Below are 72,089 nucleotides of genomic sequence, written 5' to 3'. Positions count from 1 at the left end.
TATAATAATATAATAACAGTAATATAATAAATAAAAGGTACATAAGGTGTATTATAATTATAAAATATTTCTCAGTGCAAAATATTAATTATAAAGATTGAAATGAAAAAAGGACCAATAATAATAATATAAATATAACATTTACTGTTAATAATATATATACTGTTGTATGTTTTTGTACATATTTATTATTTTACTCACACTTTCTTCATGCTTGTATTTTTGTTTAATGTTGCAATATGAAAATAGCAAACTGCTTTATGAGCTGCTTCTTTTGTGCTTAAAATGTTAATAATTTTTTTAAATAAAGTTATTATTTATTTATTTATTTTAGCTATATTAGTAAATTGTAATATAAAGTTTACAAAAAAATAAAATAAATCGTAAATAACAATCTTCTTAAGAACATGATCTGCTGCCTGTTCCTGAAGTGTGCAGCTTAAAGTAGGCTAAAACTGGGTCACAAAGTAAAAAAATATGGAGAATCACTGATTTAAATCAAGAGGATTTTAGGTTTCACAATGGCCGGCCGCGTGCCAGACACCTTCAGTGACTCCTGCTGAATGATGAAGATACCCTGCTGACTTGTGGTTGAGGTAATTTTCACCTTTAATACGCTGGAATTAGACTGCGGTCTTGTCCGAGGCCGTAAGCCGAGACCCAGATCCAGACCAAGACACTGAGTAATGAGAGCCACACCACGGTCACATTAATGTGGTCTCGAGAGATCTCAAGAACAAACCCACAACATCAAGACTCTGATTAAAAGCGTATTCATTTAAAACTATTAATTGCAAAGATTGGTACCTGACATGCAGATGGAAACCCTATTCGTCTTCAAAAAACACTTTGGATGTTCCAGCAATGACACTGTGGTTCTTGTCTTACAGTTTTCTTGTCCGTTTCGATGCTGTCTAAGCGCTCTGATGAGCTGGAGTCTCGTTGTGGAGAGAGTCGGATGGCAGGACCGAAGCCAGTGTGGTTTCTGCGGCAGACCTACTCTGAAAGGTATAAACATATGAAGTTGAAGCAGAAAAAAGGAGGATAAAGCAAGTGCGCTAATGCTAAGGGGTCATTTATAGTATCAAAATGAGCACAAAAAGCTCCTCAGATCGAAATAACGTCATTCTTTTGTAAACAACAGACTTCCAATGTGTCTAATGTCTGATTCCTGGACAGGCTTGTCAAAGTTGAGAGCTTTTTAATAATTCTCGTGCCGTCCTCGATGGTGAAATTGTGGCGGGGTTTGGCCTGCTTTCTCCAACTGTTGCCTGCCATGACTGTGAGGTTCATTCCATCCTGATTATAATTGCTTTCATCTTGTATCGTGACTGTTTTCAATTCTTCACGGCCCTGTCAGCTCGGCGAGGTTTACAGAGGTTGCAGGAGTCCCATACTGCTCTGGTTTAGGTGAGTATTTCATAAACACTTGTTTTGGGCTCCATTATCAGTCTGAATTTATGTTTACAGTCACTTTAGAAATGTAATAGGATACAGATTAACAGTTACTTATTTCAAAATGTTACTCTATTTTAAATTTAAAACTGTTTTAATGATGTCCTTACTACCTTTCTTGAATATGTCAGTTGCATTTCTGTCCATGCAGGGTCAGAAAGCTTTCGGATTTCATCGAAAATAACCTTTATTTGTGTTCTGAAGACAAAGCTTTTTTGGGTGAAATATCCCTTTAAATTTCCAGCACTTAAACACATTTTTATCACTTGCCATGGTGGCAACTCTCAGACAAGTTGTAGCCTAAATCTTTCAGCAGCAATGTGGATTGATGCAACTGAAAGACCTGATGTGTTGCAAACTTTTGCAAAAAGTTTTGATGTGTTACAAACTCTTGCAAAAATTAACACTTGTCTTTGCGCTACATATCTAATCTATTAAATTAGCATCAAATATGTTCTCTTTCACCCATTCTGTTCTCTTGTGGGACCTTCAAATTTGAGTTTTGTAGTACTTTGTACTGGTTTTAGTGTTTTATGGAACTGTAAATCATTGGAACACAATAGCAGTTACTGGAAACCAGGCTAATATCAGATGCAGAACTACAATATTACTGTAACAGAACTACTGTATTCAGCCTGGGACTGATATATTCTTATTCCAGTGTTTGGATAAGAAAGTGTCTGCTAACTGACTAAAATAGCTAATAATTAAGTACATTGGGTTTTAAAATGATATTATCTTTGCCAGGCTTTAGTATTCTTGCCAACTGGAAGATGTAGTTTCCATGCAGTTTCCATCTACTGTAGGTCCCAGTGACAAAATTAATTCTAGGGTCCTTTAAGTATTTTAATTGAGAACATGTTCACTCAGTAAGAAGTTGATATGTTTAATATGAGCAGTTAAAAACATCACTGAATCAGTGCAGCAAGCAAAAATGCTGATTCATGTTGGTATAGCTGCATATCCAGACAAACTGGGAAGAACCACAAATGTATCTATCAACTCATGGTACATAATTAACGATGTGCTGATTGAGCATATGTATAATGTATTATTTGAAGCAGCTCACTGAGGTTTTTATGTCTCTGTCCTAGTGTCTTTTCTTTGGCATCTGGCAAAAGGATAGAGGAGGAACAGGAAGACAATTTTTCCTTGCAGTACCTTGGAAAGAATCAATCTGAAGAAACATATGTTGGGTAATGAAACGTTGCCTTTTCAAGTTTGAGAAGATCTTTTAAAGTATTTTTGTGTGATTTTAAACATTCTCTACATTAAACATTATTTAATGGTTCAGTTTTTAAAATATGATTACGTTTCATGATAAAGGTGTCAGATTTTTTATGATTATTATTATTTTTTTTTTATATTCATAGAACAGTTAACGATAAAAATATGATGGTAACAGGGTTGATGTTTTAGTATTGTCTTACCAGCAAACTGAAAATATAAGATAAAAATGCGTAACTGGTTGGCGCCAGAAACCTAGCGGGCAAATGCACCGACGTATAACACTGTTGTGTTACAGACGTCCTGAGTTCAAATCCCAGCCCAAGGACCTTTTTATGTAAAGTACAATCTAAAAGAAAATATAATAACAGGGTTGACAAAAAAGATAATGATACACATTTACATTTAAAATCAAAAAAAGAAACAAAAACAACCACAAAAAAAAAAACTTTTTTGAAAAAGTTCACTTGAAAGTATTGTAGTGTTTTCTTTTTTTCATTTACAAAACAGATAAAAAATATAGTGGTAACAGGGTTGATGTTTTAATATTGTCTTAATGACAAAGCTAAAAAAAAGCAATGTAAACATACTTAACTTTCTTCAGTGTGATGTGTGTGGTAATTATTATATTATATTATATAAAATTATATTATATTATATTATATTATATTATATTATATTATATTATATTATATTATAAATACAATATTTTGAGATAAAATATGCTGGTAACAGGGTTTATTTTTTGACATTGCCTTACAAACAACAACAACAACAAAAACTTCTTTGGTGTGATAGTTTTCTTTTTTTTTTTTTTTTTAAACAAAAGTATGAAGGTAATAGGGTTGACATATAGTAACACACAGCTTCAAGTCTTTAAGTCTATTAAGTGTCTTCAAATGTAATAATACAGTCAAATATAGTGAATAAGGACAAAATGTAATTTGTTTTCATGAACAACAAATGTGAATAGTATCTAAACAAAGGAATGAGAACAGGCCAAAAATGTTTTAAAATAAAAATAAGAAATCAACTAAATTTAGCATTTTTCCTAAATTCATTTGAGAGACATAAATACTGTCAGCATCTATTCTGTAACTCAAGGGCCTAAACAAGACAAATGCTTTATGGATAGATGTGTCTGCAGTAACGACATGAAGGTTTCTGTCGGAAAGATTTGCTTTGGGTCCTTGCAGTCTTACAATATCTATTTTCGCCATCTTTTCTCCATCTCTGTACATGCTGTTCCTGAGAGATGTGTCCTGTTGAAGGTTTGCTCACTGAGTTTGATGTCTTGTGATAGTATCTGGTCTGTTCATTACAACACTCCCTCTTGAGACGAACAGGATGAGTGAAAAACATCTCCCTTCGCAAACGCATGCGCAGTTATGCACCAGCATTGGTGTGCCTCATGAAGACATATACTGTAGGTCACAAGGTTTGGACTGAGAAAAGAATATATATACAGTGGGTACGGAAAGTATTCAGACCCCCTTAAATTTTTCACTCTTTGTTATATTGCAGCCATTTGCTAAAATCATTTAAGTTCTTTTTTTTTTTTCCTCATTAATGTACACACAGCACCCCATATTGACAGAAAAAAAAAAAAACAGAATTGTTGACATTTTTGCACATTTATTAAAAAAGAAAAATATCACATGGTCCTAAGTAATCAGACCCTTTGCTCAGTATTTAGTAAAAGCACCCTTTTGATCTAATACTGCCATCAGTCTTTTTGGGAAAGATTCAACAAGTTTTTCACACCTGGATTTGGGGATCCTCTGCCGTTCCTCCTTGCAGATCCTCTCCAGTTCTGTCAGGTTGGATGATAAAAGTTGGTGGACAGCCATTTTCAGGTCTCTCCAGAGATGCTCAATTAGGTTTAAGTCAGGGCTCTGGCTGGGTCATTCAAGAACAGTCACGGAGTTGTTGTGAAGCCACTCCTTCGTTATTTTATCTGTGTGCTTAGGGTCATTGTCTTGTTGGAAGGTGAACCTTCGGCCCAGTCTGAGGTCCTGATCCTCTGGAGAAGGTTTTCTTCCAGGATATCCCTGTACTTGGCTGCATTCATCTTTCCCTCGATTGCAACCAGTCGTCCCGTCCCTGCAGCTGAAAAACACCCCCACAGCATGATGCTGCCACCACCATGCTTCACTGTTGGGACTGTATTGGACAGGTGATGAGCAGTGCCTGGTTTTCTCCACACATACCACTTAGAATTAAGGCCAAAAAGTTCTATCTTGGTCTCATCAGACCAGAGAATCTTATTTCTCACCATCTTGGAGTCATTCAGGTGTTTTTTAGCAAACTCCATGCAGGCTTTCATGTGTCTTGCACTGAGGAAAGGCTTCCGTCAGGCCACTCTGCTATAAAGCCCCGACTGGTGGAGGGCTGCAGTGATGGTTGACTTTCTACAACTTTCTCCCATCTCCCGACTGCATCTCTGGAGCTCAGCCACAGTGATCTTTGGGTTCTTCTTTACCTCTCTCACCAAAGCTCTTCTCCCCCGATAGCTCAGTTTGGCCGGACGGCCAGCTCTAGGAAGGGTTCTGGTCATCCCAAACGTCTTCCATTTAAGGATTATGGAGGCCACTGTGCTCTTAGGAACCTTAAGTGCAGCAGAATTTTTTTGTAACCTTGGCCAGATCTGTGCCTTACCACAATTCTGTCTCTGAGCTCTTCAGGCAGTTCCTTTGACCTCATGATTCTCATTTGCTCTGACATGCACTGTGAGGTGTAAGGTCTTATATAGACAGGTGTGTGGCTTTCCAAATCAAGTCCAATCAGTATAATCAAACACAGCTGGACTCAAATGAAGGTGTAGAACCATCTCAAGGATGATCAGAAGAAATGGACAGCACCTGAGTTAAATATTTGAGTGTCACAGCAAAGGGCCTGAATACTTAGGACCATGTGATATTTCAGTTTTTCTTTTTTAATAAATCTGCAAAAATGTCAATAATTCTGTGTTTTTCTGTCAATATGGGGTGCTGTGTGTACATTAATGAGGAAAAAAATTAACTTAAATGATTTTAGCAAATGGCTGCAATATAACAAAGAGTGAAAAATTTAAGGGGGTCTGAATACTTTCCGTACCCACTGTATGGCTACTTTTGAATGGATGGCAATGGTTAAACATGCTTTTTGGGTCCAAATGATGTGGTTGAAACCTTGACCTGCTGTCTGGATCTACATGTAATTCCTAGTGGTAAAGCGACATGCGTTTTAGGAGTCGATGATAATTTGTTCCAATGGTTCTTCCTTATGGTGACATAAAGACAGTCATGTTGTCCAAATGTGTCAGCTCTTCCTGAAAGAGTCGGCCATTAATCTGATGCACAGACATCAGTGAAGCACCAGGATTGTTTGAAATCAAAGATGACGTTCATAGCAAACATTGAAACAAAGGCTCTTTAATGTTGAGGGACTTTACCCTTCACTTTCAATTGAGTAATTCACTCGCTGTACATTTGGATGAAGCACTGATGGAGGGTTAAATGAATCAGATTGGCCAGTATACATCAACAAACCATTTTCCCTTCACACCTCAGTGCTACTGGCCTCGTAAATTGAGACTTTGAATTCTCACACACATGGCTTTCTGCTTGCCAGTAGTCAATATGACTATGAAATGTCTGAAATGAGATCCTTCATTGAACACTTTGAGAGTCCATGTGTGCTGCCAAACTCAATGCTTGATGGTCTGTTCCCCTCACGCTCTCACTTACCCTGTCCAATGGGATATGCATGTCGCATTACTCTCCAATACAATACTTGCATGTTACAATATTATAATAGTTAATATTATTATTATTATTATTATTATTATTATTATTAGCAGTAGTAGTAGTAGTAATAGTAACAGAAGTAGTAGTAGTAGTATCCCTAGTAGTAGTATTTAATATTTTGATATATTAATACTCATGAGAACCGTGATGTAAGAATAATAATTACTCAGTTTTTTTTGCTGTTGTTATTAACAATAATAATAAAACGTAAAGATTTATTACAAATTATCATCATCATCATCATCATCATCAATAATAATAATAATAATAATAATAATGTTATTATTACTGTTGTTTAAAATGCTAATTCTTAGTTAAAACATAATTGTATAAAAACTGTATATAGTATAAAGTATTATTATTATTATTATTATTATTATTATTATTATTATTATTACAGATGTATTACAGTTGTTGTTTAAAATTTTAATTAATTTAATGATTAATAGTTAATTAATTTATTACTAGTTCTTCAAACATTTTAATAAGAATAGAAGAATAATTTATTATTATTATTATTATTACAGTTTTTTTAAATGCCCATTATTAGTTAAAAAGATAGAATAATATAGAAATATGTGTAATGCAATAATTATAGGTGTATTATCAATAATAATAATAATAATGATAGATAGATAGATAGATAGATAATGTGTTGTTATTATTATTATTATTATTTGTATTATTATTATTACAGATGTATTGTAGTTGATAGTTTTAAAAGAATCTTTGGATGAGAATGGTCATTGACAAAAACAACAACAACAACAACAACAACAACAACAATAATAATAATAATAATAATAATAATAATAATAATGCATTTCTAATAAATATTATGATCGAATACATACATTATCAGCATTGGCATCATTATTGAAAAAAAAATATTTTAATGATTATTCATGTGAATCCAATATTTAAATATGCATATAAATGAATTACATTAACAGTAAGTAAATAACATATAGAATTATTTAAAAAATAAATTACATTTAAAAGTGTGTTTAAATGAATATTATGATATTGTTGCAGTATTTATATTTGTGGAATGCTAGCTGCTTATTTGATGAGCTTATTTGCTTGCATGATCCAATGCACCATTTATCTTAGAAGAAGATTTAAGCTGAAATACTAAGCTTGTCTTAAACATAAGATGTCAAATAAAAAAAGTAATTTCAACAAAAATTTCATGATCGTTTGTTTATTCCCCTACTTTAGCCTTTTCATTTAACTTTTGTAGTAATGACTGCCTGACTGTACAGTATGCTTTACATATAGCCAAATGTTTCTGGTAAACACTGCCTAATTTCATGTACGCTGCTTTAATCAACCACAGGACTATCAAAACAGCCTTCGAAACATTCAAATCACTTAAAAGATGACTGGTCTAAGGATGGCGAGACAGTGTACGCAGTCCATTCATCAGCAGTAATTACATTACATCACAAGCACGCAAGCCGCAAGGCCCCTCTCACTTAACCCTCAGTGGTCTTTCCCTCTTTCTGCGGCCAAATGAGCACCATGCATGTGTGTGCGCAGATGTCGTGGAATCACAAACATTGTCATTCAACATTACAAGGACAGGTTGCGAACACAGGACAGCGATTTTTGTTGGGGAGTGAATTCACGCCCCCTTGTTCCTGAGTCACGAACTCAGCTGCAGACAATCTACGATCGCGTATCCTTCCTTTGTTCTTTCATTCTTTGATTTCAGCATCCGGTTCTTTTCCCAAATGACAAACCTCTAATTGGATCTGCAGACAGCCATCTTGAGTGTGGAAGAACTTTTTCTTGATAAATGCGCAATTGAACCGGATCAGAGTGGCGCAATTTAGCAAATCTGTTTTCTTTATTAGGGAATGCTCGGAAACAAACAACCTGGCGAATCGCAAGCATACGTGGAGAGACCCTCACCGGGCCCAAGGCCTTTCTGCACCTACAACGATGCAAATTGGTAACTTCGAAGCATATATCCGTGACTTGCGCCAAAAGTCGAGATTACAATCGCTCGAAGGGCTCGTTGCCTGATTGTATGACAGCCAGATTGGCCATGGCCTGCAACTGCAGAGCTCATCAGGTGGAGAGATATTCGGAGGATTCGTTTCCCTATTCTTTTGTCTGTTTAAACAATTAAGGCCTGGACATGACAGAGAATTGGACGGGCGTCCCCTTCGAGGTCCCTGGCGTAAGATCCCGCTCCAGCCGTGATTAAGTGATGTCTTTTGGAGCCGTTGCCGGTTTAGTTATTTCTTTTGTTTTGGGCTCCAAGGAAAATCTCCACCAGAGCAGATGGTGGGGTAGGCAGGAGTGAAAGGGAGATGAAGGAAAGCGAGAGAGAGGTGACACATTTTCTCCGGGAAACCTCAGAGGGCTCATCACGGACTGCTGATCTTCCAACTGCTTCAGAATATTTTAGTGTTTTTCCTTCTTATTGTGACCTAAGAAACTCGCAGCATTGCACTCCAGTCCATCCCGAGTCCAATAATCATGTCAGATATTATCTACGGCTTCTGCTTCCAGAGATGTTTCACTTTATAGATCAGGAAGAGTCTAAATGATTCAGCTGTAAAGAGCCAAATGATGCAAATAGTTTTTTTTTTTTTTTTGGTCAATTTACATGCGACTGAAAAATGGCTTGCGTAAAGGTTTGCTCCACATTTTTCAAATGTACAGGAATTGCAATAAAATTAGATTTCTCAAGCTGTTTCAAAGGGTTTTTTTTTTTTTTTTTTTTTTTTTTTTTTTTGTGCACTTACAATGGAGACCAGACCTTTCAAGTCTCTAAAAGGGCACAAAAGCACCATAAAACTATCAAAAGTACTATATTCCTAATCTCCCATATTAAACTTTTTGTAAGGAAAAGAATACAATTTAAAGTGATGGTTCAACTAAGAAATTAATATACTACTGTAGTAATTCAACGGCCCGGAGTCAATTATTCCACTTATACTACGGTCACCACACCTCAAGACATCGATCAGATGATATATTTAAAGGGATTCATCCGGTTTTTGTACTTAAAATCGCTATTGTGAGTAGGATTATTTCTTCCGCATCTCATCCAGTGTCTCTTTTGCTGGTTCCAAAATGTCATTTTAAAGCTGGTAATGGAGGCTTTCAGAAAATTGTCTGTCATGTTGTTGTTTTTGTTAGTCCTGTGTGCTGTATAGGTACTGTATGCTAATTTCCGTTATTACCGTTAACTATGCAAAGTGATATGGAACTGTAATGCGGTCAAGAGAGCTGCCTGGAACTACGTTCGCCGTGCGTTTCCCTGAAAATAATTGCACACCTCAGAATGTTCGTCAGCCAATCAGAATCAAGCATTCAACGGCCCCGTAGTATAATCGTGATTAATCGTTTGACAGCACTATAACATACTCACACTCAGGCTGTATGAGTTTCTTTCTTATGCTGAACACAAAAGAAGATAAAAGATCTAAAATGCATTTGTGATCAAATAAACTACAAATCAACAATCGCAAATTCTACAAATATAAAAACCAACCATCAAATCATAAAATACAAATTCTTTAAATATGAAAACATACTTACAGGCTTTGAATCAGAACAGTTGGCATTGTAGGCTAGTGTGTGCAGGTTCTGGAAACAGTCCTCCATAATATGTGTTGCACACACACAAATATTTGGCTTGAACTGTAAATACAGCTTGTAAATACAACTTAACCACTGATTTTTGTGTCCTCTTTTGGAAGGCCAAACAAAGTAGTTTTGAAACACAGCATCTCCATGACATGGTGGAGGCAGCAACCATTTGGCAGGTTTTCAAAGTGTTGCCAAAGATTTTTGGTTCCTCAAAAATCTTTTCAGTGATCAGTTCATAAAATATTTTTTTTTTCATCATTTTGAAGAACATTTTAATTATCTGAAGAACAATTTTCCACTATAAAGAATGGAAAGGTTCGATGGATGTTAAAGGTTCTACATGGAACCATCAGTGCCAATGAAGTAAGAAAAGTAATTTTGTGTATTTTATACAATTGACAAATTTTGGGCATTTGGTTGCTCAATTAGAATACTCAAAATTTATTAACATTAGAATGAGTTTTTTTTTTTTTTTTGTGAGAAGTGCATATAAAACGAATAATCAACACAATTAGTAGTGAATAGAGACCCATCATATGACGACAATGTATATCATAGTTGCATATAGATGAAATTGTATAAGTACTACTTTTTGATTCTTTTATTATGCCTTTTTTTGCCAATTTTAGATCTTCACTCATTCGCTTTTATTATTTTGAAAAGAGTGGACCGGATTGTCTTCAACATTTCACCTTTTGTGTTCCAGGAAAGATGGCAAGTCATAAAATTTTTATGAAGAATTTGACAGATTTTTCATTTATTACCTTAAAGCACACCATAAAATATTTTTTTTTTACACCCACTGGCATTTACCAGCAAATCTGCACTTGCATTTCGGATTTGGATGATGAAACACCAGCTTCCTTGACTCTTTCAGAAACCACTCCCACCGCTTTGTGTAATGTAACCCAGCGCTGTTCTCCATCATCCTCTCTGCATTTCTGGCTCCAGAGGTCCTGTAAAGAATTGCTGTCCACTTTTGGCCTTCAGACCAGGCCAGAGAACAGGTGGTGAAGCCATCTCTAGCAGCTTTTCTTTTGCTTTAGCTCTCGGTGTACTCGAAAACGAGCCATGTGGCGTGCAGAGCCGCGCTGAAGGTGAAGGCAGGGCTGGGTCAACACGGGCACAGGATGGAGAAAGTCTTTCAGGAAATTCCTGCGCAGAACAAAACGTTTGACACAAAGCCTGGTCTTAAAACCGATTGCTTCATTTCTCACTACTTCTCTCTAGCATTTTCGGTGCCATATGTTTGATTTGCGGTTTTTACGTATGAAGAAACCCAATGCCCTTTTTTATCATACCAAACGGCACTGCATTGTAAACAGCACTGACCTTTTTACAGGAACAAACTTTGCTGTTACTGGAGGCCTTCTTGCTAAACGATTTGAACACACATGATAGTAATTGACAGCGTATGTTCTTGTTGAAGTGCAATATGGAAACTATTCCTTCTCTCAAATGTAATTTCAAATCACAGGTGTCCAAATACATGAGAATCTGTGGAGTGTTGCTTCATTCCACTTGATGGGGTCAAGCGAATAAAGAGGGGGGAAGGATAATGACTGATGCAGTCACTCTGAAATGACTCCAGTGGATTGGAAATATCTGAAAAATCTTGCTCTTGCTCGCCACAAAGCCGTTACTAAGTGGGGTGAACCATACCATCACAATTCAAATTCATGCTACACAAAATCCCCCTTTTTTTGTATGTATGTATGTAAACCCATTTTCAAAGGTAAAGGTTAAAGGTTAATTGTAACTCTCACAATTCAGACATTATCCTTGCAATTCTCAGTTTATATTCACAAATTAGACTTTGTTTCTCGGTATTCTGACTTTTTCCCCCTAAGAATTGTGAGAAACAAAGATACTGTAACTAGATAAACTACTGTAGATATAAACTTATAATTGCAAGATTTAATTTCAGAATTGAAAGATGTAGACTCACAATTTTTAGAATAAAATGCAAAATTGCGAAATGATAACTCACAATTGTGAGTTTATAATTCGCAATTGCAAGATATAAACTTAATTCTGAGGAAAAAAGTCTGAATTGTAAGATATAAACTCTCAATCACGAATTCAGAGAAGAAAAGTCTAAACTGTGAGATATAAATTTGCAAATGTGATGAAAATTCTCTTGTGAGATAAAAAGTCAGAACTGCAAGACTTCATAATTCGCAATTGCAAGATATAAACTGGTAATTTTGAGAAGAAAAGAGTGGAATGTGAGATATAAACTCAATTGTGATAAAAATACTTGAGAGATAAAAATTCAGAATTGAGAGATGTAAACACAATTCTTAGAAAAGATGCTAAATTGCGAAATGTTAACTTACAATTGTGAGTTTATAGCTTGCAACTGCAAGATATTAACTGTTAATTCTGAAAAGAAAAGTCTGAATTGTGAGATATAAATTCGCAAATGTGATAAAAAATACACAAAAAGTCAGAATTGTGAGATATAAACTCAATTCTATTCTAAGATGTTAACTCACAATCTATGAGTTTATAACCTGCAGTTGCAAGATGTAAACTGGTATTTCTGAAAATAAAAGTCTGGATTGTAAGATATAAACTCGCAATTGCAATTGAAAAGGTCACTTGTGAGTCAATTAGAATTGCAAGATATAAATTCAATTCTTTAAAAAAATGTGAAAGTTTATAGCTCGCAATTGCAACATTAAAACTGTTAATTCTAAGTGAAAAGTCAGAATTGTGAGATATAAATTCGCGATTGCGATTAAAAAAAGTCACTTGTGAGATAAATTAGGATTGCAAGATATAAATTCACAATTCCTAGAAAAAAGTTAACTCACAATTGTGTTTATAAACTGCTTGTTTATAAACTTTGATATCAACTTAATTCTAAGAAAAGTCTGAATTGTGAGATATAAACTCAGTATTGTGAGATGTAAACAAAGTTTGAATTAAAAGCAGCAAAAAACAACCTGGATTAGCATAAAAACTGATCTTTTCAGCAGGACACTGTCAAGCTTTCAGGCATTACTTTGGGCAAGGAGTCATTTCAATGAAAACACGTTAGGAAAAATTATGAAGACAGCTCTTGACCTACATGTCAGCTAAAGAAATTGAATTAAAGTTCATCTTGTACCGTCTGGTGGAAAGATGGTCTGAAGCAATTTTGTTGCACTCGGAAATCAGGTCACCAAATTATCTTTCTGGACACAATCTTCTATTGTTAGCTGACAAGTGGAAGGCAAGTTTTCATTATTTTGAAAAATGTGCCCTTTTTTGAATCCTTAAATTCATTTTTTTTTTTTTTTTGACAGTCTATCTCGCATCTTGGCACGTAGAAAACCCTATTGCATTTATTGCATCAATTTTCACAGAAGAGAAAAGTTGTGCATTTTCAATTATAGAAGAAGAATTAATGACTATTTTACTTGGCTTAAGCTTTGTTTTATAGGATGGTCTGTCTCAATACTTGATTTTGATTGGCTGGAAAGTGACTGGTAGTCTGGTCCAGTTAGTCAGTCAATAAAACTAGAGTAATTTTATGTCTCAGGGATTGATAACTTTTTGTTATATTGAGGTCACATTAAAACTAGTCTTAAAGTTATTTTTTTCTTCTTCTTTTTTTTATCATGCCCTTATTTTTACTACTTTTCCTTTAAAAAAAACAAAACAAATAGATTTTGTTCTGTTTTATCTTTATCTTTTAGTAAAAAAATAATTGAAATAAAATATTATTGAAATAACAATAAAATTGTTAAATAACAACAACAAATATTTTTTATTAACATTACCATTTTATATTTAGCTTAAGTTAGCTTAAAATTAGAACTGTTTCTTTGGCAACCAAAATAAGTAAGTTAAGTTAAAAAAAATTCCCTTAATATTTTATTTCAGCTTTGTTTCGATTACTAAAAATTATCCTTAATAGTATTAGTTTTAGAAATGAAAATTTATCAGAAAAAAATTAATAATTTCATATTTAATACTACAAAAGAGTGAACTTTCAATAATATCTGTTGTGTGGAAATGATTTATATCAGTTGTTAAAAAACAACCATTAGATTTTGTCAAATTATGCATAAAGTGCGAATATATTGTTAACTGTAAGTCTATTTCCTTTACATAAAATGCTAGCTTTAGAATTAGCCTTAGCGAAAACAAAGATGTCAGCCATTTTCAACCAAATAATTTTACAAATGCCATTTCTACCACTGTCATTTTCATATTTGAAGAAACACTCTGGCTGCACAAAGGTATCTTTATCCACTGACATTCAGAAAGGCATATGGATGCTAAACTCAGAGCTAGCCTGTTGCTTAGTCATCTGAGGTGAAAGAGAAGAGAAAACAAGAGCAGTTTCCCTCGTCTTTCACATGATTAATGTGCTATAGGAGTATGTGATTTGGCTTCAGTTAACCGCGTACTGGATCGATGGAAATAATTTTCGTGTTGAAAAGCGAATAACATTGTGTCTGTAATTGTGTGTACCGTTTCTCTGATGGAGGTGACTCTCAAGACATTGTTTTGGAAAATCTGAGTCTGTCTGTTTTTCTCTCAGGCTGACATGTCTCTCCCACTGGTTTGAGATTTGACAAATCACATGGAGGAAATACCCTGCACTTCTTGGTGTCGGGATTCCCTGAGTGAGCGAGCAGGATGGAGACGTGGCCTGCTTGGAGAAGATGCCTGGCTCCCAAGAAAGCGTGTGAGAGAAAGAAAGAGAAGAAACAAGATTGATGGTGCATGTCTCTGTGTTGATTGGCTGGCTGATTGGTGAGTTGCGTTCAACAGGATGGTAATGGTAATACCAGTCTTTCTCCTGCTTTCATCTCTTCCAGCTCTCAGTTCATTTAGTGTCACTAAGTCCAGATTCTGACCAGGATGATTTATTTTAGTAGCCATTTGGAATTTCGGAGTGGACACAGATTTGCCAAGTTACCCTTCATTACAACAGCCTCAAGCAGTGGTGCAGCACTATTATTATTATTGTTGTTGTTGTTATTATTAGCAATAATACTATTGTTGTTATTATTTAATTTTATTAAAAAAGGATGCACAGGTTTATCAAAAAATGTGTCATAAAATAATAATCAATTAATTGTTAATGGTAATACTGTGATGTTTATATTGTGAAGATATATACAGTTAGGTCCATATATATTTGGACACAGGGAACTTTTTTATTATTTTAGCTGTTGACCAAAACATATTTGAGTTACAGTTATATTATGGGCTCTGAGCTTTAATTTGAGGGTATTCCCATCACAGTTGGAGGAAAGGTTAAGGAATTAAAACTCTTTAATATGTACCTCCTCCTTTTTCAATGGAACACAAGTAATTGGACAATTGACTCAGAGGCTGTTTAATGGACAGGTGTGGGCTATTTCTTTGTTATTTATATATCAGTTAAGCAGGTAAAAGGTCTGGAGCTGATTCTAAGAGTGACATTTGCATTTGGAAGCTGTTGTTGTGAACCCACATCATGCGGTCAAAGGAGCTCTCCATGCAGGTGAAACAGACAATTGTTAGGCTTCAAAAACAAAACAAATCCATTAGAGAGATAGCAGGAACATTAGGAGTGGGCAAATCAGCTCTTTGGTACATTCTGAGAAAAAAAGAAAAGAAAAAAGAATGCACTGGTGAGCTCAGTAACATAAAAAGGCCTGGACGTCCATGGAGGACAACAGTGGTGGATGTTCGGAGAATCCTCTCCATGGTAAAGAAAACCCCTTTCACAACATTCAGCCAAGAGAAGAACATTCTCCAGAAGGTAGGTGTATCACTGTCAAAGTCTCCAATCAAGAGAAGACTCGATAGCAAATACAGAAGGTTTACCACAAGGTGCAAACAAGGCCAGATTAGACTTTGCCAAAAAAAAAAAAAAAAGATATCTAAAAAAGCACTTCTGGAAAAGCATTCTTTGGACGGCTGAAATTAAGATCAACCTGTACCAGAATGACAGGAAGAAAAAAGTATGGAGAAGGCTCGGAACAGCTCATGATCTGAAGCATACAACATCATCTGTGAAACACGGTGGAGCAGTGTGATGCATGAGCATGCATGGCTTCCAGTGGCACTGGGTTACTGGTGTTTATTGATGACGTGACAGAAGCCAGAGGCAGCCGGATTAATTCTGAAGTGTATAGGTATATACTCCCTGCCCAGATTCAGTCAAATGCAGCAAAGTTGTTTGAACGGCACTTATAGTACAAATGGATAATATAAAGCATACTGCAAAAGCAACCCAGGAGTTTTTGAAGGCAAAATAGTGGATGTTCTGCAATGCAATGCATTGTTCTGCAAGTCAGTCACCTGATGACAGCACAATTGAGCATGCATTTCTCTTGCTGAAGACAAAATACGGACAAACAAGCAACAACTGAAGTCAGCTGCAGTAAAGGCCTGTGAAGCATCACAAAGGAGGAAATTGTAATGTCCATGAGTTCTAAACTTAAGGATTCTCAACAAAATGAACATTTTATTTATTTATGTATTATATTTATTTGTCCAATTATATTTCAGCCCCTGAAATATAACATCATTAACAATTCACTGTTAATGATGTTAACAGTGAATTGTAGTAATAGTGGATTTTTTTTTTTATAATAATGTAGCTGTACTGTTATATAATAATACACTAAATAATAATAATAATTATTATTATTATTATTCAAGGATATAATACTGTATAGTTTTGCTCTAATGAAATCATTATTTTTGAATTTCCTTGAAATGTATTTTAATCAATTCCAGGATGCCAAATTGCAGCTTTAGAATATTTAAACTACTTTGTTTTTATTTAATTCCAAGGTGGATTAACAGAATTTTTGTGGTGCTTATGAGCAAAAAAACAAAACAAAAAAAACATGGTTATTAAAACGTTTGAAGTGTTCATAAAGAACACTCTCACTTCCACTTCAATATTTCCATCTTGGTTTCGAAGCATCTTGTGAACAAAATGCACATGCACATCTGGTTTTAAGTCTTTGAAGAGGAAAAAGAAGAAAACAAACGGATACTGCACTCCTCCAAGAAAAAAGGGGTGGAGGGGACTGAAAAACTTTTACATTTCAAAACAGGATGGGCTAAATGACAAAACTAGTGAAGGATAGTTCTGTGTTATAGACTGAATCTTTTCAGTGCTCATCTATCCTGCTGTTCATAGACCATGTGTTACATATTGAAAGCTTCAGTCCAATTGGCTGGTTTTCCACTGGAGTCAGTGTCAAAGGGTCAATGTTTGGCTAGTTAGTATGTTCTGTTAGCCCTTGATTGTAAATAACATTGAAAATATGCTGAGTTGGTTATTGTGTCTATGTGCATGTGTGTCTGTGGTTAAAACCACATATATATCCATCTCACCACAGCTGATCAAGGACATTAATTGACAAGGACACTCACATACACATAAAAAGAGAGCAATTCAGCAGTACTCCAATGAGCCATGAAAATTACCACAGCACGTTTTCATATGCTTTATGGGGTTTATTTTGGTTCGGATTGATAGTCAGCACATTCATTCCTCTTCCCCATTAATCTTAAATCGTCAAAAACCACTTTGGTTTGTACGCACAGTTTAGGGCTTTAAAACCCAATCAAAATTAATCCCAGTTACTTGCAATATTTGCTGAGTAAGACTCAGTACCTTATTGTCCCTCCCACTTTCCTGTCTACATACTGTCCTATTGCAATAAAGGCGAAAAAACGCCAAAAATAAATCTAAAAAAGGCCTTGTGGTTAGTGTATCAATGTGCAGCGCAACTGCACTCGCAGCGACTCAAGTTCGAGTCCCATCTCGAGGTCCTTTGCCGATCCCATTTCCCTCACTCCAACCAACGCTTTCCTGTCATTTCTCTACAGTCCTGTCCCAAAAAAGCCCATAAATATAACATAAATATATATTAAAAAAGTTTAAATTTGTGAAAAAATTTCTCGCTCCACTCCACTTCACACACAAGAATGAATCCTGTATGTACAGCTCCTATTAAAGCAACCCAAAACTGAACATTTTCTTGCCAGGTCTTAGTACTTTAGCAATCCTCAGGCTTGCATTGAGCAAACCCATTGCACAGACATAAACTAAAGCCCAAATTTGCAACCAAAGTCTCGTCTGTAAATCCAAAGCCCTTTTAATAACAAACCGAAGTGTATTTGTGAATGTTCCCGGGGTCCTCCCAGCACGTGTTGGGACATAATTGGACACTGGACTTGTCGCAGGAAGCTTAATTCTTCCTGGCTGCGTTCTTGCTGACACGCCAGGCACGGACCATGCAGTGGCTACTTTGAATGCAGCTGTGAGAAGATTAAAGTGAGCTGTAAAGTCTGCAGAGAGAGAGTTGTTGATTTGTGTGAATTTCTCGCTGTTGAAACCAGCCAAGTAAAGTTGTGAGGGTGGCTTGCAGTAGATGAGTTTAGGTAAATCTTATCAAAAGTTCAAAATCTTGTCAACCCATTTAAAGTCATTCCATCTTTGTCTTCCAGTAAAATCTCATGCCCTTAAAATCCCAATCTGGATTTTAGACCCATTTCCCAACAATCTCTATAGCCATACATACGTCATTCAATTGGCTACAACGTTAGGTTGCATAACAGCAAATTTTTTTATGTAAAGTTGTGGAAAACTATGACCAAACAGATTGTTTTGCCATTTGTGCTTATTTGGACACAGTATATATATTATGACTATTCTGTCTTCAACCCAAAATAACGTTTACATCTTTCTATCTCTCTCTTATATGCTCTCCCCTTACTTTTTTTGGGTTGGAAACCTAATAAAGTCACAGAGAGGCATTTTGAATTTTATAGTCTTTTTCTCTCTCTCTCTCTAGCTTTGTGGTTTTCGGAGAATGTCCCTGTATTGCGTTTGGCAGGGCAAACTCTTCTCTTTTTCTAGCTCTGGAAAAGTATAGTAATGCAGTAAAGCATGTATTGATGTTTATTTTTATAATTTGAGTTGAGGCAAGTTGAGTGGAGTTTAATGGTGGTCAAATTCCCAGAGTTCCAAGTGTTAACAGACCCACCTGAGAGACTGCGTTTCATTGTATTCTCTAGAAATCCATAAAAAATGGTGCTATGACAAAGACAGGACACATGGGATTAAAAAAGAAACAAAACTTCTGGTTTTTATTATTGTAAAATACATACAGAAGAAAACAAATCCAGAACGACAACAAACAACAGTTTCATCTTACAAACAAATTCCATGAAAATACGGATAAGCCAGAGAAACTCTGCCAAGGGCTTGGCAGGGACAAAACTGTACAAAATATGGGACCCAGATAAGCTCTCCTTGAAGTATTAGACTCTTCAACACTCCTCGAAAGTATTCAGTGGGTTAACGCTCAAAAAATGTTTTATTTTTTTATTTATTTTTATTATTTATCATGTTTTACAAGCTTGAGGGGAAGGATTTTTAATTCTCTCAAAAGTTTCCTGAAAAAAATACTCTCTCCATATACATATAAATATTTTGTGCTGTGCAAATTGCAAGTGTAAGGTGGTCCTTACAATCTAGAACCATCAAATATACCAGGACTTACAATGGAAGACTATAGCCATGGTACAAAGCATCTAAATGAATGTTAGTTTGCATGTTTCGTGTGTGTGCACATGTAAAGACAATGATTATGTTCATCCCAACCTGTTGTAAACAAAGACGTGTCGTCGTCTTGAGTCCATTGTGTCTATTCTAGTGTGGGTAACCAGACTTGTTGAGCCAGTACAATGTGTTTGTAAAAGCAACGTTGCGAAGAGTCCCAGCTATACATATCATCTGACATATCAGAGACCTAAACTAATACAGCTGCCTCTGGTGGTAGACAAAAGCCCAGGCTGTCTTTAAAGCGCTTAATAAAAGCCTGGGCCATTCTCACTGGAAGAAAGCCAGTGAAGAAACCACAAACTTTGATAAATAATATTACACAAAATATCAAAATAGTTTCAGGGAGCCAGCTTCCCAATATTTAAACAAGTATTTTTTACCTTTCTTTTATGTTATTTTCATCACTTCAATGTATCTGAAATGTTTTTCTCATAATGAACTATTATTATTATTATTATTATTACTTTGTTCTAGTTACTGTATGATAAATAACAAGATGAGGCACTGTTTTGCTATTACATGTCACAAATGCACTCAAAAGTATTCCCTGACTCTTTGATCCTGTACACATTATACATGGTATGAACTTTGGTGATGTAGGCTGAGGAGTGACTGAACTCGCCATCATTGGTGGAGGTGGTGGTGGGGGGGGGTATGACAGTAAAAAAAAAGCCTGTCATCTGACTTTAGCAGGCACCAACCCCAACCAACAAGAGTTAATCTTTAGGGTTCCTTGCAGACACTTGCCCCGGTCCTACCACTTCCCTGGGATTGGTGTACCGCATTCATACCATGCAACGTATGTGACATGGGAGGTTCCACCTATCTGGCCGAAGTGGACTGGCTCTTGTCTCATTGCTCTGTAGAAGCCTGAAAATCATCAAGAAAAGCATTAGAATCATTTTTTTACTCCTTACTTATGGGCAGGTTGCATTTTTCCTTGCAGTTAGTCCACATGGGAACTGGAGGATGCAAAGGCAAAAATTTCATGAAAGTGGTTTTTATGACTTATATATCTATCATACAATAATATTTGTGTGAATAACTGAATAATAGTCTTCCTTTCTAGTGAGCTCTTAACTTCTGCAAATGGATCATGGTTTGCTGAGTTCAGAAGCGGCTTAAGAATTAATCATTTAGAATTGTTTTGTAAACTGGTTCTCATTCTAGGTTTGGAAGGCCGAAAAGATGGGTACATAATAGAATTTCTTGCATTTGAATTTCTTAACTAAAAGCACAATAACATCATATTTGTTTTTTCTTGTAGTTTAAATACCTGGCCTGGTTGGTAGCTGGTCTGCAGGAAGCTGAGTGCCCGTTCTTCCATCCAGGAACGAGTCCACAAACTGGCAGTGGTCTTCACCATGACCCGTCTGGTCTCCAATATTGTAGAATTTACCTGAAGGGACAAAGAAGAAAAGAGCTGCCAATTTGTAATCTATTCTAACACAAAATGAACCCAAGGTATGGATCAGTTTTCCAAAGACTGACCGTTGAGGGAGTCGCTCAGGTAGATCTTGTATCGAAGGGAGTTGCAGAGTTGGATGCCAACAAATTTGCGGTACCATGTCCTCTTTACATACTGCTTCCCGTTGCATTCGGAATAGGAGTCAGTTTTGAAGGGGAACTGGGTCCAAATAGCATCTTTACCTGAATGGCATGCCGAGAACATGTTATTTTAAGAACTGACAAGGCCAGATATTATGTTCTTTCAGTGGCCGTCTGAAAAGATTACAGACACCATTTTTGTTTATACACGTGTTTGCAAAGGCCTGCTGGACATTAAGAGCTGAGGGGCTGCTCCATTAGTCTCCGTTTCCATTAAATCCTGTCATAAGCTTGTCTAACTATTGGCTAACTTCGCCCTCTATATCCATTGTTCCATTACTCTGTCAATTTCGGCTGGAATAGACAATACACAGGAAGAAATCGAGGGAGATTGATATCAAACTGGCCCATTCTTGCAGCACAATGAGTGCAAGAAAGTACCGAGGCCCTTATTTGAGAGCAAGGATGGAGGAGAATGGAGATATCCATTTGCCACTCTTGGGTAAATGTTTTGTCTGGCTGAGAACTTGGTATGGGAGAAGTGAACTCATAGGAAGTCTCCAGAGCTCCTTTACCCGTTCTTTTTCTTACGCTCCTCTACTAGGACTGCTCGTTACATTATCCATGTATTCAACAGATAGGAATTTGTCACCTGAGAGAAATAGGGTGCAAAGAAGAAACACGTACCTGAGACGTTCTCGCTTACTCGTGGATCCGCTGCAAGAGAAAACAGGATGAGAATGAGGAGAAATCAGAAATTATGGTTTTGTTTTAGAGCCACCTGGTCGTAGAGACAATCAAAATGATCTGTAGACCGTAGGAAAGTTACTGACACTAATCGGCCAACTCTCCATTGGCTATCCATGGGTGGGCAGAGTGCCTTAAGCAAAAAAAAAAAAAAAAGTACAATAAATTCCAACAGGCAGAAAATACTGCGCTTTTCCAGCGGATTTTGAATCTCCCTTATGAAGAGAGATCAGCTGGCATGAACTAACCTGCCGGATCTGCCAAAGCTATAGGGGAGAGACTTAGCCTCAGAAGCTTTGGCGGTAAAATCTCATAATTCAGTTTTCCTCTATTTTTTTCCCGTCATCGCACATATGGACTCTCTTTCCTTCCTAGTTGCCTTTTTCCTGCTTTCCATTCTGTTGCTAGTGTCTTTCTTTATGCAGGCCAGGCAAGGTTTAAAACTAAAGCCCCCTCCCATAAAACATGTAGATGATATGGCTCTCTATTTGTTCCTTTTTTATGATAAGTTGTTAGGGAGCTTGTAAGACAGGGAAAGGTTGGCTGTGTGACAGCACTCCAGGGGTTCATCTGCAGGCAGTCATAGGGCCAAACAATACAACAGTACGGGGACATGCTGGAGTCATTATGTTAACGACAAACAACTCATTACATTTATCTCTAAGAGATAAAGGAGAGGCCACAAATATTGTGCACAGACAGCATGCAAACCCATGGCAAAGCAGTTTGCAGTGGTTCCCTGGTTATATTGGCATTTTATGCCTAAATTAAGACTTTAAAAACATATTTTATGATAATACTGAAATTTAGATGGGATATGAAAATATAGGAATGACTCATGGTTAAACTATGGTTAAAATAAACAAACATTCAGATAGCTCCAAGACATCTCTTCCACATTAAAACGGCATATATTTTAATGTATGATTATGCCAAGATAAGCTCAAAATTAATTATTTTTCTAGTTTAAAACAGATGTGCCAAAAATGTACTTTTTGTAGTCACGGATTTGTTTAAAAAGCTTTTATACCATTTTAAGAAATGTAAAAATTGAATGACTCCAAAATGCAACCATCAGGATGGAAAAAAATTGCATTTTCCTTACACCTTGAAAAATGTACAGTGCATCGCACCATATGACTTTGATTTGGGGGACCAATGTTTTGCTTTTTTTTTTTTTAAGTAATTCTACAAGAAAAAAAGAAACTAAAATGCATTACCAGACTCTGTGTTGAAGGTCACTGGTTCGCTGGGCGGCCCTTCACCGAGTTCATTCTTAGGCTTCACTTTAAATTCATAACTGTAAGGTAAGAAAAAGACAGGTGATGGAACAATACGTTTCTGCTTTGATCCGCATAAAATCATTAGATATATTCCATTTCACATCTTATGTTATACTCCTGACACAGCAGGCAGTCTGCTTAATTTAAAATGATTAAAAAATGATTTCTGTATTGGAAACCTGGTGGGTTGTTGTCAAATTCCAAGCAAAATGAGGTCCTTATTTCCTGTCTTCTGAGCCCTGACACTTGATATATTTATTCTGCAGAGTCTGAAGACTCAAAGTCTGTGGCCCCCCCTTTAATGGATCCTCCATGTGTGATGTAGAGACATTACCAAGGCCCACGTGCCTTGAGATGCAGTCCATAGCAAGCACTGGTTTATATTGTGTCACCAGATCTTGAGCCTATATTCAGCCTCATTAAAAAGCTAGCAAGCGTGGCGGCTCCCCTACAGCCAGACCACAAAGCACACGTCCAACACCTTGTCCAGACCTCAGGATGCATGTAAGTCCTAACACTCCTGGTATTTGACACCCACATCAACTAAAATACATCTATCAAATTCAGCAGGGTGCCTTAAATAGAGAGGTTGCAGTTCTGCATTGAGACTGTACCTGCTGTCTGGTAGGAGGTTCTCCACAGCTGTATGAGTCTGGTTGGTGGTCAGAATGGAAACCTGTTCACCATCAGGACCTTTAGTAGTTGAGATAACCTCATATTCTGCGAGAAAAAAGACAAATGAAAAGGAAATGGATTAGGGACTGATCAAAGTTGACCAATAAAAGTTGAGGGTTAACATGGAGAGTGTTTGACTGACTCCTATTTCAGGGTTATACTCATAAAAGTTGGGGGGTAACTAAAAGCAGTGGTTGGCTGATCAAAGTTGACCAATTAAGTTAGAGGGATCAAAGTTGAGAAGTTTTACTGACTCAGTGTAGAAGATTAGTGTTTGATTGTTCAAAGTTTAGGGTTAGTGTTTGTCCGGCTGAAATTGAGAGTTAGTGTTTGATTTAGAGTAGATGATAAGTGTTTGACTTTGATTAGAGATAGGCTTTACTGATGAGATGCACATTAATTATTGGCCGATATTTATCGTGCACCCCTAGTCTAAATATATTTGAGCTATACTTGTGCTCCTAGAATCCATGTTTTCATTGTTATACAGTAGAGGGCACTAGTACACATCTTCTGTACAGAATTTCCAAAAAAAACACAAGTGAAGAAGAAAAAGAAACAACAGATACTAACACATGTAATCGAACACGATAATCTGGCATGAAACAGCATCAAAACTGTAACATTATGGAATAAAATGTTGACCGATGAAGAGGTAATAATTACAGTCAAGCTTTGGTGTGTTGATCGACTCTACGTTTTGATTATCATTCTGAATCCAATTCATAGTCTTTTTTCAGTTTTTGTTAAAATGCTATTTCCTTTTTTTGAAACTTACCCACATTAAAGTGTTTAAAAAAGAATGCATGAAGCTAGAATAAAATGTTTTTGTTTACAAGCAGATACCCTGTTCTTTCTTTGGATGTTTTGTATGTTCAGATATTCATATAACAACATATATACAAATTCAAACCTAAATAGGGACATAGTAGTATACTTGAAGTATGATGTAAAGTTCACTTAAAGAAAACTTATGAGTAGTAGTTTACTAAGACTATACTTCAAAGTGTACAAAGTATTTAATTAGTAAACTATCAGTATACCTGTAAGTTCACTTTTAGTATAATTTAGGCCCAAGGAGTATTGAAACAGTACACTTACAAGTATACTACTAGAACACTAATATTTGTATACTTGCTATATAGATTATACTTACAAATATACTTGAACTTTACTTAAGTATACTTAAACTTGAAGTATACTACTTTTTGGTAATGGTAGTGTTTGATCAAACAAAGTAAAGAGTTGGTGTTTGATTGAAAGTTGAGAGTATTTAAGTGACTCAAAGTAGAGAGTGACTATTTTATTGATAAATATAGAGGGTTGGTTTTTGAGCAAATAAATCAAAGATTATTGTTTGACTGATCAAAGCTGACCAATCAAATAAGAGGGTAAGTGTTGGATAAATTAAAGTCAAGGGGTAGTATTTGACTGATCAAAGAATGTTAGGTTAGTGTTTGATTAAAGTCAAGGGTTAGTGTTTGCATCATACCCTAAACCTCAACTTTGATTCATCAAGGCAAGGTTTAAATGCATTTAAACACCACAATATATTACACATTATATTCCTTGGATACAAATGGGTATAAAGCAATAGACATTAGACCATGCTTTTTCTTTGACGATCCATTCCTTAATCCTACCTGTCGTCTCATTATCTGTTTTCTCCCAATCAAGAATAATGAAGGAGGGGCATCCTTCCACGGTTACAACAGTAAGGTTGGATGGGGGTGTTCTTGGAGGGTTGGTGACATTTTGCTCTCCAGCCTCCTCCTCAGGGAAATAACTCAGAGAGGTGGTGATGGAGCAGGGTTCATCTGGCTTCTTATCTGTCTTGTAGACCACATGTGGAGCTGTGCAACAACACATTTGTGTTTAAATTCAGATTCTTCTATACTTTGGCTTTGAAATTGACATTTGTATCATTAGGAGTATTTGGAATGCATGACTACAGTAGTTAAGAAAGTCTCATTACCAATGTAGCGTTCTTTGCCCATGGCATCAACTTTAGAAGCAGGAACAGAGCTGAATACTGAAGAGTTCTCCCATGTCTCAAATTGGGGTGCTAGGACACCAAACATTTACAGTGTAAACTATATTATACACCATGTACTCAAAAGATGTTTAACCTTCAGCAGAACATTGAAGATGATAGTATAAAACATCCCATGAAGACAAACCTGTCACTGTAGGAGAAGATGTTGTCTTTGGTTTGGATAGTTTTGCTGTAACAGGTGGCAGCTTGGGTTTCAAGATGGAAGCTTTGTCCTGACTCAGGCCTGTTATCTTGTCTGCGGTTTACATAAACAAGTGAATACACAATGTTTTAAACATAGCATCTTACCAAGCCGTTTAGTGTTTAATGTTTAATGTCTAAACACATTTTTGTGGTTTTAATTTAGCAGATTATGGGGTTCCATGAGCTGGACAAAAGTTTTTTGTCTTTTCAGTTTAATTGACATTTTACCCACCTATTCCTCCAGGTTTGCCAACAAGATTAGGCTGTTTTGCTGGAATAGGAAGGCGTGCAGCTGGAGAACCTGTAATGATGGAAGCAAAAGTCATGAAGTAAAATCCTGCCAAATTCAGATATCCTACTCTCCCATTTCCTTCATCTGTTTCCACGATGAACTAACAAGCACATGGTAAGACGAAAATGTCACCAAAAGCTCTATAACAGGCCAAAAGTAGCTCTTCCCTCTAATCCCCACACATTCTCATAATATTCACACATCTTCATCATGTTCTCTTAATTTATGATTTTATGAAAAACAGTGGAACACATCACTATCACCCACATTTTTGTGAAACACCTAAAACGTGTCCTTGGAAAACACCTGTTTTTTTTATAACATTTTTTGTTATAGAGTTAAATATCTAACAATCATATAATATATCAGACTCCAAGAGCAGAATGTTGTTAACTCAAAATATTTTGAATTCAAATATGGAACTCAAGATAAAATGCCCTCATTCTGAACCACAATGTGGTCAAACATAAAATCTCCTAAAATGAAAATACAGCTTTTCAAATCTTCCTCCTATTCTATGGAAATTGGAGTATCTGATACTCTAAATAATAAAATTGAGCATAATGCTTGTTTACTTTTAAGAACCTGCAATTTGGATGCTTTGCTAAATGAGAGTAGCAAATTGAGAGGTCAAACTCACTTGTGAAGTTAACGGCAAATTAAATAAAATTCTCTGTTTTCTTTCTGATTGCATGGCTGAAGTCTAAACATTGGCACTTCAACTGCCTTTCAAGCCTTCAGTTCTCAATGCCATCTTGCAGTCAAGCCAAAAGCAAACAGGCAAGAGCATGTGGACTCTTCCCAGGAAAACTGATTCAATTTACATCCGAGACACCAGTTGTGAAACCCTCAGTTCATCACAGGGCAATCAAAAGGAGCTCAGCTCCCTAAACCCTGTGGTACGAGTAAAAACTGCAAAGTTGGGTGGCGAAAAAGCCATACTTTGCTGAAAATAAACCTAAGGACCAACAGATGTCATACTTTTGCAGAGGGTAAGTAATTTCCATAGAGCTAGCTGAGATTTTTGGTGGTGATGCCAATGTTTTTGGGTGATCTAAAACTGTTGTCATTAGACGATATCAGACAGTCACTGTCAAACAAATCTGCCGTAGGTCCTCTCTTCAATGTAAACAACCAATCAGCCAAGATCTTCTTAGAACTTTTGGTCAGTAAAAGAGAATTTGCCAACAATTTGCGCTAATTTTGTTGTATTCCACTGTTTTTGCACAAGCTGCAAGAAATACGATGTGCCAATCATTTTGCAGACCTTATTTTGTCTGTGATTGTTTTTTAGCTTTTCTACTGATCATGGCAGCAGTAATTAATCAAATTATCAAATAATAGGGAATAGTGGTACAACCAGACAAATATCGAGATGGTGTAATGTAATTAAACATCCTATTATAAATTTAGAGAGCCACTTTACAAAGTACACCAGATTGCAGAAATCAGCTGTGTTCTCCAAAATCAAGACTAACCAAAACCGATATGTTCTTCATATTGTGTTCAGCACATCTTTTGTGGCTGTTTTTGTGCTGGTTTATATATATATATATATATATATATATATATATATATATATATATATATATATAATTTTTTGAGCAATAAATAAATTATGTTGTGGAATTGCTGTTATGAAAGTCTATTCATAATGCTAAAGCAATTCTTGGTAAGCTACCATCCAACATCTTTTTCCATGTTAACTTTGTTGAAAATAACAGTAATGAGAATTAATATTTCATGGATAAATACCACAATTTTGTACTCTTTTATAATCTGGCTGTTTTTGTTTCTGCTACACAGATTAACAATATGTCAGACTGAAAAAAAACCTCATACCACATGGAAGCTTGTGACTACAATACAGCATGCAAGTCGTCATGCACACAATGAACTTTAACCAGAAGCAGCTACAGTCCTCTGCAGAAGTTTCAAACATTATTGCTGAAATGCACAAATAAAAGAGCCACAGAATGTTATGAGACAGTTTAGGACATTGCGGTGGGTTTCTGTGTCCTCCAAAAGACATGTTTTTCTCTTGAAAATAAATGTCCTACAGCACCATGATGGTTTAGAAGTTAAATAAACCAATCTGGAGAAAAGCTTTGACAATTACACCACAAAGCTCGCGGCAGCATGGGATCTGCAGAAGCTTGCAAAATGACAACAAACGTCAAAGACAACATGGCAGATTTGCGAGCAAATGGGTTGACTGGTGAATGAATGGACGGATGGATGGACGGACAGACACGAGTTTACAGGAGATTATGGATGGGAAGGACACCAACATGGGCACATGGGCTGCGTCACATACAAACTTTCTGCAGGTTAATGATGGCTAACACACACAGAGGACGAGTTTGCTCTGTTTACCCATTCTTGTTCTGGACCATATGGCTGGTTTGGGGAGAGAAAGTCCCTTATGGTGCTCACCGTTAGCTGTTGAAGGGGAAAAGAGCGGGTGTTATGGAGAAAAGGAAGACTAAGGTAGCATCATACTGTTGTTTTGCTGAGGTGCACAGCAGCTGAAGACAACTGGGGTTTTACATAAAGAGTTATAGGCTGCCGTTCAACTACCTGAGGGGAAGAGAAGCCTTTCAAGATCAGATTAGTGCAAATGTTGGCAGTCTGCGTGCCCATTGGGCTAAATCGCACATACTTCACTGACAGTAAAACTGTCAAGTGTAACAGAGTATGATGGCCGGTTTGCTCACACACCACATGTTGCAAAGGAGAAAATTTGGCTCTTAAAGAAAAACTGCCCCAAGAGAACTGCAACCAAAATAATTTTGCTGACAGGAAAGAATAAATAGCTGACAGGGGAGAAAAGGGGGAAATTGTTTTCTTAAGTATTTTTTTGTTGATTTGCAAAAAAAATAAAAAAATAAAAAATGTATATACTGTACTTAATGGGGGGGGGGGGTCGTCATAATATCCATAATATATTTTAAATAACCTTGGATTTCATACAGTATTTTAACAAAATTTTGTGAGGTTTAAAATTTCTGAGATATCCCCTGAAAACAAACCTGATTATGATTTTAATTGATTTTAATTTTTAATAAAATTGTCTCTTTTTTTTGCTGAAAAATAGGACAAAATACTTGTGCAGGAGTAAGGAGGCAAGTTCTCCAATAAATAAATAAATAAAACTAATAATAAAAAAGAAAAGCAGAAAAGAAAAAGCGTAAAAGAAAGGAAAATACTTGGGTAAGAGGGGTAAGAGTAATGACTTTTACCCCCATATTTTCTGGAGGGGTCACCAAGCCTGGGGGAAGAAGGTCTCATGCCATTAGAGAGAGAGAAAAGGTATCTGCCCAGTGACGTCTGGTTCCTGGTGGTCACTGTTAAGATTGAATCGATGGGTTTGGATGGAAGAGAGGAGATGGAGTCTCTCCGGATACTCGTACCTAGATTAAAAAAAAAAACAACAACAGCAGCTTTGGTTATGCCTTGTCAACTCTGGGAAGTACTGCATGTTGAGGCAGGTACTGTACAATCACGTGAGGGCTGCTATGTGTTTAAAAGATTTGCCATCTGTGGACTGATGAGATATGTTAAAGTTAGCTAACCGTGTTTTGGGTAACAAATCCAATATCTAAATTGAACTAAAAGTACAAGTACAGTAAAAGCTCATTTTAATGAACAAGTGCCTAAATAAGCAGCATCCTAACTGAAATCACCCTCTTAAGTGACTGATTTAAAAAACTTTCTCTTGGTAGCAAATCTATTTAATGATCCTCATGTAAAGTACACAAGATACAGCTTACAGTTACATTTTCAATAGTTTTGTGTTAGCATGTTGCTAAGCTAACAGCACAACATTTTCAAGCATTTACAACACTTGGAAATATTGTATAAGGTTGCATATGTTAGCTCATTTATAATCACATTTTTATTGATACTTTTTGGTACTGGAAGAATTACATCTATAATTATATAACTATAACTTAACTGCTTTTATTTTCGCCTTGAATGGATTTTATTATTGAATTTACATAGCAATGCATCATGGGATTGGCTCCCACATTGGATGCATGCGATAATCATGTTGCGTACATTTTGAAACATCTCTGATGCCTAAAAAACACTGTCTACGTAAGCAGCTTCCAAGGTTTGAAACAGAAAAGCTACTGTTTATAGTAAAACTTGAATGATGTGTGAATTTAACAATAAATAATGTCTGTTCTGACTTCAGTAAGACTAAATCTGGTGTGCTGATGATTGCAGTAAAGTGCAGCAGTGCATTCCTTTGAAGACAAAACATGGTGTAGGGGAGGATACAGGAAAGCTGTGTATTCAGACAATAACACAGACATGATATACACCGATGGGACAGTTGTGATAGCTCGCCTGACAGAGCCAATAAATGAGAGGATTATGTGAACTGATGTCACTGGTTCTTGCTGTTTTTACTGGCGGTCTCTCTCACATTGACTACAGACAGCTCTTCCTGTAATCCACTGAGCCGGAGTGAACGCGGTTTGAACATCCATTAATTTCCTGCATATCACTTTTCTCCAAAACCTCCCCAAACAGTGGAGAATGAATTTAATAAAGCTTTGAAGTCTGATATTCTGATGTTTAGTCTAAGTTTGCGGTGGTAGAACACATAGCCAAAGGTTGAACGGCAAGGCGCCAAAATAAAATACCCAAGTATCTGCATGGTAAATACTGACTCGCTGAAGCAATATGTTATTTTCTCATTACCTGTCAACCATCAGATCCTGAAAATAGTATTTTAAAAGAACTTTAAAAATGAACAAGAAGGAAACGTAGGAATTACCAGAGGAACTATGTGGCATCTGAGTGGCACTAGGCACACTGGTTTGAGAGTGTCCATGTGGGGATGTCCGGGTACTGCTGGGTAAAGTATAGGGGGTAGGGGTGACCGAAGGACGGGAGGGTTTAGTGGATAGGAGTTGGGGAAGGATGGGAAGGATCTCCAGCAGCTGAGAGGAGTCATTTCTAACATGGCTGTCTGAATCTGTTTAAGAAAAATGAGTAGATGAGCTCTCCATGCTGGAAAAACCAAGTCCTTACACCATAAGCTGATCAACCAGTTGAAGATGGAACACCAGCTTAGCCAAAGTGGTCTAGCAGCTCAAAACAGGTCAACCAGAGGTCCCACCAGGTGGTAGGACAACTGATAATCCATCTAGCTTGTACCAGCAGTTTGGACCATCTTAAACTGGTTTTATCTGGATTTTCCAGCAGGACTGATTATTGAGGCCATGACTGGAGCATGTTTCCTAACAGGGTGGACTGTACACTCCTACAAATAAAGGATCCAGGGGTTGAGGTTTGAAGTGATGTCATTAAAGTTTCTCCAAAGACCCCTTCAGTAACCAGTTCTTAAAATAACTACATTTTTCTTAGTGTAAAGGACATTATAAACATCTTTTGTTTAATGGAAAGGTTCCATGGATCTTAAAGGTTCTACATGGAACCATCAGTGTCAATAATCTTTATTTTTAAGAGTGTTATGTTAAGAATGTGTGGTTGTTGTCTGCATTGCAATGATATTAAACACATCTGTAAAAGTTACTCAGTTCCATCCCATTGACTCTTGATGGTATGGATGCTTGAGTGCCTGTTACCGACGTTGAGTATTTGTTTTGACAGTTTTGTTAGGGGGGTTAAGAATGAACCTAATGACTTTGGTCTCATAATCAGTTTGGCTCCAAGTGGAAAAACACAGAGTGTTGTACTGTTATCTTATCCAGAGTTCAGAGACAGAGGAAGACAGGAAAGGAGGTGGGACTCCCAGAATTCTGCCTTTCCCTGCTAGAACTAACATGGGACTGATTCTTTCTCTGCATGCAGTGACTTCATGCAGACTGAACAAAGGTCAGTAAATCAAAATGCAAAAATTCTGTGAATGAAAGGGATGATGAGATCAGAAAAACAGATGGTTTTAAAGCTCAGAAGATGAAATACAAGATGAGGTTAGACTGTGAAACTATGAAAAAAAGTCCTCCATAAAAAAACCGACATGAATAAAAACACACATAATAAAAAAAACAAAACAAAATATGTACTCTGCCATTACCATGACACAGTGATCGCAATACATGATAACACCATGTCACTCTGATATTTGCAAAGGTTATCTTATGGTAACCATGTTTAAATTGCATATTACCATAAATCATGGTATTGTTATTTTTATTTAGCGGGATAAGTTTTAATTGTGCCATAATTTGCTGTTATACCACTACATACTGTATAAACAAAGGATTTACAGTGACACAGAGGGACAAAGAGAAAAAAGGACAGAAATAAAGACATATAATGCCATTTATGGCCACAGTAATAAAACAGATGGGGGACTGAGGAAACCAAACATTTATAACAGTTATGATGTGATTGACAGGTGAGGAAATGATAGGGAACTGGATGGACAGAGATGAGTGTGACAGGAAAAGAGCTGATTGGTGGACACATAGAGTTTGACTGGTGCTGATGGGTGGAGCGTGAGCAGGCCTACAGAGACTGCGCCAATGCGTGACCATGCGTGACCACAGAGGGGCTTTCGCTGTGCAGCACCCTGGGAAAACTTACACTCACACTTCCTCCTCACTGTGGAGGCGACCGGTCAGGAATCCTCATCACGGCAGGATTGGGACTTTCTAACTCAACGTTCTTACAAGGCATGCCAGCATGCAGCCAATCATAATAGCGGATGTCTTTAATCCCCACCCACACCCAGCAAAGCGATTACCAACTGACTGCTCATAAGCAGAGTGATTTAAAACGAAACGTCTCTCGGTTACCCAATGGGAGCTGAGGCCATTTTGGCTCATTGGCTCTTGGAGCAGCCACAGTTCCTTGCTGGCCCATTGGTGGCGCTGTGGGAAATAATGCAATGTTTTTGTAAATGGAAAACAAAATGAGAGAGAAAAAGTGAGCAGGCATCCCCAACAAGGCTCTTGAGAGGGAGAAAGTATTAAATGTCTTTACTGTGACTTAAAATGCCAGTTTAAGGCGAATGACTGGAATAAAACCAAATCCTGTATGAAAGAAGAGTGCAGAGAGAGTAAGAAGGAAAATTACCAAAAGATGTCTTGGGACCTCCATTAATGCCTGTGTTTTTGGGCAGTCCTGGCTGGCTTATGTTGTGGTATACAACAGCTAGAAAGAGGATTGCGAAGGAAGAAACCAACATAAAATGCTTTCAAACAGATCTCCACAGAAAAAAAGCAATGAATGCAGTTTGAGTCCTTTTACACATTGACTGAAACACAGATAAAGGATAAAACATTCACCAAAAAATCATCAAACTGTGATGATTTACTCTTACATAATTAAACAAGTAACCATGCTGGATACAGTGACCATGATTTGTCAAGCTACAAAAAAAACAAAAACGAAAAAAAACCTAAATGTACCTAAAAATAGCTTAACCTTTCTATCTTAATATCTAGAGACAATTATAAGTCATTTATAGGTTCAGTTTTCCAAAGTGTAAACACTGCTCGGCTATCAAAACATTCCTTTGTTTATTTGAGGATTCCGACCAGCCTTGCATAGCAACACTGCCTCAACCAATTGTGTAAGTTTGGGGCGGAGATATCTGCTTGTTCGACCAATGGTAGACTGTGGTAATTAGAAGCACAAAAATGACACCTTTAAATTTGATTAAGCTTCTCACACAAAGCTACCTGAACTTCATCTACTTGTCTTGATAAATGTTTTTTTTTTTTAGTTGTCATTTTAAAATTTTGAAAGCCCTTTGTCACCATATACTTTAACTGAATGGAAGAGAACAGTGTGATTTGTCCAAAATTATTTTTAATTTACAGAAGGAAGTCATGTAGCTTTGAAATGACATGATTGTTTGCAAATGACAGAATTATCTTGTTTTCTTTACTACGTTAGGGGCAATTCTTAAAAGTAGTAGTTGATGGTCTTACCAGGTCGAAGCGGGAACAGACTGCTGTGGGTTCCAGCCTGTAAAAAGAGAGTTACACACTTTTTTTCCCTTCCCTCTTTAAGAAAATAAGTGTAGAGTGAAAGAACGCAGAACAGCTTTCAGTCTCAATATCATGTAAAAGAACTCTGTAATCAGGGTCTCTCCACCGTGTCTAAAGTGTTTCTGAAATGCCTTGACAGGCATGTATTATTTCCAGCCTCCACTCAGAAAATAAAGTCCATTACACACATACATATGCCAACAACTGGATTCTTAACTCAAGAGATTGATAATAAGTGAGAAAGAGTTTGCTCGCAGGCATATTTCTTTGTTTTCATGACAGTTCAAAAACAGACCATGGCAGACAAGAAACTAGGAAAGGCAACTTTGGCAAAGCATGGTGGGAGACCAGCTAAACCATCTTAGACAGGCACCCCAGACTTGTTTAAACTGGTTTCTTAATGGCCTTACCTGTTGGTTACTTGTTACATATTACAGTAAGTTCTAAATAGTCTAAATGAGTTATTTTTGACTCAGAATGTGAACATGGTTTGAATTAAATTACGGCAACATCAGAAAAATACAAAAAGTTGTCCTCTATACTACAGTACAGCAAGTTCACATGAAACAACACCACATACCAAAGTCTTGACAATGGGTCGGTTTTGCTTGTAGGTTATCTGCTTGTTTTTTTCTGAAAACAAAATGGTATGATCATCTTTCAGTTCCTCAGCCAAAATAACTTGATAACTTGACTGAATCAATGTTTGGCGTCTCTATTACCTCCCATGTTGGTGTTATGGATCACTGGTTTGCTCCACATTCCACTACGGTCATCTTTGTTGGATCGGACGCCAAATTCATAGGGTGTGTTGGGCTTGAGGTTGTCGATTACAGTATCAGATGTGGGGCAGGTCTGGTAGATCCACTTTCTGTTTCTTTCTCTATAGCGAATGGTGTAATGCCTGGTTCAAAGACACATTGGTTATTCAAGTGTCCAGTAGACAAACAGCTCAAGAGTCATTTCTACACCCTAGCTTTGGCATCAAATGATGATAAGGTCCCACAATGATAACAAACTGGATTTCTATCACCATAGCTATGGTCAGGCTTTAAACAGTGGGGCTTATGTTTGGTGTATTAAGAGCATTAGTGCTCGACTTTAGCTCCCAAATGTTTTGGTCCAGGTCAACATTTCCAATGGCCTTTCCAAAAGTCTCCCCTTAACAGAGAAAAAAAATTCACATACTTCTGCATATGAAAACCAGAGCGAGTTAGGGAGGCTGAGAGTATGTCAGTGCGTCCCAACAGTGCCTGTATCCTCAAAAAGCATTTAAACATGTAGACACACACCACACCTGCAGTGGCAGGGATCCATATCCCACACTTTATATTTCTCAGTGTAGAAAAACATTGCACTCATTGAATGGGTCTCTCGGTTACGCGACATAAATCCAGTCTCCTGCCAGTGCAGTGAAAACATTAAATAAAAATCTGCACTGCACTGTAAGGCTTCTGAGAACAGGACTCCTAAATAATGGAGAAAGGGTGCCATGATATTTCATTATCTTTCCCCCCATGTTTTTTAGGTTATATGGTCCCTAAATATGAAGTGAAGTAAATTAAGTCTTCCTCTGGGATTTAGGGCACTCATATGGAACATGTTGGTGGAGGAAAAAGTAAAATCCAGATGTTCTGTGTGTAACTCACCCTTCCTCCAAGCACTCGTTCATGATGTTTCCTTCATAGGGTGTCTTTAAGTAGGTTCCCCAGGAAAGAAGCACAGATGTTGGTGTGACAGAATCAATCACCAGATGAAGAGGTTTGTCCAGGTTCACTTTACCTGTTTCAAGCCCAGATTTAGTCAATGTTACCATAAGCTAATGCTAACTGAATGTCTTCAAAGGTTCCCAGTGGTTCAATAGCACATCTGTTGTATATTTTCCTCTAAATATACCGTCATGGACTATTTTGATTTTTAATCCATTGCCAATACATTTCTTTGTTTCTTTTCTTTTTCTTTTTAATCTATTTTGCATGCTACCTGTGCAGTGCTTCTTCACATCATTGGTTGGGATGGGCTGAACAGCTACCAGGTACTTGGGCTCAGCATCTGTGAAAGCAAGCATAAATAGGAAAAAAAAGTTTTGTTTGTGATACCACATGAGTCATTAAATTAAACATTGTGTTTAAAATGGTGTAAGAGTTTATCCAAATCACTTATTACATGTGATTCTAGCTAGAATTTTTAACGGCCTTTTCTGTATCAACCACACTTATTTGTCATGGACCCACAATTCTGAAAAATTCTGGTAGACTTTTATTTAGTAAAATGTCTTTAGTTGTTTAATGTGAAGCTTTTCACACAGTTTATAGCTCTGTGATGACAAAGTTTTGCTAAACATCCATGTTTCCACTGTAACAGAATTAAACAGCACATTTGCCAAAATTTGATTTGTTGGGGTGATAAGGTTGTTATTTATGCCTTTCTAACAGTTATGAATATGTACACAGGAAAACAAATTTAGACAAAGAAGCCCATTAGACTCGTACAAAATGGGTCATTACCAAAGTCCACAATAATCTGGACATTTATGAGTGTATGTGCTTGTGGCATGTCCAGTTGGAAAGATGCCAATAACTGCTTTCGCCTTTCGACCATCTGTTGTGCACGTGTATCATATTGAAATCTCAGCACACACTGTAAATTCAAGTAAAATTATCCTTCAGCCTGCAGCCAATATTGAATAATGATGTGACTGTGTTTTCCTGTATTGAATTGCGTAGGTAAAGAAGCCAAAAACTCAGACGCCATTCCTTTTGGAACAAACAATGCTTTGTTTGCAAACTTCTGGATAAGTGTGTAAGCGTCAATGTGTAATTATTTTTATTCTTGTGTCAGTGTTTTCCATTGAACTGAACTTTAAAGGCCTTGACTTGAAGGTTGAGACCTTGTCCACTTTAATCTTAAATGATGTTTGCCGTCAACACTAGTGACCAGAATTGCATTTTCTAGCTATTAAAACTCTGACACTGACTAACCGCTAATTATTGTCATGTCATAGCTGTTAACCGATAAGTTCCGGATTCTACATAAAACAAATACTTATTTTTATGTCATGGCTGATCACTGATAAAAGGGTCAATATAAAAATTCTATGCAAAGTTGATAATTATTTTCATTTTATAGCCGATAAACCAATAAATAGCCTGTATATTTTCTAAAAGCCAATAAAATTCTATCCAATTTAGTTCAAATAAAGCACTAAAAACTAAAATCACTGTTTTAATTGATGTAAGTGAGCTTGCGCATCACAACATTATAATGTAAATGAAGAGTTTGGTTCCAAACTGCGATAAACGTTCCCGCCAAAATCAGTATTGTATCTGGATAGTATTGAGAAGTAAATTTTTAATTTTACACAAAATGTGATATCCCCTTCGTTATTCTGCCATGTTTTCTCCCTTTTATTCCAAACTGAGACAAATGCCAGTCTCCCTTCTCTGCAAAATGCAATACATTTGCTCAACCAAAAAGCGCACCATTCCATGCATTGTAAACAGTAACTGACAAGCTACACAATATCGCGTTCATAAACGCAGAGGAATCGCCATCGATTATGAACACAATATTGCGTAGCTTGTCAGTGATCTATGGCTTTGTCTATTAAATGCTGCTCCATCTGAAATCATGTAATGGAGATTTACTACTAATCACAGAACCGGCTTTACTGACGAGATGCACATGACAATCGCATGCGATTTATCATGCAGCCTTAAAAAATTGAATAATTTTGACGGCGTTGATTAACCTGTGGTGGTTTCTGCGTTGGGGAAGAAACATAAGCTATTAATAAGATTAGTATTGACCAAGTTCAGAGGCTGTCATATGTGAATCAGTTTACTTTGTTGTGTATTTTCAACAGTTTCAATATGAAAAATATTGGTAAAGAAAACAAATTTTTACTCAAATTAATCAAAATGGATTTATAGCGTTTTGGAACCAAACTCTTCAAATGGACATTTATTTTGAGATTTGCTAGAAGTTACATTGTACAGTGTTTTTAAAATATTCATATTGTTTTAAATTAACTTAAAAGTTAGTTTTGAATGCCAGTAAACAGTATAAAATTTAAAAATAAGTGACATGGGCATGAACAATTAACTATACAATATCGGCCAATACCAAATTTATAAAATCTTTAACATTGACCAATATAGTACGGACAAATCTACAAGCAACTGCACTCTGTTATTCCTGCAGTAGTAAAATGAAGTACCTGGCATGGGCCCATTTTGTAAAAACTAACAGTTTTAGGGTACCTATGACCTGACCTTAACCTCCTCAGAGTGAACTTTAGGGTTGTAGCTCCTGGGAGAGTGATGATGAATAGACAACAGTTATTTTACAGAATATATATATGCTGGGAGTAATATGTGACCTTTTTACCTTGTCAAGCGTGATGTGTTGCTTTTCGGTGATGACAAATACTGTGGTTACCAAAACTTTAACAAATAGCATTCATTTGGGGTTCAATTACAGTTTGTGTTTTCAAATAATGGAAGAGTTGGCACAAACATAGGTGTGCAAATCAAGACGGTGGTTTCAATGGGTCAAGGAATCAGCATTTGTGGTTAGTCCTCCATTCCCGTGGTAGCCCACAAAACAACATTAGTGATTGTTTTGTGGGCTTCCTTCGAGCTCTTAAGTGAAATAACGGCTGCCTGTGGTTAAACTCGAACTTACCAATCTCTGTCTCATAGGGTTCCCCATTTTCTGGAAGCTGAATAAACTGTTTGGAGAACATGCTGGAACCATAGCCTAAGATGTAGCCTTCAAGTTTGACATCAGGGTTGGGTCGAACGAACTTCAGAACTATAGTATCCCCAGTGGCGTTGATTCGAACTTTCATATTTTGTCTTCTTACTGTGAAAAAAGAAAATATAGTGTTTGAAATACTTTTAATTGGCTTAAAAAACAGTGCTGCAGCTCTTCAAACGATCTGTTTCTATGTTTGACATTCAGTGGCAGTAAAGAGGGACTGCACAAAAAGAGTGACTTTCAGAACACTGCAATGAATAAATGATTAATTACTTAAAGAGTAAAGAGTAAGACTTTATGTTTCCCATGAGTTGGATGGGGTTTGTGAATTTATTGGGTTTATTGATTTATGAGGCCAAAGGGGAATGGAGGAGCACTCTTTTGAGGAGCGCAAAAGTGTGTGCCATGAAAATCATCGTTGAGGTAAATCAAGGACAATGGCTTTCACAGTTGAGCTCCTCATCACTACCCTCAAAGCACAGTAGCATATGGACCTCCAATATTACACCCTAGTTACGCAGCATTACATTTAGAGGAATTATGAGCCTTTGAGGCTTTGTACAGTTTCAGGAATTTGACACAGACACACATTTAAAGTGATCTGATCATTATCTTTTCAATCATGCACCAAGCAATTCATTATAAATTACCTCCTTTTATACCAGCGTCGTCTTTCACTGCCATTTCATTGGATAATTTGCAGCATGGAAAATGTCTCGAGTCAGTTTCTGGCCCATTCTAAATCCAATAAGCCACCAAGCTGAGTGGAGATTTTTCCACTTCCACCTTTTTCCCATCAATCAGAACTGTTTAACGATTACGCTGAGTTAAAGCGGCCACGAAATGTCCTCCTTAAACTGATTTAAACAGGTTGGTCTAGGCTGTTGGAAAGTGATGTGTGTATTTAACTTTGTAAGTAATTGCAAGTGTGGCAGGTAAAGCTCATCGCCCCTATCTGTCAAGTTCACCCCAGAATAATCTGTCATTATATACTCACCAAGCTTCGGAGAAAAAATATGTGATATTTTGAAAAATCTTCATGCAAATCTTTTCCAAACAGTAACAATTCCGGCTGACCACCAAAAAGCACCATAAAAGATCTTCACACAGCTTTGTATTAGAAAGTCAAGTCTTTTAGTCAGCTGATAATTCAAGAACTGCTGTGACCAGATCATTGAGTCAATGAGTTGAATTCAAAAACTGTATCAGTGGATAAATTATTTGTATGAACCAGATCATTCACAAACAACTTAGTCTGACTTGTGAACTGGAATAACCAGTGTACTGAAAAGAACAGACTCAAAAAAAAAAAAAAATCATTAATTGATCCACTTGTTAAGTTCAACTCGACTGATTCAGTTGCAGTGATTCTTGAGTTAACAGCTTACGAGAGGGGAGCTGTTGTTTTTGGATGTCAATGGTCACTTTGCAATTACTTTTTGTGTTCGATGAAAAAATAGCAGCAGCTGGAAAGAAAAATGACAGAATTTCATTTCTGAACTGTCTATGGAGACGCCTTTCAAATCACCCTACATTGAAGCATAGACATGGAAAGCCGAGAGACTAATTCAGTAACTCGTCTTCTTAATCTTTTGAAATCAGTTAAACAAACAGTAAAGAGGAAGCGTGTGTGGTCAGGGAAGCTGCTGGATTTGTACAAGGGGAAAAATACAAACCACTAAATCACTGGGATCATTGTAAAATAAACTCCTCAGTGAAAAGCACTTGAAAATGAACTCTACTTTAGTTGTTCCCTACCATTACAACAATGTACCGTATCACTTTGATCATGTATAATTAACAGGCAGGTGCGTTCTTGTTTCTTCATCTATTCATTCAGGTGTCTTTTTCAATTCCTAAACCATGACAATGTAGCTTTAGACTGGGGCCAAGGTTCTGAGTCATGGATAGGCCTGACACTTGTAGTAGAGTGTTGTTATTGGTTTACCTGTTCTAACCAGCTTGTCACCACAAAAGCTGTAGCTGAGGGATTTTTTCCATTCCCAACATTTAATAGATTTACATCTGACAAGTATCGTAAAAAGCCGCTTTGCAGTTACAAGAGTTTTACCATTCCAGTGGAGGAGGGCTGAACAATGGTTTGACCTCTGTGGTCAAGGGCAAGGAAAAACACAAACATATTTTTTAGGGAAATCATGCTGGTCAAATCTGGTGGTTTTATTTATTATTTTATATATATATAAGGGAAAACAAAAGGCAACAAGCCAAAATCTTATATTAAGTTTCAGCTTAGAAAAACATGTCCTATCCCTAAGGATTCAATAACTCGAGTAATACTAGGTTTTTAGCCAAGTCACGTTGTGCAAATCACTTTGCAAAGTAAATAAAATGATCACTAAATTATCGGATTGCACATGGATGAAAAAGAAAATGAATCCAAAGATTTGATGTTGTACCTTAAAAATCCAGAAACGCAGAGGGTGGGCAAATAGCAAAGATATAGAGGGGAAGCAAAGGGGTAGGTATATCTTATTTGACACCACTGACAAGCGTAATCATGCATGCTCTTTCCTGGCGCTGATGTTGAATGATTTCCAGACTCAGACTGATCAGCCCCCATCCAAAGCCCTGCCCCAAGCTGTGTTCTGTCAGATACGGTTCTTTTTTAGCTTGTGCGTGAATACGGTCCAGTCTTTATCGGACGTCTGGCACTTGTTCCATTTGAAACATAATTTACAAACACACTGATTTTCAGAAGGGTCAGTCTGATTCATAGCATTCCTCTTGGACTGAAGCCATGCTACACAAGACACTTGCCAAGTCTGCATTTAAAATCAGTTCCCTTTTATCAAATCACTTATTTCAGTAGTTTTTTTTCAAAATATCTTAATTTGCAGAGGAAAGAAAGCCATACAGTAATGAAACGCCATGAGGTTGAGTAAATGATGGCAGATTTTGTTTTTGGGTGAAGTCTTCCTTTACATCAGCACTTTTCATGGAAAATCCAGAAATCTGGTCCTTATGCAGAACTCCAGGTTCTTACGCACCATGTTACAGGAAAAACATGATCCAAATATCCAAGGAGATGATTTTAAAAAATGGCACTAAACTTCAGAAGACACAAAACACCTGAGGGCGTGAAGGGAGTGTAAATCTACTGTTTCCCCAGACTTCAGCAAATCATTCGTCTTTCAGGCACATTTACAACAGTTCTGATCTCTGCACTCAACAGCTGCTCTCCTCTACCCTTCACCCCCCCCCCCTCCAAATCCTTTCATCCTCTTTGTCTTGTTCTGAATTTTCTGAGGTGCTCACTTAGACACATTTTGATATCACCACAACCAGTATTAATAGCTTATAGACGACCCTTGATTGCTTAACACCACTCCCAAGCACATGTTCATTAAAAATTCAGTGTTTTGCTTCAGTTCTCAAGATGCAAGATTTTTATTTGTCACATACATGGTTATATTGAGAGCATATGACCAGCAGTGAAATGTAAGTAATCACAGGGTTTCTTAGGATGCATTGTTAAACTCCAACATTTGCTTATACAGCACAGCTGCCTGCACATGATTTGTTAAGCCGTCTTTGCCCCACGGTAAATAATGAAGTAAAGTAACAAGTAGAAGCTACGTCTAAGCCGGGCGAACATGTAGACATCTTAGATTTATGTTTCCTTTTATTTCAATATAATTCTATTATCAATCAAGTTTATCCATGCTAAAAAAACAAACATCTAAAACCAGCCTAAGAGGCTTTGCTGGTTTTAGATGGTCTAAAAGCTCCCAGCCTGGTCATGCTTGTCTTACTTGGTATAGCTGGTCTTCCAGGATGACCAAGCTGATGTTAAGCTCTTTTGTGGAAGTGGAACTAGCTGAAAAGTGCCCCAAACCACTCTAAAACCAGCAAACCAAACAAGCCTGAAAAGATAAGTGTGTTTCTTTTCTTTAGGGATGAGATTATTCATTTTCAATGTGTCTTCACACTTGCTGAACTGAGCCCCACCCGGTAATTTAAACTCTTTTTGAGTTTTTTTGTCCAGTCAACATCCATAAGGAAATGAAGTTGGCCAACAAAATATAAACAGAGCGCTGCTGGGCTGATTGACTAGCTGTGCTGAATGACACTCGGTACAAGAGACAGGGCACTGAGCCAGCGCAGACATTCCTCCCCTCTGGAGATGGAGGTGGTTTTTAATAGCTGATAAACGAGTGCTGATAGTGAACCGAGAGCTTGTATTACTAATGCCATTGCTAATCTGAGCACTCAGGGATGCTGGGAGCTAGAGATCTTGCAACGATACACATTACATACGCACATATACCTCTGGCACTGGAACATATGTAGACATGCACAAAATGCACTATGAATAGGATGCTAAGATGCAATATATTCATTCAGCAAGCCCTAGAACACACAATCAAGTGCCATTATGGAATATATACACACACGTACACATGCACAAAAAACATTGATTTTGGCCAGCTGCACACACCATGAGGTAACCATTATCGTTCTACTGTTTCAAATTTTAGCCAATCAAAATTAAATGTCATTTTACAACCGGCAAAGACAAGAAATCAAAGTGTCTGGCTGCTTTCTGAAGTTGGATTCTGGACAATGGCAGACAAATTGCACATGTCTCTTTTTCCAGCACCCTTCAGGCTCCAGCTTCATTTTTTTTTTCCCCTTTGCAGTTTGGCTTCACCCCCCAACTGTAATCATGCTGCATATAATTCCCCTAATAATCTGCTCAATGCACGGCTATATGCACCTGCAAGTGCAAAATGCACCGCATGTTCTTAAATGTGAATGAAAAATAAAACCCATGACCAGTTTAGGGCATCTTGTAATGCAAATGCAACAGGTTAATCATAATGAACCTTGTCCTAGTTAAAGCTCAACAACTGCAACTCCACAAAAATCTTTTTACCAACAAGTTACAATCCTAATTGTACAAGAACTACTGCAGAAAAGCATGCCTTTTTGAATCACAAACAGGTGTATCATAAAAAAACACAGTGATCACAAAAAGACATGAGTGCCCCGTGCTGTAGGGCATAACACTGTGAATATGTGGCACCGTGGTGGTGAACTTGCCTCTGACTCTTTGTGCTGAGCTGCATGGAAGGAGGAGAATTCCTGCGAACATCAGAAGGAAGCCCAAGTGAAGGACAGTGCTGCCTGCCATGGTGCTCTGCTCCAGTCGAGAAGGAATGCTGCCCGATTTCTCTAAGACTGCTGCTGCTGGTTCTTCTGCTGGTGCTGGTATCAGGTCAGGACTTCTTGAGCTCTCCGTGTGCCTCTGCTGAGTGATAGACAATGCGAGGAGTCCTCCAGGATGTATAGTGACCAGGGTGGGAGGAGATTGCTGATGCATGCCTCAATCACACCCACCCTCACCAATACACACACACATTTGTGGGGGGTGAGCATGGCTTTCATTACTGGTCTCACTCAGCCACATGCTCTCTCACTTTTTCTTCCATCAAGGATTTTTCCCTGCAGCGTGTGTGTTTGTGGGTGTGCAAGTCTGTGCTTATGTCAGAGTGTTCTCTCTAAAATTTGACTGGACCTAGTACACGGACTTGGGGCATCCCTACAATGGCTAACAGTCCAAAGTGAGTCTGAGTTCCAGAAAGATAATAAATGATAAAGTACATGAGCAGGACATCAGATGGACAGGAATATGGCATAAACTTCCCTTCCTCCATAATATGACCTGGTGCAAATATAGTAACCCTCTATTTCATCATCACGGACAGAAGCACTTGTCTATCTGTGCCAACTGCTAACCACTGTACATTACGTCTTGTCTAGAAGGGCATCCAGCCACACATTCTCTGCCAAGCAACCTCTCCTCTAGGGACATATGCGAAAATTAGGGAGGTGGGGGTGGTAGGTAGGTGGAAAGTGATTATAACGACAAGTGCTTCCAACACGTGCCACTGCATGCGACATGCAAAGGGAAGCACTCACTCCAGTAAGCCTCGTCTGACACACAGGATGTGAACAAAGACATATTCATGAATCAAGCTGCCCAAAAATTATGCAGCTACGGCCTAGCATGTGTCTCCTACTACATCATCAGCACAGAGCACCATAAAACAAGAGCTCTACTCTAGAACGTCCCGTGCTCCGAGAAGAGTTATTTTAAAGAGCATTACAAGCAAAACAAACCCAAAAGAAAAAAGAACAATTTGGAAAACCACTCCCTATCATGACTCAAACAAAACGTCATTCGTTTGCAGCTGTGATCATGTCTACAACTGCTTGCTGTACCAACACAACAGTTTACAACCAAGTGTGTTGCCAAAATCTACTCAACAGGGCATGCGATGCCTTTGGCTACAGCTTTAACCATATGTATGTATATATAAATATGGTTTCTACAGCTGGTACCACTCTGGATTGCCTTGTAAACTCTTAATGAGTCACTTCAAAAGACAGAGCTGGATAGCGCTGAGTCTTGGACAAATTAGAGAAGACTTGTAGATCAGAATCAGGTCATTACTGCTTTGCTTTTCATACCTGAAAACATGTTGACCTGTAACCCTTCATAGGAACATGCCTCACCCTTAGGTCAAGCAGCTCACCTTTCAACTGAGCAATGGATTTTGCAATGTTTCAGCTTGCATCATGGTATGCCAACACCTCTCTAGGTTATACAGTTCATTTGTAACGATACCTCCTGGAAAATTTGAACTAGATCAGCATTCATTGGTGGACCAGCATAGCCAACATAACTAATAACAATGCAAATAACAAACTTTTATCTTTTGAATCCTCAAATGTATTTGCTCACATGCTCCAAAAATAAATAAATAAATAAGGAAAATAGACGTGCTAAAATAATACAAGCCCCTGCAGATTAATAGTTAAATATATATATATATATATATATATATATATATATACACATTATATTCACTTTTAAATTAATTTAATGAAATAAATTAATAAAACAATATAAAAATGAATGTAATTATTTAAAAAAATATGTATAAAATAAATTCCATAGCACATTTGTTGTGTTGTTGTTGACTTGAACTGTTGAACCGTGAAATTTGTATCAGCTACTGAAATTTTGGTATGTGTACAGTCGTGGCCAAAAGTTTTGAGAATTACATAAATATTAGTTTTCAAAAAGTTTGCTGCTAAACTGCTTTTAGATCTTTGTTTCAGTTGTTTCTGTGATGTACTGAAATATAATTACAAGCACTTCATACGTTTCAAAGGCTTTTATCGACAATTACATGACATTTATGCAAAGAGTCAGTATTTGCAGTGTTGGCCCTTCTTTTTCAGGACTTCTGCAATTCGACTGGGCATACTCTCAATCAACTTCTGGGCAAAATCCTGACTGATAGCAACACATTCTTTCATAATAACTTCTTGGAGTTTGTCAGAATTTGTGGGTTTTTGTTTGTCCACCCGCCTCTTGAGGATTGAGCACAAGTTCTCAATGGGATTAAGATCTGGGGAGTTTCCAGGACATGGACCCAAAATTTCGACATTCTGGTCCCCGAGCCACTTTGTTATCACTTTTGCCTTATGGCACGGTGCTCCATCGTGCTGGAAAATGCATTGTTCTTCACCAAACTGTTGTTGGGTTGTTGGAAGAAGTTGCTGTTGGAGGGTGTTTTGGTACCATTCTTTATTCATGGCTGTGTTTTTGGGCAGAATTGTGAGTGAGCCCACTCCCTTGGATGAGAAGCAACCCCACACATGAATGGTGTCAGGATGCTTTACTGTTGGCATGACACAGGACTGATGGTAGCGCTCAACTTTTCTTCTCCGGACAAGCCTTTTTCCAGATGCCCCAAACAATCGGAAAGGGGCTTCATCGGAGAATATGACTTTGCCCCAGTACTCAGCAGTCCATTCAATATAATTTCTGCAGAAGATCAATATGTCCCTGATGTTTTTTTTTGAAGAGAAGTGGCTTCTTTGCTGCCCTTCTTGACACCAGGCCATCTTCCAAAAGTCTTCGCCTCACTGTGCGTGCAGATGCGCTCACACCTGCCTGCTGCCATTCCTAAGCAAGCTCTGCACTGGTGGCACTCCGATCCCGCAGCTGAATCCTCTTTAGGAGACAATCCTGGTGCTTGCTGGACTTTCTTGGATGCCCTGAAGCCTTCTTTATAAGAATTGAACCTCTTTCCTTGAAGTTCTTGATGAACCTATAAATTGTTGATTTAGGTGCAATCTAAGTAGCCACAATATGCTTGCCTGTGAAGCCATTTTTATGCAACGCAATGATGGCTGCACGCGTTTCTTTGCAGGTCACCATGGTTAACAATGGAAGAACAATGATTTCAAGCATCACCCTCCTTTTAACATGTCAAGTCTGCCATTCTAACCCAATCAGCCTGACATAATGATCTCCAGCCTTGTGCTCGTCAACATTCTCACCTGAGTTAACAAGATGATTACTGAAATGATCTCAGCAGGTCCTTTAATGACAGCAATGAAATGCAGTGGAAAGGTTTTTTTGGGATTAAGTTAATTTTCATGGCAAAGAAGGACTATGCAATTCATCTGATCACTCTTCATGACATTCTGGAGTATATGCAAATTGCTATTATAAAAACTTTAGCAGCAACTTTTCCAATTTCCAATATTTATGTAATTCTCAAAACTTTTGGCCACGACTGTACTAACAGATGAACACACACATTTGACACACAATCTGCTCGTGGCTTCTCCTGCTACATATCAAAATGATAATTGTTGAAACTAAAGGAAAGACATGACAGTCTCCATGCAGTGTGTATGTCACTGAAATCATGGCTTATATAACAGCTCCACCATGACTGGCCTGCAAATCGAGTCTTTTAGAAGGGAAAATCATTCTTAGCCTTACAATACAACCATTGTCTTTTAGCCTTGAGCAAATGGCATCAGTTGGAGTGACGAGGATCTATGAAATTTTTCGAAAGAGGAAACAAACATTTTAAAGTGTCCCCTCCAGCTCCCCCTGCTATACATATATAACGGATTATATAAATGAGATGTTCCATGACTTACTTGTCAGGTTGAATTGCCTTCCTCACAGGTATCACTGACACAGGCCGCATTAATGCTTCTCAGGTTTGGGCTTGTTCCATTGTATTCCACATGGACGAGAAGTTAAAGCTGGATTTGCTCTAAACGTCTGAACTGCATGGCTTATATTATGGCAAAAATGGCCAATGAAAATGTCACATCATGTTAATGGCACATTTCTGATTCTAAACTTTATTCTGACATTCAGTTTGCACACATCAAGCAGTTCTTTGGATTTCAATGCCTGTTTGATATGTGTACATAGAAGCATTGTTGGTACCATCTGTGAAACATTTCATGCTAAAATGAAGCCCAGCTCAAAGCGGCTCTGAATTACCGCGGCAAACGTTCAACAACACTCTCTGTTGACTTTCAACATACTCCAGACACTTGCTTTACCAGTAGAAGTGTTCAACTAGAGAAAACAGAAGTTGTAAAACTGAGTTTTAAATGCTAAATACTACAAAGTTTCTTTTTCTGGGTACACTTTTGATTTGACAGGGGAAATTTCACTGTATACTGGTGCAAATATCCAGTAAGTTTAACCACTGATGTCAAAACAGGAAATGTTTTGCTTTTATGATCTGGAATGGTTCAAATGTGCGTTTGACTTTTTAAAACTGAAACCCCTCTGAAATTCCCTGCTGAGTCAGATGAACCATAATTTCTTACCCCTCGTTCTCCTAGAAAAAACACTCACCTATTTTGTGACATCCATTCATCATTTGTCTGTTCCTACCCTCCAGTGCCGTGTTTTGGTCTCTGACCCAAAAGAAGCACATTGATCTCAAAGAACTCCAGCATGTGCTCATGGACATTAACCTCTATTCCTAAACCATCAATCATTGTATTCTATCTGCTGGAGTAAATCACAGAACATGTTCTCCAGCATGTAACCCATCTGTTTCCTACAGATCACCCTGGGCTGCTGAGATTTGAGTAAAGATTAGAACAAAACAGTTTGTTACATTTTATCAGCTGGAAGTTGTTGGACATAAATAATTGTGTGTGAGTGGATGGTGGCCATAATAGGGGTTTATGTTTTGTTTTGGCCAGTGAGAATGAGGGAATGGCCGTCTCTTTGTGGGGCCCAGCCAGTGCTTGAATAGCTCACAGGGTTTCCTAATCAAATTTTGTATGTGAGTTAATGACATTTTGTTGTGTATGTGTGTGTGGGTGTGTGTGTGTGTGGATCTATCAGTTAATTCCAAAACACATAAAAATACAATTCATACTTTTTTATTCGTTCTGGTCCCTTAACTCTTAAGGGGGTCAGGGAGCCCCTCTCAACCCGAACACTGTGAGGACCAGCTGTACATCTGGAACCAGCTGAAGAGAAACGTCCCGAGCCCCTTTGTAGGAACAGCATGCTGGGTATTTTCCACCAATTTATTTGCATGTCTAAGGGGAAAAGACGATCATTGGGTGAATGTAGGTCAGAGAGTCTTTTAGCTCCGCTTTTGTGATCCAGATGAGACCCAAACCCTCTGGGTTTTAATACCTATTAATGCTCTGGACATCTTGTGCATAAATGTGCGGACGTTACATGTTCCACGTGTTCATGGTGAAAGAGGCTGCAGTGCGTCAGACTTTAATTTCTCTCGCTTGAGGGGCCTGGATCACACCGAGACTCTTAGCACACTTAACACTATAGACAGGAGTGTGCTCAGTAAAAACCCACATGTGGGCAGCTGACAAGACACATTTCATGGAAGGGTGACATCTAAAATGTTTACACTTTTAAACTTTTAAACAGCTTATTTTATATCGACTATGGAAATATGATGGTAAAACTATAATTATTGACCAGTTACTGCCTATAAAACATATGCATTTTCTATATACTTACAGAAATATATATTTATTATTATTATATTATATGCATATATTTTGCTTAGAGGCACATGAGTAATTGCCACACTTCTGTTGAATATTTTGCTCATAAACATGGTTTAGTGTCTTCTAGTGTCAACAGTTTTAATAAAGCAGCACATAGCGTTACCTGTTCAAGTTCACCTGTTCATGAAAGGCATTTATTGGGGATTTAGTCCAAAAGTGGGCAGTCACCGAGAAATACTGATGGATTTTCATTTATACTTCAGATATCGTCTTTATTCTTGACTATTTTCAACTTTTATTTATACTTAACATTTATATACAAAATTAGTGGTCGTTATTGAGCTGTTATGACCAGCGATGAATCGTCTTATGATGATGAGGATATCCGTCCTCCAAGTGCCATATTTGAGCAGACGGAGGTAAGAGACGAAAATTTTGACAAATAAAACATTAGCCTATTGGCAATAACTACATTAAGTATAATGTATGTTTATAAGGGGAGTGCTGGAGCAGTTGTAGCCTTTAACAGTAATAAATATGTATATTTTCTGCTTTAATCTGTGATCAAAACCCACATAATCAGAAAAAGAATTTCAGTAAAAGACCTTAGGAAGAGATATTTATCAACTATAATGTAGTCATAATAGTCACAAGATAAAATACCTCGAGTGGAAAATTGTTGCATATGACAAAACTAGATCAAGTAAGCAGCCAATATAAATATACAAATTTCAGGAGATGCTCTTTTTGGTTTGCTGGTTATGCAGTTTGTTTGCAGATGTAACCCATATTGGCTGGCCTTGAACAATTTGGCTGAATCTGCTTCAGCCAACTCATTTATGATTGTCATATATGAACATTTCTTGTGGTGCTTTGTTGATTGACCATTGATGGTAGGCTGAAGTTGGTTCTGGCCAAAACTGGAGCACTGAAGCATTTGTTTGCTTAAAATTCTGCTTTTTTTAATTTAAGTGGTGACCTAGAATCTCCATCACACCACATCTAGATGCTCCCAAAGTAGGTCTTGTCAACAACTCCATTTGCAAGTAATATTTTGGACAGTTTGTTGAGGACTGTCTGGACTTGATATACTTTAATTTAGATTATTCATCCCTCAACACAGTGGCTTACTGCGGAAATGGAAGTAGCTTTAAGCAACCTTGATGTAAGTGATAATGTACAATTAAGAATGATTTTTGTTTGAGGCACTGAAGTCCAGAATAAGATACATTTTGGACCAGACCTTTTGACATTCATCAAAGTTCTGGCTACAATGATGGTATCTCATGCATCACACTTTGGGATTAAACCTACAACCTTAGAATTACCAACTTCCACTAAGCCACAGCCATCCCATGATACTTTTGAGCCATTTAAGTGCTATGTAATTATCAGATCCTGATTTCAGTGTTACTGAAACATGAGTTTGAATAGTCCCGCTTCACATACAGAAGCTCCATGGAAGCACTGACACAGAATCTAGCCTCAAATATGTACTTCTCCCACATTTCCCCTGTAACGCTGTCAAATTCCTTATCTATGATTCACTGCCAAAACATCTTAATTTGGTGGAAGCAGCAGCTGTTTCTGAGAGTAATAAATCACATTGTCTGATGACACCCTTAACAAAGCCACTGCAGCCATTGCATGGTTTTATGGAAAGTTTCTCTAAACTCCGATTTCTACCTTTCCTTGTTAAATGTTCCAAGGCTTCATTTTCGATGATCTTGGCCATCACCTGTGACCATCCACATGAGCGTTTTATACAGTTTGTATTTCTGTTAGATGGACCAGAAAAAGAGGTACAGGAAATAGCCTAGCAGTGAAAAGAAGAGACTATTAAGTGGAAATGTTTTTAAAAGCCTGTTTTCTCCAGCAGTATTTTTGTCTTGGCTTCCAGTTTAAAAAATATCAGAATACTATTGTTCAAAAAATGGGGGGTGAAATATTATGTAGTGAAATATAATTATAATATATTTTGAAATGTAATTTATTAATGTAAAGGCAAACCTGAAGTTTGAAATAGAAATCTATGTAAAAGTCTTTACTGTAAATTTTGATTTGAAAATTTTGAATGGTACTTAAAGGGATACTCCACCCCAAAATGAAAATTTTGCATTAATCACTTACCCCCATGTCGTTCAAACCCGTAAAAGCCTTGTTTGTCTTCGGAACATAATTTAAGATATTTTGGATGAAAACCGGGAGGCCTGTAACTGTCTCATAGACTGCCAAGTAAATAACAGTGTCAAGATCCATAAAAGTTATGAAAGTCGTTGTCAGAATACTCCATCTGTCATCAGACGTGCAATCTGGGTTATATGAAGTGACGGGAACACTTTTTGTAAGTGAAGAAAACAAAAATAACTACTTTATTCAATAATTCCTTTGTCAACAGTCTCCTCTGTGTCTCTCCATATCACCGTATGCTGCGTATGCTCTTCTGTATCAGCCGCGCTACAAGAATGTGCTGTTTTCTTTCAAATCAAAGCTAAATACACGTAGAAATATAACCCAGATTGCATGTCTGGTGGCAGATGGAGTATTCTGACGATGACTTTCAAACCTTTTATGGACCTCGACACTGCTATTTACTTGGCAGTCTATGGGACAGTCTCAAGCCTCCAGGTTTTCATCCAAAATATCTTAAACTGTGTTCTGAAGAAGAACTGAGCTTTTATGGGTTTGGAACGACATGGGGGTAAGTGATTAATGACAAAATTTTCATTTTGGGGTGGAGTATCCCTTTAATTCATTTTCTGTCAAATAAATTTCTCAGTATTGGTTAAATATTTTTTACTGAATACAAGACAAAAATAGTGATTAAAAACACATAAATGTTACATAATGACTGAAGAAATACAAAACATCATTCCCAATTCCAAATATTACAAAATTTACCAATCCCAACCCTAAGGTCCACATATTGAATGCATTTATAAATGTTAGTAATCTTAATACAAAAACACTGAATGCTGAAGAATTTCAGGCATGTTATTTTAATCTGGCAAAGATTTAAATATTGGTAATATTAATTCTTCTGTTGATTCAGGATATAACATGAAGGATACACACCTTTTAAACATACTTTTGGTTTCAGTAAAACCAGCTGTCATATAATATTCCACTGGCCGTATGCTAACCATTCTTGTTTCCAATGGTCTGCTGAAAAGTTTATTCCATGTTTGCACGTAACAATCAAGAAACACCAAAGGTTTGGGTTTCCTCACCAGGATCTCGAAGTACTTTTTGTCTGAAACAACTTCTAGGAATTATTTGGGTACGTCTTGTTGCACCAGAACAGATCTCTATCAATTAAAATGACACAGAACATCAGTTTGCATTTAAATTTGTGGATTATCATTTATTATTGGTTGTAACCCAAGAATTCTCAAATGTTTTGTGGAGCTTTATGGAAGCAAATGTTAAATGTTGTAAAGCACAGCTCTTATAGTAAATTATTTTTTGACATTCCATGAATAAAGAAATGGGCAAGGACAGAATGCTCACACTCACAGTTCACATTTCCACTTGTTATTGATATGTACGTTCAACAGGATGAGTATCTAAACATGTGGTACTGTCAGTACTGCTTTTTTAAAAATAAAGATCAGTTCTGATCAGTTGTGATATGAAAAGTCTATTAATGACAAGAAATAAGTACTGATGTATACATAAAAAAAAATAAAAATAAAAAAAAAATAGCAAAAAATAATGGATTTTACTTATCCAGCATACTTAACCTGGTTTATGACAGCAGAGAGATTGAAACACTTTGAAGGAATTATTCTGGGGAAGTTGCTAGTTCGGGAATTACAACATGATGTTAGAAATTTTTGGTCTGAATAAAGTGGACTTTTGGCTTTGACTTCAAAGCTGGACAATTGTATAATTCTCTCATTTTGACGTTCCAAAAAGGTTAGAAGCAGTATAATGTTAATGCAGTATAAATAGGTGCACATTTGGTGAAACTGATGACTTATCTTTGTATTCTATGATTCCAGTGTTCCAGCAGAGAATGATGGTAAATGTAGTCTGGTAGCGTAACATTTCTTCCTCATAAACAAGTGTTTTCTGGCTAATTTTATTACTGTTCTTCATTAACGATACATAAAATCTGTATGTGTATAATAGGCTTGGAGAAAGAGTTTTTAATGGTCATGTTGATGAGTTTATGCTCATGGTGTGTTTGCATGAGGCATGTGAAAACAACTATTACCACACTACTTGAACTTTTTCCTCCCATTCCAAACCCATATGTATTTTTTTTCCACCATAGTACTGGAAAGAAGACATTTTAAATATGTGATGTAATGGAAGTAGCAACAGATCTTTTCATCTGTATTTTGATGTACATCTGAGTGAAACATGATTGAAAAAGACAAAATGTAGAGTGAGAACTCTAACTGTTGGTTGTTGAATTGATGGAAGCAGATCTGAATTCAAGCGTTAAAACGGAAGAAATTAGAGGAAAAGTATGTCATATGTCACCAAGTTGTTTAACTGGAAGATTGAGTAACTTTTGATTCGAAATTATGAGGTAAAATAACATATGCATGGATGAACTGTTCACGATAAGATCAATGAGATTAATTTTAGGGTGAATTTTCATTTAATGCCGACAAGAAAGCACCACAAACACCCTAAAAATTGCTCTAACTGTAACTAGCTTGATTATCCCTTTAAATCTAAGTGAAAAACAGAAGCAGGAAGTGTTTTCAATCTCTCTACCATCATAAATCCAGGCACTACTTTAAAAACTTTTTTATCTTGGAGTGTTTTTGAGGAAATGATGGTTCATTGCTATCATGTGTGTTTTTCTTATCTGCAGGCATGACTAACTCCTCAGCAGCTGTAGTTTGAATTGCAGATGTAGTTCAGTGCTTGGATTACGATTAACTATCATAGATCTCCTTGCGATGCATCCAGAAAGTGATGCAGGTTCACGTCAGTGAATGGGCTCTGTTCGTCAGAAGCTTGTTAAACGCCTGCTGTGATGAAGCTGAGCTTCTGTTTGCACTGCTAGTAAAACAGCGGCTACGCATTTATTAGTTACATCTCTGCCCAATTTTTGTAGTAATGTGGCTGTTTTGAGTGTGTGACATTCTGTGATCATTTAATCACTCTCATATTGTTATGCCTTCATAGTGTGGAAAAGAGCAGAGTGAACATTCTTTAAAATGTCTTCTACATACAGGTTTGAAATGACACAAGGACGAGTAAATGATGGCAGAATTGCGATTTTTGGTTTCCTTTAATATATTCCTTTTAGAAAAACAGATACACAATATCCTGAAGTGTTTTTGAAGTAACGACGGTTCAACCCATCATGTGTGTTTGTTGGTTTGTTTTTATCTATAGCCATGACTAATCCCTCAGCAGCTGTAGAGAGACTTGCAGCCATAGATCAAGGTTTGGATTACGATTAGCTATCATAGATTTCCCTACAGCGTGTCCAGAAAGTTATGTAAGTGGATGTCAATGAGTGAGCCCGCAAGGCGCTTATTAAATGCCTGCTGTGATAAAGTTGAAATTCTTGACAAATTTATTAGTCAGTCCAGTTTTCGTAATGTTGCTATTTCTAGTCAGGTTTGCCTGCTTTTTGGACAAATGTGGGTGTATGTTTTGGCGGATGAGCAAAGACCAGCAGGTGTTGTGCCAGCCTTCAGAGAGCCATTTTAATTGTAAATGAAATTTAAAAAAATATTATAACGTAAAATTTATTTTCTTTTCTTTTATACAGTCCTGGATCACTCAAAATAATACATGACTGAAGGACAAATAAGTTTTTTACTCACTATTTAGATGTACACACTTATTTTACTGAACCAATAAAGCATATGTAAATGTTTAGAAAACGTTTTAGAAAAACATCTTTTTAATACAATATTGTGCTTCTTTATTAAATGTAAAGTTGCATTCAAAATGGATGTATACAGACACATATCCGGCTTTCACCCACCTGTTTACAGTCACTTAAACCATAACCGACTGTATTTACTCCACACAATGGACATTTTGACAACTGTGTGTGTATTTGACAATTCAGGCGCAAGTAGTTTAGGAGAACTGACCGCAGTATGTCTGAGAGACCTGGGATCTCGCGAGCTGGTGTGTGTCATTCAGTGTGATTCCGCCTATCGCGCCTTCGCTAACTGCAAGTTAATCCTTAACGAGTTGTGATTGGATGGTAATTTTGTTCTACAATGAACTGGGTTACCTTTGAGTAGACGGATCTCATGTGACAGAAGGCTATAATCACCCAGTCCTAAAGAAAATTTGAAATACGGGACAAAACATGATATTTTCGTAATAAGTCGGGACACCTAAAATAGAGCTGAAATATGGGACTGTCCCTGGAAAAAAACGGGACGTCTGGTCACCCTACTTAGAAATATGAAGTGAAACATGCTCATTAGAACAGGCATTTGCAATTTTTTGTTCTCTGAAATATTGTGTTTTTGTAAATGTTTGTTTTGGTTCATTTTAGTTCATGTTGCTTGTTTTCCACTTCCTTTGCCAAAGGTTCGGTGGTGCCCTTCGTGGACACAGTTCACATCCATTACGGACATAAGCAAAAGGATCTCCTGCACAGATGGTGTTAATCACTTAGCCAACATAACCCTGATGTATCATAGAAGCACCGGTGGTTATGTAACAGTGTTTTTTCAAGCTGGTAGGGAAAGACCCTTGAATTTGGACAGAAGACATGATTCAATTATGGCAACAAGTGACGACGCTGTTGAAGCTCGATGACAGAGTTTTGACACAAATCCAGTTTTTTTTTTTAAACAATCGCCCCAGGCTGAGGATGTAGGGAGACACGTTTTCGCAGTTTCATTATTGCTCTTCCAAACAGCACAACCTGCCAGTCATAGATAGTTTCCAACCACTGTAAGATCGATACGAAACAGCCAAGTGCAGCACCCGCTCCAGCCAGTGAATATGGTCTTTTTACTTAAATTCTCAATCCTGTTTCAACCGGCTGTCACACTAGAATGGTAGCCACTGTCAATTTCACATAGATGGATGTGGCTGGTTGGCAAACATCTTGAAGGCCTCATGTTTGGGTTCATGAAAGGTGATCTCTTGTATGTGATCTTTGGAATCAATTCAAGATTTTTTTTCGCCATTTTGCATTGTGTAAGATAAATGAAGTCCGTCTGGAGACCATATGCTTACAGTGATCCCAGACGTGAACCCTGCCAAATGGAAAACAATCAATACAAGGCTTATCACACTTTACAGGTACCAGGCATTTGGACATAGATGTATTTATTGGACTAGAATACCATGGAAATGAGGGTTTGCAGATTTTGACATGCATTAACTGGAGATAAACAAAGGTAAACAGTCTTTACATGCAACTGGATATTTATAAAATGCTTTTTATGAGAAGCAGAAAGGTCAAAAAATTGAAAACAGATCAGGATAAGTGAGGGAATGTCGTTCTGTAAATGTCATGGAGCTTTTTGCTTTAATCACTGTCTTGTTATATTTCATATTTAATCGCCTGTAAAGCTGTTAACAATGACACAGGAATATTTCACTCATGTCATATAACCTGCATGTTTTTTTGCTACATAACAAGTGGACACCATAAAAGTGCTACATAAAGCTTCTAAATACAGAAATAATGGTTTCCTCCAAAATATTAAGCAGCAAAACTGTGATAAGAATCACGAAATGTTTCTTGAACAGGAAATAGGCATATTAGGATGATTTCTATAGGATCGTGTGACACTGAAGACTTGAGTAATGATGCTGAAAATTCATCTTTGCATCACAGGAAATTACATTTTAAAATGTATTCAGTTAGAAAACAATTATTTTAAACTGTAATACTATTTTACAATATTAGAGGTTTTACTGTTTTTTTTTTATCAAATAAATACAGCCTTGATGAGCATAGGTAACTTCTTTTAAAACATCTTACCATCCCCCATCTAACATCTAAAGTCCTTTTGACATTCTTCTTACCATGTTACAGTTTGATAAGTAATGGTATGAATCCAAATTGTAAGATTATTATATTGGTGACAGCAATATCCTATAAGAGAGGCTTGTACATGTATTGCAAAATTAATCTAACAAAACCATACAACCTTATATGACAATATGGAAAACCACAAAAAGTTAATGTTCTAAATCCCAAATGCCAATAAAAACAACTTGATCTTGGGGAAAATGGTGGGTCTCCAAAAGAAGAACATTTCCTCTAGAGCCAAGTTTTAGTAATGCCTCCATTCCACAGAGAATGCCCTGTATGTATTTACACAGCTGATGTTTTCTCAGCTCATGAGATTTAGATTTTCCTGCTGCGCAATAAGGATTTTCATTGTTATTGCCAGGTTTCCTTCTAAAGATAGTCAAACTAGCTTGAAAATGTGTGTTTTTCAGGATGAGGTACATGTAATACTCAATCTAAGTTAATCAAGGACAGCTATTAGTGTTGGGGAAGCTAATTTGAAAAGTAGCTTGCCAAGCTGCTCATAATGTATTGCTTTTTGAAGAAATTACGCTGTAAGCAGCAGTGTGGATGCCCAGCCTGAATACAAAGAAGTAGGAAATTAAATGCACATATGTACTCTAATACTAACATCAAACATCAGCTTAAAAGCCAAGAGAAAGGAGGCAACAATTAAACATGCTTTCCTAAACTGTCCTCCCTTGGAAAGTCCAGGTTAATGCGTTCATTCAGTTAATGGTAATTGAGCATGTTTAAAAAAAAAAACATCCTTCACTGCCATATACCAAAAAAACCTTCTCTCATTAAACAAATATATAATCTAATAGCTGTATATTTTTAAAGATACCATTCCCCTTTGTAGTCTATAGTTAACTAATCCAAAAGAGCAGCATTTAAAACAGCATATGCTAACTGAGAACATTTACATATATATATAACACAATAATTCAATGCAGTTTCCAGCTGAAATTACCACTACAGCGGTAAAATACCAACAAACTATTCACAAAAATTTTAATTTTAGGGCACATTATCGATTAAAAAAGACTTTTTTCATTCAGATCTTAGCACAATACTATTTTATGACCTCAAAAGCTTTTACCGTAGTGCATGCTTTGTAAACAAATACATTTTGACATTTGCATCACATAACCAGCTCCAAATGCATGCCTTTTCTGGCATAGTAAATGAGCTCCGTAGCTCACATGGTAGAGTGTTGCATGTGCAATGCGTATTTCCCAGTTAAGGCCTTTTCACACTGAACATGAACATTTTGTGCAAATTTTCAGTGTGATGACACTTTTGAGATACATACTGTGTCTGAGGAAAAATGCATTGCTGGCCACCGCGTGCAGGCGTGAAATAGCAGGTGATCAATCATTTCACGCTCAGTGTGAAAGCTCCGTTCGTCAGCAATTCGCTTTGTTTTTCCGCGTCGCACTCAGTGTGAAACAGCCTTTAGAGTCTCTTAAAACATGAATCATGATAAAGAGCTAAAAGACTTGGGAAATAACCTGTAAGCTCAGAAATTGCAAATGCATTTTTATCTCACGTTTGCTTTTGTTAACACTGTTGGTTAGGTCTAGGGTTGGGTTAAGTGTCTGTAGGGACGATATTTTTAAATGTGAGAGCATTTTTATCACCATTCGTTGAACGTTTCACAATAGCAACCAATGTAATATTTAAATGTTACCAGATTCACGTTCCTCTGTTTCAAAAAGCAATGTTGCTTTGGCAGCACAGACACGTATTTCCAATAATACTGGGTATTTGATGTAACTTAAATGATGATTAGCTTAGTTTAACATGCTAATTAACCACCACATGCAGTCTCTCAGTGTAATGGTGTGATGTTTTGAAATGAATTCATTCGTGTCTGGATTTGATAGTGAATAGAAACAAAAGGTGTTTAGAGATCATGGTCAAGACTGTTCTTGGAGCTGTTACGATCATACATAATGTATCTAAGATGTGCAACTCCTGTCTGGAGCCAGGATCTGAGGAAACGTTTGTTTTGAATTAAGAGGGTTAGGTTTTGCCAGACAGAAGATAGTGTACATGAATTTGTCTTATACTTTGTATATATATATTTTTTCCATAAGCCTTATGCCAAGCCCCAATCGCAGCAGAGATACATGGATTTTTATAACATTATATGGATAATTATATGGACAAAACTGTTCTGTACAATATCTTCTTTTATGTTGAAGAGAAGAAAAAAATTAATATAGGTTTGGAACGACATAAGGTTAAGTAAATGATGACAGAATGTTCATTTTTGGATGAACTGTTTCTTTAGGGGCAGGATTTGTGTAAGAGGAGCTTGCAGATAAATGCAAAGTTCTCCAGGGATGAGTACACACTTGATTTATGGGGGTATCGGGTAGTACAGACCAGGCATCAGTGCGTTCTGAAGTAATGAGATCTACATAGATCAGTCTTGAGAGAAAACGTATGGCTGTGGACTTTGACCTGTATAATGTTTGATTTTGTTTGGCGTCTTAACGTTGAAAATCAGTTGAAACTCTTTGTTGCTTTTCACATCTTTACCTTACCATCATTTCCATCTCTCTTTCCTCGTCATTTATGCTTCTTTGACAGGCTAATGTGCTGCCAGTTCGGTGGGTTTTACAGTCAGCTAGAGCTCCAGAAGTTTGGCATGCTCCGGCTTGCAGTTTATAGCGGAGTCTGCAGGAGCCATTATAGCCGCCCCGGACTGGCCAGGCCCCAACAGCAATGCGCAGCGGATCAGAGGCCGTACGCAATGATGTATTTAAGTTCCTGACAATATTTGGGTTTCTTTTGTGACTTACCATGGTGTTTTGTCTCTTGGAAGAATGTGTATGAAATATTATCTTGCATTTGGCCTGACGATGTGGACCAGGTTGGCCAGTTGTGCGCAGAAGTTTTAAAAATGCAGTAACGGACCATCAAACCCCTGCAATGAATTGTATGGAGTGAGATCATAGCTAAAGCATGCTGGGAGACCACAAATATCACCCACAGAGGGACCAGTAACGAACAACAGGGATCGCTGGATGAAAAAGTGCCCCGTTTCTTCCCCCGCCATGAGGTTTACATTGAATCGTGGTATAATCTGACATTACATAAGACACTGCCTTCCCGGAGCGACTGATAAACACACCTCCTTAAATAAAAGCCTTTTGTTTAAGACACAAAGCAACAGGAAACCCCTGATTATCTTGTGTGAGGAAAATTATGAATAATGTGTGTCAGTGGAGGCAAAGTCACATTACATTAAAAACGCAATTCATGAATATAATAATTTGAATAAACCTCTTATATGATAAACAAGATGCAATTTCTGAATTAAAATTTATTGTGGTATTTTTGCAGGCATGAAGTAAAAAAAAATGTCATGGTGATACAACTGTCCTGATATCAAAATGAAGAAAAACCCCTCACTGATTGAATAATCAGGCATAATCTTTTAAGTTTTATTTATAAGGGGGGAAAATTATTAAATGAAACCGCTTCAGCAAAAAAATAAAAAAATAAAAAATCATTCGCCAAATCAGTCATATGGTGCAACCGTTATACATTAACATTTTGTATGTTATTTTCATGTTCCCAAAAAATTTTTAATAAAAATTCAAGAATCATTAAAACAGTAAAAATCCTGTAAAAATGCATTTAAAACTTTTTTAGAAATGATGTTTAAGATGTGTACTTGTACTGAAATGTTTAGGGAAAATATTTTACAACGTTTTATTTTTGGAAAGACCACATGACATATTTAGAGTCATTGATTTTAAGCTTTTGCTAAAAAATGTAAAGCATTTTTTAAAACCGCAAGAAAACCAACACTAAATACTTTTCTAAGAATACAGCACGTGATTTTAAAAAGATTTCTCTTTTGTAATCGTGAACACTCTTATTTCTCTTTGACCCTGATACTGTCATCTTATGTAATTCAGAAACCATGACCTCATAACAGCAACATATTACATAATTTAACAAAACATTGAGTATATGTCTGTGTAACAGCTGTCATTAACATTATCGTCATCCTGTTTCCTCTGAACGAAGCTGTTATTTTAGTTACGAAGTTTACAGCGCATGTCTTCGTACATATGCAGCAGATACAGATAAATAGCTTTCATAAACCTGCCAGTGCGATGGCATGCTTTAGATCTTCTTAAAATGTTTGGCTGGACGCTGGACTTTTCGGCTGCCCTCCAATCAAGGATACTGGAAGCCAAGGAACATAGAACAAATGCGCGCAGCATGTAGAGCGAACATTGCTTTTGCAGGCCCCCATTGCCACGCCGCACCGTCTTTTCCACAGGCACCCGTCCAGTAGAAATGTTATCTGCACACAGTCACAGTGCACATCAGTCAGTATGATCGAAGTCTCATAAGGAATTTTCTTCAAATATGAACCATTAAAAAGCAGTTCAGGAATATTTGAACTCTGAAGGGCTTCGGTTGGATTCAACAGGCCCTTGATGTCTGAAACTTGAGTTTGTCGTTCTTCCTGTTACTTTGGCCTCACTATACACTCTTGCTTTTCCAATAGGGAGTTCTGTGCTGTCCTTCAAAAAACACAACAGTTCGTAAACAGTCTCCTCACGTGGACAGAGGTGGGATCCTTCAGCACTGAAGGGTAGGAAAATGAGAGTGTGAGAGAAGGAGAAAAAGCTGAGACCTCGCAAGTGCTTCTTTCCACAGGAAGCAGAGTTCATTTAGGTGTGGCCCACGTGCGTCCTTCAAAGGAAAAATCAAAATAGGATGTTTTGGATGTTGCAATGGAGACCGACCAGAGCCAAAGTCTGTCACAGGCCAAATAGAGAACCAGTGGAGTGGAAAGACAGGATGAAACAGATCCAAACAAGTTGTAGAAGCGTTTTGATGGTAAAAGTGATCGTACTGCATTATGCTAGTTGATTATTACTTATGAATGTAGCAGATGTGGATTTTTGTTTATTTTATAAAACCTCTGGTTTTGATTCCACTTAACGATTCCAGTTCCTAAACAATTCTTTTAGTGCTTTAGAGAAAGTATTTGACCTGATATTATACTACAAATACTATAGACGATACTATACTTGATAAAATATGTTTGATTTTAAATAAAATGTGACCCGTGCTGGCAAAATGAGTCAGAATGCAATGGGCTAATGTTGAGCAAAATTGGTCAATTTTGAGGTTTTCACAAAAATTTATTCCTTAAGCCCTCATCTAGTAATCCCAATGCTCAAAATAGTAAATAAACATCTAAAATTCTTTGTTTGTATATTGCATTCCATCTTTGTGAATATTCATAGTGAATTCTTGATGGCATCTTGATGGAGTCTGAACCAGTGAAATTCAAACCCATTCTGATGTAAAACAAAACGTGCAAAAAAAAAAAACAGCGTAGACTGACACATCCAAAGCGCGCGCATAAAGATGCATCTCTCAGACAGCATGTGAAAATATCTGTCTTGGCGAGTATTCACACAAACATAATCTGTTATGTCTTAAGTGGACATATGGTCAACTGTTGGGGGAAAAAAATCTGATGTGTAATATTAGACTTATATTAGATCGGTGCATTACAGTAGGTCTTAATATATAGGGGGTCTGTCTCAATATAGCCTAAAAAAGAATCTAGCTACAAAAGAAAAGAGGGAAATACTCACTGATCTTGATTTAACTGCGTTTGTAGTTATAATAATCAGTTTATTCATAATACACTAAATGATTTTTAGATGCAAGATGAAAAAGTAATGCACGATTTAAATAGTTTCTTTCTTACATTACATATTGTTTATTTGCATATTTGTTTTCAAATGCTCTATTTAAATTATTTCTTACATTATATTTGTTTATTTGTCACAGTCACTCGGGGATGGAACGAGGAGATCCAGGAGAATAAACAAACTTAAATTTTAATTAAACAAAGCAAAGGGATACAAACAGGTATGATGTTTAACAGCAAACAGAGAACTAGGAATTGGGAACACTTTAAATACGTAGACACCAAATAGGACACACCTGGGAGCAAATTAACTAATAAATCAAACACAGCTGGATATGAATTCACACAACGAGGACAGGAAAGACCAAATAAGGGCAAGGAAGGCACATGGGGAGCAAAACACACACAAAACACGGAGCAGAGCTTCCCCCCTCCCGGAAGGCGCGCCTCGCGCCGTATAACATCCAACGAGGATTTGGGGGTGGGTTGGCGCTTTCTGGAGGCCTCTAGGAGCAGAAGGCCTCTAGGGCGGCGCCCGTTCCGGGACCCATGACGAATCTGGCAGTTCGGGCACCATGGGGGATCTGGCAGCTCTGGGCGCCATGGTGGATCAAACTGTTCAGGAAGCTATGGCCGAGCCGCCTCTGAGGCCACAGACCCAGCCCCCACCCCAGCCTCTACAGCTGGAGCCTTACTACCACATGCCCCCTCCCCCCGGGATCAGGAGCACTCCAGGGGCTTAACTGGGGATCTGGAGCCCTCCCGATCTGGAGCTCTCCCTGGGCTTAACGGGATATCTGGAGTCCTCACTGGGGGCAGGAGCCCTTCGTGGGCTATACTCGGGAACTGGAGCCGACACTGGAGCTGGATACGAATTCACACAATGAGGACAGGAACAGGAAAGACCAAATAAGGGCAAGGAAGACACATGGGGAGCAAAACACACAAAACATGGACCAGAGTCTGACACTATTGTTTATTTGCATATTTGTTTTCATTTTTAATAACAAAGATAAAATTATATATATAGAGAGAGAGCTATATTGTGATTATTAATATAGGAATTATTATTATTAAGAAAAGAAGTAGAGGAAAATAGATACAATGTTGCTAACGTGCTAGGTGATTTAGCCTTGGAATCTTCAGAAAACTTTCTCAATTGTCTTTTCTGACTCTATCAACTTCAAACTGGTGAAGCTTGGTCAATTGTTTGGTAAATTCCGACAAATCATGCGTCATTTTGAAAGTTTTTAATGGAGATTGTGATAATAAAAAGATTTTTTATTTGCTCATTGTCATTTTGCCAGCATAGGTCACAAATACTGTTTATTTCAACAAATGTTCTGAATGTTTAGCTTTAAATGAAATAAAATAATATAAAACACCTAAAAATTAAAATTCTCTCTTGTTATTAGAAAATCAATTTGCCTACAACATTTTAGAGAAATTTATTCATTCAATCCTATTCAAGAGTAACATAACAATCAACACAAATCAACATGACTCAAATGAATGACCATGTTCAAGAACCATTCCAAATAATTCAGAATGAATCATTAGACCGATTCAGAAGAAATGTACATGTCTTTGATTGTGAGTTAAACAAGGTGGTTGAATTGTATGTTGAGTACAAATAAATCAAAGGTTTGTCTGTCACTATGACTTGGCCACAGCTTTGCTACTGGATAGCGGTGCAGGAAATACTATTTTAGCTCTGTTTTGTCCACATCTGCAGAACCAGTAACAGAACCAAACGTCATGAAAACGATCCGGTTCCAGTATTTTTTACAAAATGGAATCAGTTCTGAATAAAAACTGTTCCCCATTTCCAACCCTAGTATTCACCTTGAAGCTAAGCCCAAGCTTTAAAGCGCAGTACAAACTCAGCACTGACATCACTGGAAATGCAAAAGAGTTTTAGAGCAATTTCCAAACAGCTCTCTTGCCTTTACGGCCACCATCAGTACATTAAACAAAAAGTCATACTGTTGTTAAAGCACCTCGGATTGTTTAGAAAGACTTAAGTAGTAATATTCACTGCTCATTCATATAAAAGAATGATTGTTAACGGATTTAAGCTGGTGGCCAAACATGGAAGTCTGAAAGGAAGCAAACTGGAGACCTGGTGAAATTTTCCAGCCCTTTTCCCGCACAAATAGCTACAACATGCTGTCCGCTACTTAGACCAAAACAAAACCAAAATAAATAAATAAAAATATGATTTAATGATGAAAATGATTTAATCTGACTCTCTTCCAGAATCAATCAGGAAATCGTGCTGGAAAGCCGAAATCGCGTCTCCTCTCGGCTCTTTGACTGACGGGATCAGGTTTTTCACACATTTGATACAACCCAGCTGAGGGTTAGTTAAATACGTTGAAACAAACTTTCCATCTGTGTATGGAAATGTAATCACTATGGAAATAAACATTTGCTCTGGGAGGCAGTTTTGGAGGCTGTTCTGTTACCTTATCTGGGTAGAGGGTCGCACAAACGCGACGCTGCCAGCTGCCGCAACCATCGCTTCTCTTTGAGCCGGCGTACCGTATAATCGCCCCGGTTCAATGTGGTTTCTATTAGTCGCGCTCTTATCGAGATATCCCAGAGCTCAGGCTGACGTTGTGCTTTGAACTCCGGTTTTGGAGGGCAGCGGGGCCCGGAGAGTTGAAACGCGAAACTGTGACACACAAAGACTCACTGAAGAAGGCATGTGCTGCCAGCTAAACCTCACACTAAGGTTCAGAAAGAGCGAATTAAAGTGCCTGTCGTGAAAGATGCTAGGAAAAAATGTGAGAGAAGCGACACTTCAGCACATGTCTTGATTTATTATGCTCCCTTGTGTTGAAATTGTGTCGCTGTTGGACTGTGTTGTCTTTTCATTCTCTGTAGTGGAATATGCAGCTCTCGCACGTCACCGAGAGTCTTCGACACGCTGTTAATTTTCTCGCTTTGCTGAAAATCATCCAAAATAGTCTCCATTCTCCATTTTTTTGGTCATGAAACTAGAACAACATGACTGAAAAATAAATGAAAAAAAAGCTGCTTAATTTGACTTCGAGAAACTAACAATGTTAGGCATGAAGTGAGCTTTATAGGAAACTTTTTTTTTTTAATAATTAAAAGTTTATCCCAAAACTTTTTGTAGGTTTAGGCCTACATTGTTTTTTTCTGTGTACTTTCTTTGTTGAAAAATTGCACAATAAAAGCAGAAATAATAATATAAAATAATAATATAGGGCTATTATACAGAATATAAATGTATAATATAATACATAATATAATATTTTCTTATAAGAATATTATAGAAATATAATTAACACTGTAAGAAAACAAATATGTACTAGCAATTTTTGCCAAAAAAGTTTATTTTAATATATTATATTATTAATAATGTATATTAAATATTATGAAATTGTTATTCCACATTTTTAAGGCCTACAATCTTCTTATAATTTCTGTATATGCACTGTTGAAAAGGTACATTTAATTATATGTATGGATAAAAGGTACATTTAAGTATATATATATATATATATACATATATAATATATATATATATATATATATATATATATATATATATATACATATATACATATATATATATATATATATATATATAAAACACAGTTACATTTATTCAGTGTTTATATCTTAATAATTAAGAATGGGATTATGAAAATATTATACAAATAGATTTTATACATTTATACAGATATTACTTTGCAGGTGCGTTTTGTATTATATTATTATTATTTATGGAACAAAACAGGATGAGATGAAGGGGATTGTCAACATCCAAAACACACATGTATATCAATAAAGTTGTCGACTTGCACACTATAGTTCAAGTCATTCAAGTCATGTGGCTCCAAAAATAAATTAAAAAAAAAAAACCTTGAGGAATTGAAAGAGATGTCACAAATTAAGAGCCACTGAATGAATCAATATCTCCTTTCCCTCGTAGTTTCTCTTGTTTTTCTTGTGTGTTGTTTTGGTCCATCCATTTACTGGCTTCCCCATCCCATAATTTCCCCTCTGCCCCTACGGAGGGAAATTCCAGATTTCACATTTAATCGGTTTCAAACACATTCACCTGCTTTGGTCACTGATTCAGTCCAGAGGTGTGTGATTGTGTGTGTTTTCCCAAGCAGGGCTCTTATACACTTGCCAGCTGATGGTTGCAATTGGAGCCAAACGGCGGTATCATTATGTTACTGAATTTGGCAACTTTACACCTCAGCACCAGTTCCTTCGAGGGAGATGCTTAAATGCGAAATATTTCTCACAGTAAGAAAAGAGACCCGGCATATTAAATGAGACGATGGGTTTCAGACATTCCAAAGTTTGACAACCTGGCATTTTGATTCTAAAAGCTTCCAGAAATATATCTGGAAAAACATTTACTGGTAGTTTTTTATTAATAACTTCAACAAATTTATTCTTTTGCTTTTGCTCATACTTAGATTTGGAGATTTGAACAAGAGACCCTAAGTATTAAAATTTAACTCGTAACTCATCCCGCACGTGGCTGCGAACATGAATGAAGCCAAAACATTTTTTAAATATATCTTTCAAGGTTGTTTTTACTGTTTCTTTTTGCAAAAAGTTATTTAGGGTAAATTCAGGAAAAAAATGGAGCACTTTTGGCCATTGATATTATTTGGAAAAAAAAAAAAAAAATCTAATTATAAGGTTTCATCATTATTATTATTATTATTATTATTATTATTATTATTATTATTATTATTATTATTACTATTATTATTATTATTTTGTTGTTGTTGTTGGGAGTCGAACCACATGACATTTTACAACCCAACAACGCCAAAAAGTTTTTTTGTTTTTTATTAAATGCATTTATAATAATAATAATAATAATAATAACAATAATAATAATAATAATAATATTAATAATAACATATTATGTCAAAATAATTGGTTGTAATTCAAATGTATTTTATTTATTATTTTAAATATATTTTTTAATTTTTTTTATTATTTATTTATTTATTTATTTATTGTAATTTATTTTTAAATCCAAAGAACTATATATACTGTGTGTGTGTGTGTGTGTGTGTGTGTGTGTGTGTGTGTTTGTGTGTGTGTGTGACCCATACAATGTTGTTGGCTATTGCTACAAATATATATATACACGTATATATACGTGTGCATAATGAAAGAGGTGTATTCAGTTATTCAATATTTACTGCATTTCAATTTAATGTATTTTCAATCAAATAAACAGAAAAGTAGATCATGTCATGATGCACTCGCTTGATTTCAGGTAGTATAACATTTGCACATTAGGTGCTTATCACCTTGGTGCTTCACAACGTGTGCGCATCCGTCACAATGGATTCCTTCCAAATTGTCTCGACGCAAATCGTTCTGGGATCTAATGAGTACCAGGGTGGAAAAAGAGTTCCCGCTTGGACCCCGGCCGCCGCCGTTACCGCAGACTGATCGCTGGTGTGACCTTGTGCGATTTGTCCGTTAAACAACTTCAAGGCCTCTCGGAAGATCTGCTCTCGCTTACTGTAGCTGCGCACACATTATTTTCTCATTAGCCCAGGCTCTGCTGTATTTATGTCAACATTCTACTGTGACTAAACCTATTTTCCGACAATAAAAAAACGGGTAAATCTGTGTCACTTATCTTCATTCAACAATGTTACAATTATACAGACATTCGATCCTGATGTGTTGTTTTTTAAACTTCTCCGAGGAGTTTCTGCAGGCCTTTCAGAACAATCTAGACTGACAGGAAATGTCCCGACGGGTCTTCAAAACATCCTTCTTTTTGAGCGATGCATACAAACCCCTTCTCAGCTCACTCCAGTACTGTATTGTATGGCTGAAACACAAGAAATCCCACCGGGGGTTTTTCGGCTCAGCGATTGTGTAAGTTTTTCCTTGTTGACGAATGTATTCCATCATTCGCTCGCTTCTTGGTAAATTGGTTGTGACGTGGTGTTGGTCAGGGGCTGATGCGAAGGTGACTGGCGTCAAAACAGCTTCTTTCAGCAGGTTTGAGAGACAAAGAGATGTTTTTGCAGTCTTTCATCAACACTTCATCATTCACAGCACTCCACGGTTCCTTGACAGATGAAGTGCAACATGTCAACAGCAGGTTTACACGCTCACACAAACAGACCTACGTGTGACGGCGCCGAACACACAAACACATATTTGCATGAGACCACAGAGACGTCGGTACTAAATGATGGATATGGACACACTGCTGTTTAGTCCCTCCTCAAATCAAAGAGCTTTATATCTCGCACACACAATACTTGGGCCCGTCCAAGGCCTGAGGAGGGAAGTCTGTATGTCATTTGCTTGCTGGATCAGTTCGGCCAATAAACTGGCTCGTAGCTTTGATTCTTCACGGGCACGTGAGAGGGGAATGAGAGAAATAGTCCAGCCACGTGCTGCTGTCTGGCTCTGCGTCTCACTCTCTGCTCCGGCACTGTAACTCTGCTTAATATCACACACTGAAAATATGTATATATTTTTTTTCATGTGTTTCCTTGTTTCTTTCTATTTCTTCCTTTTTTGGCTAGACGTCTCGACTGACAGTCCATATGGTCGGTTTGTTGGTCCGTCCAAACACTATCCTTCTTCTAACCTGGAGACAGTATCTTCAGAAATGTATAAATATCACAGATATTCTGTAATTAGTTTCACTGATTTGGAAACAGTGACAAACAGCTGCATTAAAATGGTTTTTAATCATTAATCTGTGAATCGTTTGTTTCAATGGTGAATAGTTCTATCTATAGTATATGAACCATATTAACCAAATCACTAAAACAAATCGGACTTGCTAATGCTGCATGTACATTTGAGTGATGAAAAATATGTTTGTTGAACAAGCTAATTACTACAAAAGCCAAACTATTTTTTTTTTACATTTATTTATCCATGTGTCTGAATTGGCTCCTAAAAGTCCATCTATCCAAAATAAGCAGAGGTTCAGATGAATCTGTGAATTGTTTATTTCTTAATAAATATAACTTGCTAATGCTACATTTGACAGAGAGATCGTTTATTTGGTTGTTCAGCTTGAAAAAAAAAAGTGATAAAAAAATATTCTTGTTGAACAAACTCGTTCCAACAAAAAGGTACACTATTTTTTTTGTTTGTTTATCCATCAATATTCATCCGTTTTTATTAAGTATGAGTTCATTTACCACCTATTCCAATCAAACCATCTGTGTCTATCTTTCCATCTGTCTGTCTGTCTAATTGTTTTTCTTCCTTCCATTCAACCTACTGTCTCTGTCTGTCTGTGTATTTCTGTCTGTGTGTGTGTGTGTCTGTCTGTCTGTCTGTCCATCTATCTGTCTGTCTGTTTGTCCATCTATCTGTCTGTCTGTCTGTCTGTCTGTCTGTCTGTCTATTTATCTGTCTGTCTGTCTGTCTGTCTATTTATCTGTCTGTCTGTCCCTTTCTCCACAAATCACTAAGCAACTGTCTGTCTGTCTGTCTATTTATCTGTCTGTCTGTCTGTCTTGTCTGTCTGTATATATTGCTCTCTGTTCCTTGCGTGCCAAATTACTAAGCAACTGTACTCGGAGGTAATTGCTTCCATACAATGAAAACACCTGGATGAAGTGAACGCTCCCCATAACAGGCCGAGTGGAGACGTGTCTCTCAGTAACTGCTCTTAAACAAGGATAAACAAACAATCAGGTACCCAGTCATTATCTTACGGGTAAATGTGGACTGAGGTTTTTGTGCTTTTGTTGTTCTTAAAGTGTGTTGAGTGCCCAGCATGTGAAAATTAGTGCACAGCAACTAATTACTCAGTTTAGCTGTATATGGCTGAATGTCACTTACACACTGAACTGTGTAAATACAGAGCCCCCTAGTGGCAGGAATGGTTTGCATATTACAAATGAATCTGATGGAAACTCACTTCAATTAATTGATATCAATAAGTGATGTACATAAAATATATGAATAATTAATAACATTTATTGCATACGTGCTGACAGTTAGGTAAGCACACTATAATTTAAAGGTCTGGTGGTTAAAGACTTTTTTCCAACCAGTTTTATTTTCGTTTATATACTTTGTTTCAGTGAGAACACTTTTGCACAAATCCACCTTTAAAAACCAGGCTCTTTAAGAAAATTCCAGAAAGTTGCTGAAAAAGCTCCGCTCCACTTATGGTTTGCAGGGATGGCTAAATCAACTTAACGGATGGGTTGCAGTCTCAGCAGAGCACGAGAGCAGAGGAAAGCAGGATGGAGAGGATGCGAGAGAGATACATCATTTACCTGTGCATTAAAAATCGTCTTTCAGCACCACATCCTGTCACCATTCCAAACAGGCTTTCCCAAACTTTCCAGAGACTCCCACTGAGCTAAATCC

The 72,089-nt window shown here is 37.1% G+C and overlaps 1 protein-coding gene across 8 annotated transcripts; it reads right to left on the bottom strand.

The window, feature by feature from the left end:
* Positions 1–19,154: 19,154 nt before the first annotated feature.
* abi3bpb (ABI family, member 3 (NESH) binding protein b) lies at positions 19,155–44,551 on the bottom strand. 8 transcript variants are annotated; one of them, XM_042748829.1, is made up of 22 exons: positions 44,248–44,551; positions 39,109–39,288; positions 36,406–36,474; positions 36,072–36,204; positions 35,145–35,326; positions 35,003–35,055; positions 34,363–34,399; positions 33,503–33,580; positions 33,223–33,297; positions 31,233–31,433; positions 29,686–29,856; positions 28,820–28,885; positions 26,384–26,452; positions 26,093–26,203; positions 25,888–25,977; positions 25,556–25,765; positions 23,852–23,957; positions 23,175–23,254; positions 21,895–21,924; positions 21,151–21,309; positions 20,936–21,058; positions 19,155–20,529 (listed from the first exon to the last, which is right to left on the bottom strand). In XM_042748829.1, exons 1-22 carry the CDS (start codon positions 44,525–44,527, stop codon positions 20,414–20,416), a joined length of 2,619 nt encoding a protein of 872 aa, XP_042604763.1. In that variant the 5' UTR covers positions 44,528–44,551; the 3' UTR covers positions 19,155–20,413. The 8 variants fall into 8 exon arrangements, with proteins under 8 accessions (XP_042604763.1, XP_042604764.1, XP_042604765.1 ...); XM_042748830.1 differs by lacking the exon at positions 28,820–28,885 and having other exon boundaries at positions 44,248–44,547; XM_042748831.1 differs by lacking the exon at positions 31,233–31,433 and having other exon boundaries at positions 44,248–44,542.
* Positions 44,552–72,089: the final 27,538 nt, after the last annotated feature.

This window comes from Cyprinus carpio, chromosome B22 (genome assembly GCF_018340385.1).
Source record: "Cyprinus carpio isolate SPL01 chromosome B22, ASM1834038v1, whole genome shotgun sequence".
Lineage (NCBI taxonomy): Eukaryota > Metazoa > Chordata > Actinopteri > Cypriniformes > Cyprinidae > Cyprinus > Cyprinus carpio.
Note: the sequence above shows the minus strand (reverse complement) of the source record. Positions and strands in the feature narration are given on the sequence as shown.

Coding starts and splice junctions, on each gene's coding strand:
- abi3bpb (XM_042748829.1), bottom strand. CDS start 44,527: ATGCATCAGCAATCTCCTCCCACCCTGGTCACTATACATCCTGGAGGA. Junction 35,056..35,144: donor CCATAACACCAACATGGGAG/GTAATAGAGACG, acceptor TTTTGTTTTCAG/AAAAAAACAAGCAGATAACC. Junction 25,766..25,887: donor GGGCAAAGAACGCTACATTG/GTAATGAGACTT, acceptor GTTGTTGCACAG/CTCCACATGTGGTCTACAAG.